This window comes from Sciurus carolinensis, chromosome 8, assembly GCF_902686445.1.
Source record: "Sciurus carolinensis chromosome 8, mSciCar1.2, whole genome shotgun sequence".
In the NCBI taxonomy this organism is placed as follows: domain Eukaryota; kingdom Metazoa; phylum Chordata; class Mammalia; order Rodentia; family Sciuridae; genus Sciurus; species Sciurus carolinensis.
This window is the reverse complement of record NC_062220.1, coordinates 121,711,884-121,772,002: the sequence shown is the minus strand read 5'-3', so window position 1 is coordinate 121,772,002 and position 60,119 is coordinate 121,711,884. Positions and strand designations below refer to the sequence as shown.

Below are 60,119 nucleotides of genomic sequence, written 5' to 3'. Positions count from 1 at the left end.
CAAACATATTGATACAAAAACAACACTGTTAAGAGTGTTTGCACCGTCTGTGTTGTAAGGACCAGGCCCAATCAGCCTCTTCCCCTGCCTGGTGTGGGGATGGGGGCCCAGTGGAGTCAACTGAGCTGTGCAAAGGTCTCTGCTTTTTGGCTTGAGTGAGACCTTCACATAAATTCACCCCCAAGCATCACTGGCAGGGGGAGCTCACCACCACCCTGGGGCCCAAACCCAGACTCAGGTCCTGTCGCCAGAGCCGATGGCCACCCACTGCTGGCCAGCTAGCCAGGACCATGGAGGTCCTGGCCAGGAGGTCCTGGGAGCTGATCAGCACTGGCCCAAGCTCTTTGGTGCCAGCTGGGCTTGGAGAGGCCCCAGGAATGGGGATGAAGGCTCAGGTGGATCCCAGAGAGGCTTCTAGCCCCTTCTCCAGCCCCTCTGTGCCCATGAGCCATTCCAGGGCTGACTCAGAAGGACCCCCAACAGAAGATGAGGATTCCCTGGGACTGGCCTTACAGCTGCTGAGGTCTGAAACTGTAAAAGTTTATGTAAACAATGAGATAAATATATTAGCATCTTTTTTTCTGAGCCCATTGAGGTTCCATACTCATTCAAAATGTGCTTTGGTTTAAAAAATAGGTTTTGTGAATTTGGGTATGAGCTTTCCTTTTTTTTTTTTTTCTTTTTTTTTTTTTTTTTCCTTTTTTCTCTTCTTTCCTACTTGACATTGACATCTGCTATTTTCTGTTTCCTGTTTCTCCGAAACATTCAGGAATTAAGTGACTAAAGCAGAGAACTGTAAGCCGCCTTGGCCTCCTACGGCCTAATTTCCTTGTGAGGCTCTTAACATCTCCACACACACACTCACAGGCACGCACCCAACATGGAATCAAAGGAAAAGAAAACAAAACTAAGTGTTGTGTCAACCCCACCCCGCCCCACAAACCCTTAAAATCTTAAATAGGAAACTAGTGTTTTGCTTTCTCATTAAAATACAGAAAAGGCTTGATACAATACTAAGGTGGGTACAATACTATGTCGCACAGACATTGTTGAGTGAGAGGGCTTTGCTCCCAGTCCCTGAAGTTCTGCAGAGGAATCACCTACTTTCGAGTCACCTCACAAATGCAGCTGCCCACGGCCCAGGAGGCCATGCAGGAGGCCAGGCGCGTGCACAATTCCCGGGCGGTACAGACTTTGTGTCGTGTGGCTTAAGTGCTGAGAGGTTGGGGTGGGGTAAAAGAGCAGGGAGTCTGGTAGGGCCCTGCTTCCTCCCTGGGTGAGCTGGAGCCCAGGGGTCTCCTCCACTCAGGTGTTCAGCCTGACTTGCTAGAACTGAGACCTAGGGTCCAGTTCTCTGTCTCCCATCCAGAGGGAAGTGGAATAAGCTCAGGACTGGAGGCACCACAATGGGGGCTCAGCCAGGAGCCTTTATGTGGCCAGAGCTCCCTCACTCCCAAGAACACACTGTTTGCCACTTGGGTCCCTGAACTCAGGCTGTTTTCAGCTGGAGGGGAGGATCTCTAGAGGGTTGGGGTAGGGGATGACTCTGGAGTTTTTTGGTCTGAACTTAAAATCAAAAGAAACACTGACAAGAAATGAAGCAAATGAATATAAAGCCTGCTGGCCCAGTCCTGTGGCTCCAGTTAGCCAAGGACATAAGACAGAACATGGTGACCTTGGTCTGGCCTTGAGCCTGGCTCAGGGCCCATGGAAGTGTCTTTCTGAGGCTGGCTGAGAAATCTGTGTTGAGAAGCAAAGAGTGGGACTCCAGAAAGGGCTGAGCCCATCAGTGGTGGCAAGTCTCTCACAGGTGGCTGGGGGCCAGGATTGCTTGAGAAGTGCTAATCCTGTTCCCCAGGGCTTTGGTCAGCTCCTCCTCACACCTCACTGGCTAGGCAGGGGGCTGCTGCTCTCCCAAGCTAAAGGCCAGGGGACAGGATGGGTGGGGGCTCACTTCCGCCTCATCCTGGCCCTGGCAGGGAACTGCTCAGAGCTGCTTCCTCCTTTAAGCTCCTATGTTGCTCAGGAGCCTGGTGCCTTGGGTGCCTGCCCCTTGTGAGCAGCTCATATTTCTCACGAGGCCCAGTGAGCAGCAGGTGCCCCTTCAGAGAGCACGGGGACCCAGGAGGGACACTCGGGCCAGCCCGAGCCCAACTCACTTCCACTGGAGGAAAACAGAAGATCTGGGCCTCAACTGCCAGTCACCAACGTACTGTTGTCATGAATTCAAGAGGTAGCAAAAGGTCAGAAAGGTCAGAAGTCTCTCCACCTTGTTCAGTGAGGAAAGAAAGTGAAACATCTGTCCATACACGCTGCACATACCACACACTCGCACACACACTGAAATGAAAAACGAGAGTACCAACGCCCTGGCAGCGAATCCAGTCTCCCCCCACCCCCCGAATCTTCCAGTTCCAACAGTCCCATAAATGTTACATGGGGGTTTCTCTTAATAAAAAAACAAGTACCTCTAGACAAAGAATATTCCTCAGAAACTATAGGAAAAGCAAGCACTCCTGAGGTGGCCCAGATAGAACTGAGAACCAGGGAAGCCTTTAGGCAAAAAGAGCTTCTGAGGCCTGAAGAGGTGGGCTCACTGATGTGTCCCACAGTGCCCACCAGGGCTAGGGGAGGACAATGGGGAGGGGCAGCTGCCCCAATTACATTCAGTCTGCAGACCCAGGCTCAGCCCCAAAGGGGCAGGAAGAAAATAAACTATTGTTTGTTTTGGTTTAAAAAACAAAATTTGAAATTAAAAAAAAAAAAAAAAAAAAAAAAGGAACAGATCAGTAGGAATAACAGCAACATGGGCCCAGAGGGCTCTTTAGTTGTAGAGAGGTAGGCGGTGGGGTCACCCTGACTATCCCAACGCCAATGAGCAGTGCTGCCCTGGCTCAAGGAGGGAAGGAGAAACTGTCCTTCCAGCACCTGCTCCCCAGCACCAGGGTCACATGCGCCCACACACAGACACAAGCACACGTGTACACACAAACAGACACAGTCCCTGCTTGGAGGGCCTCCTCCAGACACCACCCCGGCCACAGGCAGCCTTGTCCCCCACCAGCATGGAGTGGGACCCCCCCCCCCACACTCCTTCTCCAACCCAGCCTACAGGAAAGGGACCAGGTCTCAGTGAGACCCATGTGACCCACTCCCACTGGTTCTGCAGAAGCCCCTGCAGGGAGCTGGCAACCTGGATGGGACAGGGAGGTAGAATGGTCACCAGCACCACACACAGGGGACTGAGCCTGCAGGCTTCTCTCCTCTTGGCTTCCCTTGGTACAGACTGTAGATTAAAGCTCTGGGTGTGGGGAGGCTGGGCCAGTGGAGCTGACAGGAGCCTCCCACTGGACCTCAGGGTCCCAGCCCCTCCTGCCGTGCCTCTTTGCTTCTTCCGTGGGTTCCCAAGTGGCGAGTCTGCAGAGGGTGCCCGCGGGTCTTTGGCTTCTAGGAGGGGGAGGTGTGCATGCGTAGGTGGCTGATGAGGTTACGCTGCTGGGTGAACTTGCCCCCACAGAGCTGGCACTCATATGGCTTCTCACCCGAGTGCACACGCATGTGCTCAGTGAGGCGGTACTGGCGGGTGAAGCGCATGCCACACTCGTCACAGGCAAAGGGCTTCAGGCCCAGGTGGCTTCGCATGTGGCGTGTCATGGTGCCGCGCTGTGTGAACATCTTGCCACAGATGTTGCAGGGGAAGGGCCGCGTCAGCCAGTGTGTCTTCTCATGCTGCCGTAGAGTGGCCGGGTCCTTATAAGTCTTCTCGCAGACAGAACACTTAAAGGGCCGAGGTTCAGCAGCATAGGCTGCGCTGGGCGCTGACAGGTCCTCTGCCTCCTCCTCAGCACCCCCACTGCCTGTCTCATAGGCTCCTTCCTCCTTGATAAACAGTTCCTCCTCGGTGTGTGTCTCTACATGGGCATTGAGCTGCTCGGAGCTGGGGAAGCCCTTGGCGCAAGGGATGCACACATAAAGGTTGTCCCCATATGACACTGTCTCATAGCCCTCTTGCCGATACATGTAATGGGCACCAGGGTGGCCACTGCCCCCCTCGCTACCACTCTGCCCACTGTCCTCACTTCCGTCCTTGCCATTCTCCTCCTCTTCCTTGCAAGGGTATGGGGGCTCCCCATAGGGCCCACTGGGGCCACCTCCACCAACACTGCCAGCCAGAATGCCATTAGGAACCCTGTCCCCAAGCCCCTCACTCTCTTCCCCAGGGCAGGGACCCTTGGGCCCTGCTTCTCTCCGCTCAAAGGGGGAGCCAGCCACAGGATCCTTCTTGCTCCATTCCTTCTTGCGGGATGAATGCCGGAGGCTCTTCCGAGGCTGCCCACCTGACCCCTCCAGCAGGCTCAGGTGGTTGTCCTCAGCCCCCTCCAGATCCATGGACTCATCAGGGGTGCCCCCCAGCTCAGCATAAGAGGCACTGTTGGCAATGGGAGGGGCGGAGGCTGAAGGTGGCGAGCCATGCTGACTGTCGCTCAGCTGGGCAGGATCATCAGGGGTGAGGTGGGGTCCGGGAGTTGTGGGAGGCAGGGGTGGGCTCTTCTTGGATAGGTCCAGACCCAGCTCCTGTTCACAGCCCCCACTGCTCCCATTGGTGCTGCTGCTGCAGCCCCCCAGGCCCACCTCCCCACTGGCTGGACAGACACCCCGGCCCAGGCTATGTGTGCTCTCCTGGGTGGAGCCACTGAGGAAGAGCTCATCATCTGAGCCTTTGGCTGGTGGGAGCTCCTGGTGGGTGTGGGTTCCCTTACGCCCGTCCGCAAGCCCTGGATACCGAGCCTGGATAACAGAAGCTGTGGACAGACGCTGGCTACGGGGTGGTCGCCCCATACCAGCAGCCCCAACCCGTCCAGAGCCAAAGGGCTTGCCAGCTCGCTTGAGTTTGCGACGGCAGAGGGCCGCCAACTCCGGCAGCTGGAGGTAGCTGGCAGCAGTAAGGAGAGTGCTGAAGTTGGGCTCGGCCGGCTGGTCACTGGGCAGCAGCTTGCCTGTGTAGATGAAGTCCAGGATCTGCTGGAACACGGTGGAGCTGACCATGTCTGTGTCCAGATTAATGAGGTTGTCGTGCAGGACCAGGGATTTGAAGTAGATGCTACTGGCAGCCAGAACATTCTTATGGGCCCGGAAAATTGAGTTCTCCACCATGATGATGACGTCACACAGGAAGCCCTTGGTCCTCTGCTGGTTCAGCTGTAGCAGGAGCTGCTTTGAGTGGCTGGGCAGCTCCATGTCGGGCCCCATGTCCCCGCGCCCTGCCCACGCACACCACCTGTAGGCAAGAACAGGCATCACATGTTAACTCACTCCAGGGTCCAAGGGCACAGTGGAGCTCTGGATGGCACTCAAGGAATTCTGCACTGACCAGGAAGCTGGGACCTGCACTCAGTCTCACCCCTTTAGCCACAGAGAAGAAACTCACACTCCTGCTGTGTGCAGGTACTGTACATACAGATCACCTCACCAAGGACTTAAGCTATTTGAGAAAGGACAGAGCATCCCCCCAAAGCTATTTGCACTGATGAGAAAATGAAGCAAGGAGGGTGCCAATCAGAAAAACTGGGATCTGAATTTGACTTTACAACATGGGTTACTGCCTCCACACTAAAAGAACTCAATCACAGGTCCACATGAACAAGCAGGTGGCTATGGATTTGAGGAGCAGAGGCCTCTCTAGAGGAGTTAGAACCCTCGGAACAGACCCATCCCTCCTGGGCACGCAGGACCACAGGGCCAGTCTCAACTTTCCAGACAAGTTAGAAATTCAGATTTTCATACATCATCTCCCTCTACTAAAAGAAAGTTCTTTGAAAAAATACTGTGTGGGCCAAATCGAACACATCTGCTGGTCTGCAACCTCTGCTCTACACTGGGGCACCTCTTAGAGGTGGTCCATGCTTTCCAATGTGCTAAGAGTACCAATCCTGCTCCCTACCACCACCACCACTACACCTTTCCCATGGCTTATGGTCTTTGCAGAGCCCACCTCCACTGAGGAGGACCTTGTTGAGGTAAGTACTAAGGCACTCCCCACAACCCCTGAACCCTGCACCCTTTCTAGGAAGGGCTATGGCTGTCTGGGCCTGGGAAAGGAAGCCAGCTGGCCCCTGCCAGACAGGCTGGCACAGACACTAATTGAGGTCATTAAGTAATAAACACACAGATGCTTCTAGTCTCCACAGGAACTTACCAGCCCACTGGTGCAGTAATGTGCCCATGGAGTCCAACCAGACTCCCAACCTGTACTAAGTAGTCCTCTGCCAAGCAAGGCACCCCACAGAGAAAACAAGGACAAGGATGTCTCCCACAGAGCAGAGCCCTGGAAGCAGTCATGCCCTTCACACCCTGTCTTCCCCTCCCATGACACATTGCTCTTCCCAGATCCACACCTGCCCTTATTTATAGATAATTGCATATATCCCAAAGATTCAGAGCTCACTGTGAGTGAACATGAGTGTTAGTGCCCCAAAAAGCACTCAAGAGCCTCACAGCAAGCACCTGCCAGAGGCTCAATCTGCTCCTCACCTAGATTCAGCTAGCTCAAGCTGAAGCAGCTCAGAGGGGTGTTCAGAGGCTGGAGATGTCAGGAAACAACTCCTCCACTCCTTGTTCCCCTAACCTACTAGGCAGAGACAAACAGCTCAGGGCCTACATACCTTCCACACTGGGCCCTAGGGCAAAGCCAGTGTCAGTTTTGACAGGCCTCAGGATACCTCGTGCCCCAAACTTCGCAAGGAAACAAGCAAAGGGCAGAAGAGCTCACACATTCACAACAACTCCCCATCCTGGGCAGTGGGCCCCAGGCTGCATGCACACAAAAGACTTCAAGGCCAGAACAGAGGTCAAGCTCTGCAGGGCTGTATAAGCTGCCCAGAAAACCCGAGGACAAAAAACAGGTGCTATTCTCCCTTCCCCAGGCCTCCACTTCAGCCTACCGGAGTGCCAGGGGCCCAGAAACCATGTGAGCAGCAGCCAGCGGGGGTGGCCTCCTTGAGTGCGTGGACTTCCTGGGGGTGCATCAATGCCTGGTCATCTGGGGAGAAGACAGATAATTATTCAGGCATCAGCAAGGGAAGGGAAGAACAAAGGGATTATGAAGGAGAGGCAACTGGTGTCCCTGAATCCTTCACTGTCAGAAAGGTCTGGAGGATGTCTTTGGCTAGAACACCCAGGAACAGTCAAGCAGGACAGTGGCCAGAGTGCCCTGTAGTCATACCCAGTGGCAGGAAGGTTGAGAAGTTCAAGATCAGATCTGAGAAGCTAGGGTGGGCACTAATTACCCACCAATACACTTATGCTAGAAATTTAGGATACCCCAGGGGCCACCTAGACCTGGGGACACTGGTGGCAGGCACACAATTCCAGGCAAGCAGATGAAGTGGCAGGAGGCTTGGGCAAGGCCCTTCCCAGGCTGGTCACATTTACATAACAAAAGGTCAAAATTGGAGCCACTTGTGCAAGGGCTATTTATAAGAACCAGTCTCAACCGCTTCTGGCTCCCCTGCCTCCTTCTCTCTCAGATGTGCTCTCAGCCCACTCTGGGCCTAGAAGGCCCAGCCCCTCATGTCCAGCCTGACCACATGGCCTTCCCTCTCAAGAGGTTTTGCTGCCTGAGGGATTGCCCCAGTCTTAGGCTCAACCTTTCAATACCAGCACCCTGCCAAAGAGGCTGGAAGCTGCAGTCAGTAAGACTGGACTCCCTCTCTCCTTCAGAGCTCTGGGTCCTGCAGGAAACGGATCCTGAGGTTCTGAGTCCCTGCACCCCACACAGGCCAGGCTGGGCTCTCTTGGAATGGAGCCAGGGGTGGGGGAGGGGGCCTGCAACAGTCTGGAGCCCATTCCTGCCTGCCCTTCCCCCCACCACACCCCCAGGGCCAGGGAGGCTCAGCAGGTCCCTCAGGAATGTGACCAGACCCGGGGTGCCGGCCTCAGGCAGGAGGCTAGGCTTCAGGCTACCAGCTGTCTCTCCAGCCCCTGGTGCAGCTCCCATTTAAGGGGGAGGGGGACTGGTGGGAGAAGAATAAGGTTGGCCCAGGATCCCAAAGGCCCTGAGGGTAACAGAACCAGCTCTGAAGATACAGAGGTCTGAGGGCCAAGAACTCTGTTGAATGAGGACTGGGGCTGGGCCCCTTACCCAAGAGTAGGACAGCGGCAGAGCACAGCCTTGGAAGGGGAGTGGAAACCATTAAAACACTGGTTGGTGAGAGTGATCCTGAAGACTGACAGGAAGTCACAGATAGCATTTGAATCTGCTAAACACCCAACATGCAGCCTGGGCCAGTTAACCTGCTCCTTGCTGGTTTCCCTCATATCTGAGATCAGTCAGAGTCCAATCAACATTCAGAAACCTCTGTCTCATTGCCCACCAGGTGAACTAGGGGTTACCTATCCTTAGCAGGTCAGGCCAGCTACTAGACATTGCGCAGGGAGTGACAAAATAGGACTCAGGGGTACCTGAGCACCTTGGGGGGGGGAATGCCCTACAGGTGTCTGCTGCCTGGCTCTGCCAGGTACTTCACTAACCCAGGTTAGGCTGAGTGACTGAATAAGGTTTCCCAGTTAGGGAAGCACAGGACCCTAGGCTGGGTCAGTTGTGAAACCTAGCAGAAAGGGGCAAGGCTACCCTTTTCTGCATCCTCAACTAGAAATGCCCTCCACAGGGCCACCCTCCTGTTGAAAGCTCATAGCAAGCACAATGCTGCCCTCCCAATCTGCCAGTCTGGGTCATCACTGAATCTACAAGAGACAATATATCCTCAACTCCTAAGAGGGGACCACACACCACCCTGCTATATACCCTGAATCTACAAAGCATTGCTCTTTTCTTCCCAACCCAAATGAAGACAGTCAGAGATCTCCACTCTACCCACTCTCCAACAGGCATAGTAGCACAAACAGCTCTCATGGAAAGGCCATAGACTGGGGGAATGTCAAGGACCTGGAAATAGGACCATGAGCACCAGCCCAGGAAAAACTCAGTACAAAGGCTAGTGTCCTGTGCTGGCAGAAGCCACACACAGGTGGCAGAGATGATGACAGGCTGGCACTTAGCAGCCTCTGGCAGCAGACCTAGGCAGTAAGCCTATCATCCCCAAGGATAGCACATCCAGCCCAGACCCACTGCTGGTCAGAATGCTGGTTCCCAGGATGACCAGGATCTGGGGCAGTTGGAGAACAGACCTGGGATCTCACAGCTGGTCAGGTACTCCTCTAAGGCTGCCACCTGGTCCCTCCCAAGGACAGAACTCTCAGGGTGCCTACAAGAGGGTCAGGAAGAGGTGAAATGGCGCAGAAACTGCCTCCTTGGTTAGGAACCCTCAACTCCAGGTTGCCACTGTGGGTCGGTCCTAGCCAGGCTGACGTCAGCAGGCATGAGTCAGTTCACTCTCCTGTGAACATAGAAGGTATGGTGGAAAGAACAAAAAGATTTGTGTTACCTTCCCAGAACCCCAATTAGACATCAGATATATGACCTTGTTGGTGGGATGGTCACTACCCACCTGCCCTCCTTTTCTCCCCTCCCCATCCATACCACAGTGTAGAAGGCCTATCCTCCACGATGAGGGGAGGCCCAGGACTCAAGGGCTGGTAAAGCACTGAGATGCCCTAGTCTTTCAAGCCACTGACAGCACATGACTGGGTGGAGCCAGGCCTATACAGCTGAGCCAGGGAGTCACCAGAATCCACAACCCTACCCACAGACTCCTGTCCACCTCCTATAAGGCAGCCACTCTAGAAGTCCTGGCCCCATCCAACCCAGCAAGTCCCACCTTGGGGCATGCACCCCAATTGCAAAATATGGTTATCTCTGGGGAACGAGACTATACAAAAACTAGTGTGTCTGTACAGATGTATCTTGACTTATGATGGGTCACATTCCAGTAAACCCATTGTGAAAAATATCGTAAATCTAAAAAGCACTTAATCCACCTAAACTATCAAACATAACAATTTAGCAACATAAAACGCTGAAGACCATCAGTGGTTTTCCTTTGTGATTACCAGGCAGACTAGGAGCTATGGCTCTTGTTCCTGCCCAGCACTATGAGAGAGGGATCATATATACCACATTATTGACAGCCCAGGAAATGAAAATTCAAAATCTGAAGCATAATTTCTACTGAATGCTTTTATCACTTTTGCACCATCATAAAGCAGAAAACTGTTGTCAGCAACAACAAATCCCACTAATATAATTATAATGCACCAACAAAATTAAGAAAAGAAGTTGTAAGTCAAACTAATTAGTCAGGAACAACTGAAGGTTCATTTCTATATTAGTCAACATTTAAAATAAGCATGTATTACCTACTCCCTGATACCAGGCACTGAACCCAGGGGCACTTTACCATCAAGTTTTCTCCCTAGCCCTTTTTATTTTAAGACACGGTCTCATTAGTTGCTGAGGCTGGCCTGAAACTTTCAATCTTCCTGCTTCAACCTCCCCAGGCACTGGGATTAAGTAAATAAGTACATATTACTTTTTAAAAAGAAAAGAGAAAAAAGGGGGGCAGAATGAATGCATAAACATGGATGAATCTCAGACACTGATAAAGTAGAAGTGTCACTGAAGAGTACAGACCACTTCACTTGAGTTAGGGATGTGGCTCAGTGGTAGCGTGCTTGTGTAGCATGCCCAATACACTGGGTTTTATCCCCAGCACTATAAATACAAAACAGAAAAACACAGACAACTTGACTCCATTTATATCAAGTTCTAGAACAGGAAAAAAAAAAAAAAAAACCTGGTCAGAAACCTTCTGGCTGGGTGCAGTGACACATGCCTATAATCCCTGCAGCAGCTCGGGAAGTTGAGGCAAGAGGATCGCAAGTTCAAAACCAGCCTCAGCAAAAGCAGGTGCTAAGCAACTCAGTGAGATCCTGTCTCTAAATAAAATACAAAGTAAGGTTAGGGATGTGGCTCAGTGGTCAAGTGCCCTGAGTTCATTCCCCAGTCCCCAGTACCCCTCCCCACAAAAAAAGCAGATTCTGAGAGGCAAACTGAGGACTGGGGAGGAGGAAGTTTTTCAGTCAAGGGCACCTCTATCTTGCTGGAAGACTGGGTGAGGTAAATGCACTCTCAAAGCTTGTCAAGGCAGGTCATGGTGGCATAAGCCTATAATCCTGGTAACCTGTGAGGATGAGACGGGAGGATTACCAAGTTCAAGGCAAACTTGGTCAACTTAGTAAGACACATGTCTCAAAAAATAAAAAAAGACTGGGGATGTAGCTCAGTAGTAGAGTACCCATGTTCAATCCCCAGTACCCCCTCCAACCAAAAAAACAAAACAAAAAAACCCAACCAGCTTCCAAAAGAGGGATTTTTATAACATTCTCATATCAGCAACTCAGGACAATGCCTCTTCTTCCTTCCCTCTAAGACACAACACCAACTAACCTTTAGTGGGTGCTGCTATATGCCCTTTCCATGCACTTTGTCATTTGACCCTACTGGACTCAGCAACCTAGGAGTCTATGTATTGCCCTCCCCATGAGACAAGGCAGACACCCCTCTCATCTTCATGCAGTTCAGGCAAGCCTCCAATCCACCTCTTACCTCCACACAAGGAAAAGACCTGAGTTGAATCATGTGCAGCGATGGACATGGGTAACCCCTCCAACCTCTGGTTTCCAAGCCCACCCAGTGATACCAGTTCAGCTTCTGGCACTAAGCCCAAGGGTACAAGGAAAGCAGCTCACACAGGCAGAGCAGTCACTGCAGTGAGAGGTCCCAATACTTCCAAGTTCCTCCCTGGCTGGCCCTTTGTACATTTTCTGAGGGTAGTAAAAGCCTCAGGTCTGGCTGTCTCTCCCTCTGGAGATAGTCAGTATTCTCTCTTGAATATATATCTACTTTCCTAAATAATCTTCTGTTTATGCCTTTTTGGGTGGGGTGCAGACCCAGGACATTCTTCAGATCCCACTTTTCCCCATGTTCTTTGATTTGTATACCCATATCCTAAACACATACCATCCAAATGGCCAATGAGGAAAGCAGAGGACAGGACCTGTGACTTCCCACACTCACCTCACTGCGTTCTGACACTCCACTGGGGGTTTACCCACCCATAATCCCATGGCAGACAAGACCCAAACTCTGTCCAGGCCTATCAGTTCATGTAGCCTCAGTCACTGGTGATGGGGGAGGGGGAGGCTGAATCAGGCCACTTCCACACTTTTCTAGCAAGAGAGCATGCTGTGACCTAACATCTTTCCAAGGATATGGGAGAAGAGATTTTAAAAGCAAAAGCAATCCTTGCCTAAGCACAAAACCAAAAACTCCAACCCCATTCCAATGGTTGTTGCCCCAACTAAGTCTGAACACGTACCTTGTCCAGAGTCTTTGCTTCCAGAAGCTGTGCACTCCAATAACTGCTCCAGTTATTGGGTCTTTCTGTGGTTCTCTCTGGACACCAAACTGGCAGCCCTGCCTCTGGGACAAGAGCACACCCCCAAGCCCACCTCCTGGCCCAAGGTGAGGATCAAACTCAGGGTGTGGTTTCAGGCCACATGATACTCCTCACCCTTCTCCTACTCAATGCTTGATCCCTGAAGGCAGGAATGAGCCCTCCTGGAGGCAACCCCGGGTACCTGGACTGGAATTCCTCCTGCCTCACACCATTAGGAGGCCTGAAGAAAAGGGTAAAGGCCAGGGAAGGGGATCCTTCTTGATGCTCAGCCCTTCAAAGAACCATCTCATCCACCCCACTCCTTTACTCCCTTATAGCCATTCCTCACTTCCCCCAGAAGGGCACTTCCTGTAGGAGGCCTGAGGGATTTTTAAAAAGTTCCTACCTAGCCCATTCAGAGTAAGCAAATGGCAAACACCTATTTCTACCTTAACCTCCCCCCAGGTGGTTCATTCCTTAGGAGGAATGCCTAAACAGAGTTAAGAAACAGGAACCCTTCAGCTGGTGTTGAGACAGCTGAAAGAGCAGTGCCACTCATTGACCATTTGAAGTACCAATGCCAGGTAGAAAGGGACACATCATACTAGGCAGAAAGGCATTGCTGGGCAGAGTACAGTCACTAGACAAATTACACAACCCAGAGGCTTAAGCACATCTGACTAATGTCACAGAGGGCCCAGAACATGCCACCACTGCCCCCAAACCCGAATCTGAGGGCAGCACTGGTCCTGTTCCCAGACTAACACCAACCCCCAACAATGGTCATCTCATATTCCAGGTATGGTGCTAATAGATGTGGCTGCAAGGGGCAGCCCCTCCCAAGCCACAGGAGAGACTGCCTAGAAGGGATGAAGTAGATCAGGATCCAGAAGAGTACCAGGATTAGATTCAACACCAGCCCAGTCAAAAACACAAGACTGTTTTCCCTGTACCCCTGGCGTACAGTCCTTCCCTCCTTGAAGCCTTGCCCATTCTCATTCTCCACCAGGACCTAGGCAATCTCATCTGCCATGAGTGATGAGCTGCTGGGGGAAGGAGTTGAAAAGATCTGGTATCAATGAAGCCTCCCATAGGCCTAAGAAAAGCTTTATCTCCATCTCCAGTTGCAGATAAGAAAAAGTTCTTGGGGGTTAAGAAACTTGCCCAAGGTGACAAAAGCAAGTAGGTAGTGGAGTGAGGAGCCTCAGCCTGACTCTAAAGGTCAACCTACCTTCACCTTACTCCCTGGCAGGGCCAGGGAGGCCACTCACTGAAGGCCTATATGTGAGCTGCTCAGAGGAGGGGGTGGCTGCCTACTATCTCCAGTACTGCCGACCTACCCACAGCAGGGCCTTACCTGGGCTGCATTCTCCTGAATTCAATGAGAGAACAGGCTTAGCTCCTCTACCAGAAGCAACAAGGCAGGGACTCCCATCATGCAGCTTTGGGGACCCCACCTGTTGCTCCTCTGAGAACACCCCCAGCCTTGGTGACCTCCTGCTGTGCCCCTCTAGGTATGGGCTGGTGGTGGGTGGGGTTCATTGCTCTGGGCAAGCCCAGCCATGTAATCTAGCCAGAACCTGGATGCTGGCCAACCCTCCTGGCTCTCCTCCCAGACCGTCCTGGAAAGCAACAGGCTCCATGAATGCCAGGAGCCCAGCCCTCCCTCTGCTGCAGCTTCTATGAAATAAACGATTGGGTTCACAGACTTGTATTAGTCTATGCAGTAATGGGAATCTGGGCTGGCCTCTGCTTTCTCTAACCCTCAGGTCTATAGTGAGGAAGATGGCATCTAACCGAGTCCAATAACTTCCCCAATCCCATCCTGAAATGCCTAAGAGCCCTACTAGAGACTGTGCTGTTTATTTGGGGCTGAGCCCTGTCCGGTCCCCAAAACCACATGCCCATATGTACTCTTCCTCCATAGGTGAGGAAGCTTCTGGGTAACATCACCATAAGGAAAAGGGTAAAAGGACAGCTGTGAGGGAAGGCCTGGATCAAAGCGCTGCACCACACCAGGCATTATGGCCCCTAAGTCTTGCCTCCCTGAAAGGCAGAGTCTTGTCCCTTCCTTCTCCTCCTAGCACTTCTAGCTTTGGAGACAATGAGAAGTAGGGCCAGAATGTTTTGGGGGACCTGCAGCTGGATTTACCCCGTTGTACTCTCCTAGTAACAGTCCCAGGCCTGGTCCAGTCTGGCTCACAGTGCTAAGACCAGGATGAGGCTGTGGATGCTACTGGGAAGGGGCAGGTGAACACTGCTCAAAAAGCAGAGTAATAATTTAAGATTATGGTAAGTATTATAAAAACAGACTTACCTCCAAACTCTGTCCCCAATTGCCCTGCCTACCCAGGAGGAACCTGAGCTACAGGTAAAAGACTCACTGGGACAAAAGAGCAGGAGCCCTGAGAGGCCAGGAGGACAGCAAAACGGGAGGCGGGGCGGGGCTTGCCATCCCTCCCATGCAAAGAGAAACTGGGAATTCAGGAGGCAAGAGGCCTCTCCAGCCCCAAACCTACCTGTTCTTGCTTGTGGGTAGGGCTCAAAGGCCTAGGGTAGCACCAGCACATGGAAGTTCTCCAGAAATGCAGATGCTTGGGTTGGAGATATTGCACAAAGGTAGAGTGTTTATCTAGTACGAACAAGCCCCTGGGTTCTATTCCGTACACCACAAAGAACGAAAAAGAGAGAGACGATGCAGATGTTTGCCAGGCACAGTGTAATTCCAATGGCTCCAGAGACTGACACAGAGGGATCACAAGCCAGCCTCAGCAACTCAGCAAGGCCCTAAAAACTAAGAAAGACCCTGTCTCAAAATAAAATATAAAAAGGGCAAGGGATGTGGTTCAGTGGCTGAGCACCCCTAGGTTCAATCTCTAGTACCCAAAAAAAAAAAAAAAAGCAGATATTCAGCCCCTGCGCCGAACAGCACATGCACTGGGCTTTTCAATCAGTACATTGTGCTAAACTGAGGAACTTCAAGTGGAAGGAGAAAGGTCTCAAAAGGAAGACACACTTCCCATGTCAACAAGCCCAGCAGGTGGTGACTATAAATGGTAGAACTGGAACATGAGACAGCCCAGCCTGGCACCACGGGCACCGTGGAGCCTGGACAGTGGTCATGGGTGGGGGGAGGGGGGTTCAGGGTGACAAACCTGGCCAGAGAAGAGACACAGATGGTAGGCACAGAAGTGGCTCCATAGGCTGAGGGTGTAGCTTAATGGTGAAGCACTTGCCTACCATGCATCAGGCCCTGGGTTGGATTCCTAGCACTAAAAAGATAAAAGAAAAGGAAGAGAGAGAGAGAAAGAAGCAACTCCACAGGGGTGGGAGAACAAGCAGAAAGAGAGCAGGCATACAGGCTGGGGTTGTGGTTAAGTGGTAGAGTACTTGCCTAGCAAGTGTGAGGCACAGGGTTCAATTCTCAGCACCACATAAAAATAAAAGTTCATCAACAAACAACTAAAAAAAAAGTATGTGTGTTTGTGTTTGTGTGTTTGTGTGTGTGTGTGTGTATCATATAAAGAGTGCAGGAGTAACTAGGTGAATTCCACCCACAAGGAGTTAAAAGGGCATCAAGAATCCTGAGCTACCCAGCTGGAAGAGACTATCCTGATCATCTCACCTGCCTGGGGACATCCTTTAAATGAGATAACTGAGTGCCAAAGGGAGGCACATGTCACAGATGAGTCACAGAGCTGCAGCCACCTAGCCCACGGCTTCAGGAGCCAGACTGACTTTTCAGTTTCAAAATCAACCATGGTAGCTAACCATGGCAAGAATTAAAAACAAAACTTCTATCACCACTACTTCATAAAAGAAAACATTTCAAAATCCAAAAACCAGCAAGAATCACCTCTGTAGTAGAGGAGTCCTCCCAAGAAAGGAAGGCTGACAACCCTTCATCCATATTGCTGTCCAGGACTGGCAAAAGTTCTGAGGCAAACCATTAGAAACTGCTGCCCTGCCCCAGGACACAGTATAGACAGAGATGGCATGAATCTTTTGTTTGGGTGTCAAAATCACTTCTCAGGCCCTGGATTCAGTTTCTGGCAAAGAAAGAAAAGAAGGAAGGGAAGGGAATAGAAGAGAAGGAAAGGATGCTCAGGCCCCATTCAGACTTACCAACTAAGGCCTTCATCTTAGCCCCTGGAGATTCAATGTGTAAGAAAAGGGGGATATTTTAAAATGAGACAGGACTGTTCCAGAAAGAAAAAGAACTTCAAAAACCCAACAAAATGACAGGTTAAACCAAATGTCAGCCAGGCACTGAGGATACTGAATTCTCATGCACCTTAGAAAACCCTAGGATGGTATCTTTCTTTTTCTTTTTAAGTTGGCAATAGGTCATTATTTTATTTATTTATATGCAGTGCTGAGAATCAAACCCAGTGCCTTTGCACATGCTAGGCAAGCACTCTGCCACTGAGCCACAACCCCAGCCCAGGATGGTATCTTTTAAAGCTGAAAACATGCAAATCTTTTGGCCCCAAAACTTACTTAGATATGCACCAACAGGAATGTGTGCATATTCACCCAACCACAGGCAGTCATGCTCATGGAAACTGTTTACCAGAACGCACTGTCAGAACAACTCCTATGCCTACCCACAGGAAAAAGGGTATACTTATAACCTGAAACTATAAAGAACTATGGCCCAGTGAAGAGGATCAAATGTTTAGGTCGAATCACATGAATCTGTTGTGTAGAAGTCAAAAAACAGCTGGTTGAGTTGAGCATGGTGGCGCACATGGTGGCACCTACAATACCAGTAGCCTAGGAGGCTAAGGCAGGAGGATCGCAAGTTCAAAGCAGCCTCAGAGAAAAAGAGAGGTGCTAAGCAACTCAGTGAGACCCTGTCTCTAAATAAAATACAAAACAGGGCTGGGGATGTGGCTCAGTGGTTGAATGCCCCTGAGTTCAATCACTGGTACCAAAAAATCCCCCAAAAAACAGCTGGTTGCTAATTTCATACGGTTTGACCTACACTAGACATAAATGAACCTCTCAAACACTGTTGAATAAAGAAGCCAGATCAAAAATAAGTACATGTAGTGTTTCATTTACATTTATTCAAAAGCAGGCAGCATTAACCCAGCAGTACCCATGAGAAGGAAGCATCAAGAGTAACTGAGGGCTAGGCACAGTGGCAGAGCACTTGCCTAGCATGTGTAAGGCACTGAGTTTTCAGCATCACATATAAATAAAGGTCCACTGACAACTAAACAAATATTTTAAAAATTAAAAAAAAAAAAAAAAAATGGCTGAAAGGGCACACCACAGAATTGGGAGGTTGTTTCTCCCCTGGATGCTGGTTACATCAGCTTGTTCAAATGACAAATTCTTGAAACTATGTACACCTTTTCCATAGGATATACTGCAGACATGCAGTAAACAGTAACTTTCTAGAGGGGAGACAGAGATTCACTTGATCCTGTTTAGCACATAGACCTAGTCCAAACTGTGACCTCCCCTGAACCTCCAATCACAATACTGGAAGTGGAACACTGCAAGTCAGCTGGCAAAGTGGCAAAATAGCAAAGTCCAGAACTCAAAAGGATTAGCCAGGAACCCAAAGGAAACCTAGAAAGCACTTGAAAATCTTATTAGAGGCAGACTCAGGTCTGCTATCTAAAGATGAAAACAACTTGACAATGTGTTTTTTTTTTAATTTCCTAAGGTCTAACACTTTCAAAGGGGACAGTTGTTAATCAAATCCTAAAAGGAAAGCCCAGGAAAGGAAAGAAAACTTGTTCAAAGAGGACACTGAAGAATAACCAGTAAGGGTCTCAAGAGGGTACCCAAGGTAGTGGGCTAGGTGTATCAAAAAGAGGAAACCAAGACAAAAATGGGCAAGGCTCTCAGGAAATTAAAGTATAAAGGAGTTGCTTTGCTGGGGAGAAGGAAACAGCTCACTTGTTCCTGTAGGATAATCCACCCAAGTGACTAGTCCCTCAAAATGGCTCAGGAGGTACAACCAAAGATCAGGAATCAGTTTTTTTTTAGTCCAAATGGGGGTGGGAATGGGGATCTATGAGATACCTTGGACATGCATCAGTTTCATTTTTATTCACTAGTTTTATTTATGCAGCACTAGTGACTGAACTCAGGGCCTCACACATGCAAGGCAAGTACTCTATCACTGGTTTATACCCTTGGACTTATTTTTGTTTAGTTTTTAAACACTTTTTTTTTTTCTTGTGATGATGCTAGGTATCAAACCCAGGGCCTTCTGCACACTAGGCAGGTACTCTACAATCAAGCTACAGTCCCAGCCTCAGAATTTTAGAAAGCAATTTTCTGGGGGTGATGCTGGAGATTTAACCCAGGGGTGCTATACTACTGAGAAACATCCCCAGTCCTGTGTTTTTTTTGTTTTTTTGAGACAGGGTCTTGCTAAATTGTTTAGGGTTTCATTAAGTTGCTCACACTGACTCTGAACTTGCGATCCTCTTGCTTCGGCCTCCCAAGTCACTGGGATTACAGGTGTGTGACACCACACCCAGCTTCAAAGTAATTTTTTTTTTTTTTTTTGGCCGGGCTATGGATTGAATCCAGGGCCTTGTGCTTGTGATGCAAGCACTCTACCAACTGAGCTATATCCCCAGCCCTTAAAGTAATTTTTAAGGAAAAATTAAGAAACTGCTATTGAAAATATTACAATCTATGATCCTAAGCCAGAAAACCCCCCAGGTGATATAATTTACAGAGATCTCACCTGTCCAGCAGGTAACTTGAATTTTTTTTTTTTGGGGGGGTGGTACCTGGGACTGAATCCAGGTAGAACCCATGGGTGCTTAACCACTGAGTCACATCCCCAGTTCTTTTTTTTATTTTGAGACAGGGTCTTGCTAAGTTGCTGAGGCTGGAGTGGAACTTTCGATCCTTCCAGCACCTCACCTGGCTATAGCAGGTAACTAGAGCTCACCCAGAAAATCAGAATTCATTCAGATTTGGAGGAAAATGCTTGCAGTTTCACTGCACTTTAAAATTGTACTTCAGGGATGCTAAAAGCATTAAGGAACAAGGCTCAGAGATTAAAAAAAAAAAAAAACTATAAAATAAACAGGCACTTGTTTGCCAAGAGGAACACTGCTCAAAGGTGAAAAGCAGACTACTCAAGAAGCAACAAGAATAAAATGCTGAAATCCCCCAAATGGTCACTGGCTGGTAGAACATGCGATGATGTGTGGAAGGGCACCACCTCAGAACCCTTTAGAAGTTGGGGCAAGAAACAAAGAAACTATGGACACAAACATACCAAGGTCAATCTCTAAGGGTACTTCTGGCTCAGTATACACAGAGTGCAAACCCAGCCAAAACAAGCTGCCTGGTGTTTCAGGATCCAGACAGATGGCAGGAAACAAAAAAAAAAGAAAAGCTAGGGAATAATTAATTCACAATTCAAAAGCATGGTGACTTCTGGAGGGAGGCAGGATGGCTCAGGGAGCGGTGCCATGTGGGTGTCCAAGGAACTCAGGAAGGCTGCTATTTGGCAATGGGGGACCCAAGGTGTTCTGCTTAGTGAGACACTATTAACTGCATAGTACGTTTTTCCTATATCCCTATATTCTTTTAAATTATATATATATATATATTTTTTTTGTTGTTGTTGTTGTTTTGTTGTTGTTGTTGTTAATGGACATTTATTTATTTATATGCAATGCTGAGACTCAAACCCAGTGTTTCACACATGCCAGACAAGTGCTCCACCACTGAGCCACAACCTCAGTCCCCTATATCCCTATATTCTTTAAGATGTGTGTATATATGTGTACTTTACACCAGTCACTATCTTTGTAAATAAGTTCTTAGAAATCAATCTCTAAGTGTACTAAGGAAGCTGAGACTGCTCTGTGAAGAAGCCCTAAAAGAAGGGAAGGTGGGGTTGAGATCTTCCTGATTCAGGTAGGAGCCAAGAAGACAAAGCTGAGGACCCTCCCAGAGTACCTCCCTCTTGCCAACTAAGAGATTACTTGATTCAGAGACCCAGGAAGCACAGCAGTTACCGCAGCACTGAGGAACTAGGGAAATGAGAGTTTTGATGAGATGTTTTGATCAGATGAAAGTTTTGGAGGGCTCAGGTCTCACAGGAGATAACCCAGAAAATATCACTCTGTCCTAATAAATACAAAGTAATAGAAGCCAAGCCTTCTATAACCAGAAGAGCAGGTGCACCTCACCTAACAGAGTTGCCCAGGAGAGGAAAACCCTAGGTATCCTCCCAAGGACTGGACAAGGAGTTAGGGCAGAATCAGAGCTATTTTAAGTGAAAATATCAAAGTCTAGAACACTTGGCTCAGTGGTATAGTGCCTGTCGAGCGTGTGTGAGTCTTGAGTTCAAAATCCAGCTCCACAAAAATTAAAAAATAAAACTCAACCGAAGTCTAGAACACAACTCCCCTTTGCAGTAACTCCAGCCAAGCCCTCTCACTGAGTTTGATTGGCATTCGAAGCCCAATTAACGCTAAGTTGTCCTTCTCACACACGATCAAGTCACCCCCTGCTTAAAAGTTTTAAATGGGTTCCCGATGCCTGGGATAAAGTCCATGCTCCGACCTGGCATGCAGAGTTGTTCTCAGCAGGGCACTAAACCCACCTTTACCCTTCCACAATCTCACCTATAAGAACCCTACAGGCTGTGCCCTCTGATAGGATGACCTTCCCACTCAGTCCCTCCCTGTTCCAAGCAGGTCCTACCTTTCTCCTCCCTCCTCACATAACAGCAGCACTAGCTGCCAAGGTGCTTCTGTCTGCATACCTCCTCTCCTGTCCATCCTGATTCCTGATCCCCACTGAACAGCACCCCCAAATTAAGGGACACTGTGTTCCAACCAGCCCCAGCAGCAGCACTGGGCATGCAGCAGGTACTCATAAGTATTTGTTAGGTGAGCAAATGCCAAATAGGAAGAACCAAGACTGAGAAGAAAGATGAAATAACACATGAAAGATGATAAAGAGGCACAGTGCCCTCCCTTGTCACCATTACAAAACTGTGTTGTTTACACTCTTAAAAATTAGTCAGGGCTCCCAAAGAGCTTTTGATTATGTGATTTCAATATAACTGTGGATTATATGTCACTGTTCTAGTTACTATACTGAAAAAAAAAAAAAGATAACTTTTTTTAATCACTTGATTTAAGCTAGGCCTTGTGGCACACACCTGTAATCCCAGCAACTTGGAGACTAAACAAGTTTAAGTTCAGCCTCAGCAACATAGCAAGACCCTGTCTCAAAATTTTAAAAATAAATAAAAGAACTGGGGATACAGCTCAGTAGTAGAGAGCCCTGGATTCAATCCCCAGTACCAAAATAAATAACTTGATTTAAACTATCAACAATAAATATATTTCACATCAACCTAAACATTTTAATGGGAAAAAAACAAAACAAAACACTATTTTGAAAGTTGAGCACAATGGCACATGCCTATGATTCCAAACAACTCAGGAGGCTGAGACAGGAGGATCTCAAGTTCAGGTTAGCCTCAGAAATTTAGTGAGACCTTGTCTCAAATTTTTTAAAAATTTTAAAAAAGGTTGGGGATATAGCTCAGTGGTACAGCAGCCAGTGGTACACGTTAAATCTCCAATACCAGAAAAATGATAAACTTGGTGAGAAGGCTGGCATTGTTATACCCTTTAAAAATCTTGTTAATGTCTGGCTTTATGGAAGCACTGGATCCTCTTTATCTGCTGGGTACTGAGTCTGCTAGGATCTGTAGTTTTGACTAAAATTTACAAAGAAAGCTGGTCTTACCCAGAATGAAGGAAGGAGTATTTTAATCTTTTCAGATAGTTGTGACTATTATTTCCTTGATTTTACATTAAAGCTTGATGAGTGATCATTTCTTAAAACTCATATCCATAGTTGTTTTTTTTTTTTTTTTTTTTTGGCAGTATTAGGAATAGAACCCAGAACTTCCCACATGCTAGGCAAAGCAAGCATGCTATCACTGAGCTACATCCCCAGTCCCATGTTTCTTAGAGACAGATAGTTTATGTTGCTAAGGCTGGCCTCAAGCAATCCTCTTGTCTCAGACTTCTCAGTAGCTGGGATTATAGGCATGCTCAGCATGCTCAGCGAAGATTCTATGACATCAAACACTGGTCATTTGGAAATACTGGCTGACTTGAGTTAATCAGTTTCTTTCAAATGTTGTCATATTTCATCATACAACACCAAGAAATTCCATGAGTCAATATCACTGCTCATCTTATCAGAGAGAAATCTGAGTGCCAAGCTCACAGTGATAGATAATATTTTCCAAAATTCTCATTTTCCCTTGAAAGCTCAAATTTTTCATTGGTAACAATTTTCCTTCAAGGACAGGTTCACTTACTTCATCTGAGAAAATGTCTAACAAATTCTCCAGGTGCACATAAGCACTTTTGTCTGTCATTCTTTAACATACAAATAAAATTCCATGAGAAAAAGCAGTCAGTTTGCTTCCTAGTTCAAACAAACATGAAGTGCTTTTCCTGGATACACTATTGTATTTAAGTCTGTGGCAGAAGAGTCCCATGCTTTATTCCCACTTGAGCATACAGAATGTTAAAAAGTCATGCTGGGCATGGTGGTACCTGCCTTTACTCCCAGCAACTTGAGAGTCTGAGGTAGAAAGATCACAAGTTCAGAGCTTGCCTCAGCAATTTAGCAGACCCTCAGTAACTTAGCAAGACCCTGTCTCAAAATAATAAATAAATAGATCTAGTCTCCTGCCCAGATAAAAAAAAGTCAAGGATGGAGACTTAATACTCAGTCACCTATACTGCCTCCTCTGAACAAGTGTATGATTGGCAGTCACAACTGGCTGCAGGTAGAAAACATGACTATGAAGAGGAATGCCAATGAACTTAAATGTCAAACATGGGCCAAAGGCCAATAACTTAAAAGTATTATGAAAAGGGTCCAAAGATTTATAAACAATTCTTTGAGAATAGATGACATGCACTATCTCGAATATTTCTAATAACCCACTTTCCAGGCAAGGAAAATGAGGTCTATAAAGGTTAAGGACTGGCACACAGAAAAAACAGGTTTGACACTGGAGCCCTCTTCCCAAAAACATACAAAAATCCTGGGCAACAGGCCTCCTACCAAACCTGAAGTGCCACTTCAAATGGCATCCACAAAAACTCTTAAGAGTCAGGGCCAGCAGAAACTATCACAAGAAAGGATCTCCGTCCTAGAAGCCTGCTAACTCACAGACCAGAAAAACTTCATCTGAGCAATGTTGCTCCTGTGCCTGCTGGTTAGGCAAGCTGTGGACCTGTGGGCCTCGTGCACCTGGAGGCAGAAGAGCTCCATGGGAGACGGTGCTACCAGGAAGCAGGATGTGCATGCTGCCTGCTGGGGGCATGAAGTCAAAGTCCCCTCCTGCCCAAAGCAGCTAAGCCCGCCCTGCTGCCCTTATCAGGATCAACACATCCATGGAATGTGGGACTTTGGAAATAATTCTCTCCCCTTACCTTGCAAGGGAGCTGCCTGAGACTCACACCTGGCCTTCTGAGGCTCAGGTTCACCTATCACAGTCAAAAGGCAACCCAAGCACACTGCTTGACACCTTGGTAACACTTCAGAAGGCCAAGGCTTAGTCCCTTCCCTCATGACTCAGACCCCTTGGACCTATCTACCAAGAAGGCCCACTTTGTCTCCCACATCACCAACAGTCTCCCCTTACACCATCATCAGCAGAGACTGAATACTTTTCATTCACCCATACTGAAAGAACCCCAAGAAAGAAAGGTGCTCAACTCGGAGTTCCCTGCAACACAGAGATTATCTCCACAGGCCTCTTTTAGAGGTGTTCAGCAGAGGCACATTTCCATTGAGCAAATTCCCACATGCCAGAAGGGAAGGAGCCAAGATAAAGGGTAAGGATGGCCCAGAGAACCCCTTAGTCCCTGCAGGGAAGGAGGGCACTGCAAGGGATCACCCTCCAGCTCTACCAGGCATCTCCCAACCCCTCAAAATGAAAACCTTAGCTGTCCTCCAGCCCAAGCACTGCTCAAAGTAAGAAGCCCTCACAATTGTATTTAAGGCTTCCACACACACCTTACTGTTAGAATTTCTCTACCCATTTTATGACTCTAATTACTTAACTTCCCTGAATCCCTTGTACAATAGAGATTGAAAAAAGACTGAAGATGATCAGGACAAGTACAGTCCTGTGTTTATAAATTGAGATATAAAAAATAACCAACCACAAGCCTAGAGCAGTGGCACACACCTGTAATCCCAACAACTTGGGAGACTGAAGCAGGATGATTGCAAGTTCGAGACCAGCCTCTGCAACCTAATGAGATCCTGCCTTAAAAAGATAAAAAGCGGGGCTGGGGTTGTGGCTCAGTGGTAGAGCGCTTGCCTAGCATGTGTGAGGCACTGGGTTTGATTTCCAGCACCACATAAAAATAAATAAAATAAAGGTCCATCAACAACTAAAAAGAATATTTAAAAATAAAAGATAAAAAGAGGAACTGGGGTTGTGGCTCAGTGGTAGACTGCTTGCCTAGCATGTGTGAGGCACTGGATTTGATCCTCAGCACCACATAAAAATAAATAAATAAAATAAAGGTATTGTGTGTCCATCTATGACTAAAAAAATTAAAAATAAATAAAATGAGCTAAACACGGTGGCACATGCACATACCTGTAATCCCAGCAACTCCGTAGGAGGCTGAGGCAGGAGGATCACAAGTTCAAGGCCAGCCTCCTCAACTCAGTGAGACCCCAACTCAAAATAAAATATGAAAGAGGCAGGGAATGTGGTTCAGTGACTGAGCACCCATGGATTCAATCCCCAGTACCAAAAAAATAATAGTAAAATAAAATGGGAGGGATGTAACTCAGGGGTAAAGTGTCCTTAGGTTCAATCCCCCACACCTCCAAAAACAAAAATAAAAACAAGTTCGACCACCTATAATGTCCTATTCAAAATTATTCCCCATCTTATAATGAAAGCCTTATGTGCGTACAATAATTAATAATAATAATAATAAATAAAACACACACACAAAGTCAGCTTGGTGGCACACACCTGTAATCCCAGTGACTTGGGAGGTTAATGGAGAAGGATTCCAAGTCTGAGGCCATTCTCAGCAACTTTGGAAGACCTTGTCTGAAAAAACTAAACAGGACTGGGGATATAGTTCAGTAAAGCTACCCTGGGTTTAACCCACAGTATGAAAGAAAGAAAGGAAAGAAAGGAAAGGAAGAAAGAAAAAACAAAACAAAAAGCCTACCATGGAGCTGGGGCTGAGCACAGGGTAGGAGCCCAAAACAAATGGTCACCCGTCTTCCACCAAATTTCCTAGCACTCTGTCAGGAACTCTGAAAACTATCTTTCATTTACAAACAAAGTTCCCAGAACACCTATCAGACAGAAACCCATAATCTGCCTTCCACAAAAAAGAAAGGTCATGAGGTCCTGGGGAGAGCTGGAGTGAAGAGGAAAAAGGGCCAAGGCAGGAATGCACCCCCCCAGGAACACTCATTCCCAAGACAGGACTCTCCAGACTCACATACCAAATCTTACCCAAGATACACAGAGCAAAAAGGGAGTCATGAGGAAAGTCTGTGTTCCCACTACTACCTTGCTCCTCAGCACCCATCCCTCTTGACTGTCCCTACCCTGGCTATCCTCCCTCTTCTAAATGAGGGTACTCCCTACCTAGGACACCAACCGAGAACACACCACACTCAAGAACCTTAGCTGGGCTGGGGATATAGCTCAGTTGGTAGAGTGCTTGCCTTGCAAGCACAAGGCCCTGAGTTCAAATCCCAAGCACCACCAAAAAAAAAAAAAGTTGCCAAGGAACCTTAGCTGTATAGTCACACAGAGAACTGCTCCAGTGGAGGGAGAGCCTACTGCTCTGTCTCAGCAAGAAAGTTAAGCTGAGGCCTGGGCCTTACCTGAAGCTCTGTCTCTTATACCTGTTTGAAGTCCCTCTTCCACTCTTCCTTCCCTGTTTCTTATTCACTCACCTCCACCCATGCAATGCAGTCTAGGAAACCAACCTCAGGAACCAATCTCCTTTCTCCCAGATACATCAAAGTCAAAAGAAAAAGAAAAACCAGAAGTCCCAGGGGTTCCCAGTTAACTAGTCACACCTTAGCTGTGGCCACAAGCTACCCAAGGGAGCCACAAGGTACCCAAACTTCATTATGTCAGGTCCTGCCAAGCTACACAGAGGCCAACAGGAGCATAAGAAAGCAGCCAAACAACTAAGCAAGGCTGACTCTGGAAATCCTGGCTGCTGAGTCAGCAGGACACAGTCCTGGGGCCAAGAGAAACAGGTGGCTCCCTACAGAACCTCCTAGGAAAGGCCCCTCAGTGCACATGGCCGGGATTCCTCTGTTCCTCATACCTCCCTATAAGAAAATCAGCCCAATTTATTCGTCCATTCAATGAGTAACTGTTAATCCCACTGGCCCTCAGAAAAGTAAAACAGTTCTGAACACCCCAGGTTACAACAGTGGCCTACTCAGCCTTATCACTAGCTTGATTCTATTTATCAACAAAGATATATCACTTGTAGTAGTGGTTCTCAAACCTGGCCACACACCTGACTAACAGTAGGAAAACCAGGTGCCAGGGCCTACCCAGAGATGAGCTGGGCTCCCAGGGAACCTGACTTATAGCTTGAAGTAAGAGTCAGGGCAAAAGCACATAAGCCTCTGCCAAGCAGCACAGGCAAGAGAACTGCTAGGAGAACATGAGCCTATGTTCATCACCCTGAAAAGCCCCAATATGTTCACAAAGGCACAGGTCACTAAGATCCCAGGCCCCACTTTCCCTTCTCATTCACTTTGTGAGCAAGAATTCACCAAGAACTTACCATCTTCCAAGGTAGCAGAATAAGGGAGCTTCAAGGCCACAGGATGAGATTAGGGTTAGGACATTCTACCCATTATTAAAGGATCCACAAATGGGCTGTTGAAGAGGTCAACAGAGGGATGACCAAAGTGTGGGAATGGAAACAGCCCCTGCCCCCTTGCCAGTGAACCCACCCAGAGGTGCTGCTAGGAATGAATCCTGAGGCCCCAGAACGAAATACATAAGACACCTCTACACAGTAGCCACACCCATGCCAGAGAAAACAGTCCTTCCATCTCCATAACAGGTTAACTCCCACCACAAGTATTCACCTCACCAAACCTTTTCCTAAATTACCCTGGGAATACCCATGGGAAAGATGGGGGGGTGACTTGGTAGGACAGCCTGCCTTTCCATACCCCACATACTCCCTCCTCACCTACACCAACTGTGTGCTCAGAGGTAAATCACCCTCAAACAGGGAACAAGCACCTTGCTCCACAAGGAGTGCCAAGGCCCTCTGGCCTAAAGGTAGCTGGCTGACCCATCCCTTGTGGCCTTGGAGGGGGTTTTGGAAGTTAGCAAGGACTGCCAGTTCCCCTGCTCTAACCCCAAAGCCACATTTCCCCTCCCCTCCAATCACTGACATGAAGAAAAACATGGGTTTCATCAAGCCTGGCAGCCTTCCCCAAAGGTCCCAGGGAGTTTCTTAGGGTTACTTTCCACAAATGGTCCATCCACACTCCTCCCAGGACCTTCCTTTCTTGTGGGACCTAGTACCAGCTCTAGGCCATCCCTTCCAGATCAAGTTCACTGGGGTCCCCACCAGCTTTTCTCGCTTTGCCACTCCTGACTAACACTAGGCTCAAGGAAAGCAGTCCCTCCTCACAGGCCTACTCCAGGCCAGGACTCTAACCCTTAGGGCAAGGCCATTCCTAGCAGGAAGCAGTTCTGGTGATTCCAGGTGGACTCAAACTGAACAGGTTGTATGGAAGCCCCTAATGGGGAACCAGAACCTATTCTGGGAGGGGACTGTTTTCCCTACGCTTCCCTAGCAAGATCCCAGCTCTCTCCAGACATATTGTATGAGCCCTTACAGGCTCTGAAGTGAAAGGCATTTAGCCTCCAGCCCCAGAACAAGTTACTCAACCTCCCAGTCTCACTGTGGTAAAAAGGATTCATGATGAATAAGGAGGATTACAGGAAAAAAAAGAAAAAAAACGCACAAGTGCCCCTATCACATGGCCTTAAAAGTCTACCACTAGAAGGCAAGTCTGTGAGCACCAGGAGGCAAAGACCAGCACAATTTAGTCTAGCCATGGGGGCCAAGCACCAAATTTGTAGCAGAAAATGTGGCTGAATGAATAAAAAGCTTGCAAAAGATCCTCACAAGGGCTGGGGTTGTCGCTCAGTGGTAGAGCGCTTGCCTCGAATGCATCAGGCACTGGGTTTTATCCTCAGCACCACATAAATAAAATAAAGGTATTATGTCCATTTGAAAAAAAAAAAAAAAAAAAAAAAGATTCTCACAGGGCCTAATAGGCAGTAGGTGCCCTTGGGCTGGCTTCTTGACACATTTATGGATCTGCATTTTCAGTACTCTACTGACCATGTCCCAAGCCCATTCTTCATGCTGCCTTTTGAAAACCCAGAGCAATAACTCGCTGGTTAAAACTGCTCATCTCCAAGCCAACGGCTATCCAGCATGACATCCAGGGCTCTGCTCCAGCCCAGGACTGGTTCCTCCCACCATGCCTCCACACCACACAGCACCCTGTGCCAGCCCTTAACACCCAATCTTATAATCGTTTGTCTGTCTGTCTTTCCCAGGATGAACCCTGGAGGAGAGTAATAAATGGATGCAACCTCAAGTTGTTTCTATTTTATATACAGGGCTGCTAAAGTATGGCCGCTAAATCACTGTTCAATGTTGCACTGAAAGTAAACGTACCAGGGAAAATGACAGAATTAAGCCTGGCACTGCAGAGACTTCCTGACCATGACCAAGTCCAGTTCCCCTATCCAAGGAGGTAGGAGGGGAGGAACCTGATTACTTCTTCCAGAAAGTGAGAGTTGACTACCAGCAAACAGAATCCAGGAAGAAGAGCTCCTACCCTCCTAGTGATCAGGTTCTGAGGGCAGTGGCTCTCAGCACCAGTGGGCAAGAGCAGGTATGGGGTGGGGCTGATAGCTGCTCAAGGTCAATAGGCCAAGTAAAAAAGGCAGAGCCACAAGTCCCCTGGGTAAACTGAACTTTATTCCTTTCTCACTCCTCTAACTCTCCAGAATTCTCAGTCAGCCCTTCTCCAGGGTCTAGCTGCTGATTAAAAGGCACTCTCCCCAACCCCCTCCCTACTCCACCCCCTCAGATCTAACCCTAACACAGACAGTAAGTATTCCCAGGAAGGCAATAGGCCCTGCAGCTCAATAATGCAAAACCCTGTTGCTCTGAGTCCACAACAGCTGACTTCAAGTGGATCGGAGGTTGTGCTTATTAACAAAATGAGAAATCTGATCTATGGAAAGAAAACACTATGTGAGGATTAATCCAGGACTGAAGTTTATGGAGAAGGCTGGGCTGCTGGCCAAGGCCAGGGAGAGAGGACAGGATCATATCTACCTGTCCCCAGAGCAGGTACCACACAGCATGATAAAGTGCATCACCTCTGCCCCACCTGCACCTCCTATGCTCCTTAAAGCAATTGCAGCAATCATTTCAGTTTTGCTTTAATTAAAAGCCAGGCTCCCTCAGGCTGCTTCTTCCTCTATGCAGAGCCAGCAACCAGAGGGAGATTTTTCTTTTCAGGAATCGCTCGTAAAAACTCAGTGACTAATCTACAAGTCCCAACAACTGGCAAGAAAACACTGCAGGGAGAAATTCTGGGCATACAGCAGCAGTCAGTCACACTGCCAGAGAAGCTGAGCAACAGGCACTCCAAAACATCCCAAAACTAGCCTATAGGAAAACAGAAGCCTTAGGAAAGCCTCCCTTGTGGCAGGCAGGCAGGTGGAGAGGCTCCTCCCAGTCTTCTAAGTTTGCCTTGTGGAACCCAGAGATTTTCATAATAACCTCAATCACACAGGACAGAAGGTTCATTTGAAGGCAGGGCTGCTTATTCCTTGGAACAACCCTGCACTAAAGGACTCAGTTCAGCACCCTAATATCAGCCTCCCACTCCCTCCCTGGTGTTAAGAGCCCACTAAACCAGCAGTCTCACCACGCAGCTTTGTCTCTAGAGGCCAGCCTCAGGCTGGCCCATCTGTTTTTTTTTTTTTTTTTTCAGACCACTTCAGCAACCCTGCTCCACTGAGCATACATACACTCTTTCCTTGAGCCAGGACTACAAACAGACCACATGGCCTGTGCTCATGAAAAATGTCTGCTTGTAGGCCCAGGGAGTCCAGACACTGGCAGATGGGAATGGAAGTGAGGAAGCAAAGCCAGGAGCCAGGGAGCAATAATGTTGGATCCAGAAAAGGGCCAGGGAGCAATAATGCTGGATCCAGAAAGGTCTTGGGTTTGGGTGATCTAGCACTATCCCTCCATCAGTGGTCCCTGGTGGATAGTACCAAGTGCAGCCTAGAAGCTCCAGAGGTCCCTCCACTACTTGCCAGTTCTCCCCATCCCCCAGGGGCAAGAGGCACAGCAATCCCCACATCAGTCAACAATCCACACCACAGGATTCCTATGGGCAAGGCTCTGCCCCTCCCCCCCACATATGTCAGAGGGGTGGCCTCCCTGGGTTACCCCCTTCTGCTGGTGGCCAGTAGGGGGCCGGGAACATAGGTTTCCAGATGTGTTTGGCAATTCTTACCAGAAAAGACACTGGGGATAGAGGGTAGGAGAAGACAAGGATAAATAAATAACTTCGACACCGCTCAGTCAGTCAGGTTCAGCACTGGGCTCTAGTCCCCACTAAGTCCCATGCTGTTCTGGGTGGGGCCGCTGGGAGCATTATCTGGCCTCATTCCCTCCTCTCCGTAAGTCACTGCCCCCCAGGGAGAGACATTTTCTCCCAAACACACACACCCGGGCCTGTGTGAATATGAACCACCTTGGAAGATAAACACAGAGTGACAAGCTGAGGCCCCTTAGCCCCCTCCCTTAGCCAGCCGGTCCCCTCCCTTGCCAGCCGACCCCCTCCCCCCAAGCCCATCTCTCTTCCTGCCAAGCGGCTGCCTACAGAAGAGGTCTGGGGGCAGGGCAGCGAGCCCACCAGTCGCAGAGTCTGACCCTCTGGGAACAGCCCTCCAGACTCGACCTTGTCCCTGTGCGGGCCAGTCTCACTGAGGGGAAAGAGACAAGAGAAAAAGGACTGCAGACGGTACTGGACAGCAGTTCTGGAAATCGCAAAATCTTTTGGCTTAAGGACGGCCGTAAGGCACAGGGCCGTTTGCATAATGGGAACCCGCGCGCCTGTCAGGCAACGTAGCTCGCCCGACGCTGTTCGGATTAGATTGCTAATGAAAAGGCACAAAGAGTCGGCGCCCGCTCGCCCGTCGACCCCCGCTCCGCAGACCCGCGCCCCAGGCCTGGCGCGGCCCCGGGGGCTTTGTGCCCGGGGACCCCGCCGCCTGCGCCCCGCCGGGCACTCGGGCCACAAAGCCCAGCCTGGCTGGAGGTCCCGCGTGCGCCCCCACCCAGGCCAAGTTGACGCGCGCGCCCTCCCACGCCCGCAGCTCCACGTCGCACAGGCTCGCGCGCGTCCACGCCCCTATCCCTGTGGGCGCGCCCGGTCCTCGGCCCCCGCTGGCTCCCCCACACTCCCCGCTGCCCCTCACCTCGTGTGCGTCAGCGGCGGCGCTCCGCCCGCCAGCCGGCCGGCCCTGTCTGCGGCCCCTCGTCCTGGGCGCCCGGCCCTCGCCGCCCGCGCCCGCCCCGTCCGCCTGCCGCCGGCCCGGCTCGGCTCCCCGCCCAGCGCGCCCCGAGCGCCGCTCACAGCCGCCCGCTCGGCGCCATCTTGGAAGCTTGTGACGTCGGTGCAGCCCGCTCACCCCTGACCCACATCTGAATGGGCGAGCGACGGGGCGGGGCCGGGGTGAAGGGGCGGGGCATGATGGGGGCGGGGCATGACGGGGGCGGGGCGGGCCAGCGGTCGGAGTGCTGGGCGGGCCGGGTGGCCGCCGCGCGGCGCTGTGGGGGAGGGGTATGCAGGAGGACCTGGTGTCTCAGACCCCCGACTCCCAGCGGGATCCTGACTTAGGGGCCGGAGCTGGACCGCGACCTCGCCCCCGAAACACTCGAACCTCACACCTCTGTGGACAAGGACCCTCTATCCCTCCCACAGGTTCATACCTAGCCCCCGAGCTCAAGGCTGACTCCCTCTGCGCCTGACCCTGACCCTAATCCTGACCCTGACCCTGACCCCTCGGAGCCCCCAGTCAGGGACCCCTAGCCGTCTATGCCCAGTTTCCCCGACCTCTCCGTGCCCCCTGCTTTCCGGCCCCCGCTGTGGCCACAGTCTCAAGACTCAGCCCCCAAGCACTGCAGGTACTGTGGTCTGGATTCCAAGGAAGGCCAGAGTCGTTCAGGTCCGGAGAAGAATGGGAGCCCTGTAACACCTGACCCCAGCCCCTCCTGGGAACCCCGCGCCCGCACACCGCCAAGCTGGCCCTACCTGCTCAGAGGGCGCGGAGGTCCTGAGCACGCTTGCTTCAGCCAGCCCCTTCCGGTGACTGCAGCCCCTCGCAGGCCCCAGGGGTTAAACGGCGCGCCCAAGCTGGCCCTCTCGGACCCAAGTCTCGTGGGCGTCATTCAAAAGGACTTCCAAGTGGCTGGGGCAAGCCATGAGCCATGATCACTTCTCTAGGGAGTTACTTAATGGACCTGTCTCTATTCTGAACTCCAAACAAAGGAACACACCACTGTTAAGATAGGAGAAGTCTGAAAGGAGCCCTATCTGCTTTATAGGGAAATTGTGACCTAGCTCCAGTAAAGATTGAAACTCAATTCTATAACCCTTCACAGAGGCTAATTACGCAACCACTCTTTCCTTATTAATGTATAGGTTCAATGTAATCCTAAAAGGACGTTTCTTATACTAAGTAAAATTGTAACTTCACCTGGAAAAATAAATATCCAAATACAGCTTTCATCTCCCCCACCCCTTGGAAACAAAGAAAAAGAAATGAGGGTAGACTTGCCCTAACAGAAATTAAAACAAATTATAAGGACTGAGGATGTAGCTCAGAGGTAGAGCACTTGCCTGGCACGTTGGAGGCCCTGGGTTAAATCCCTAGTAGAGAGGGAGGTCATGGGAGGGGGGGTATGTAGAGCTACTATAGTTCATTCAGTGCAGTACCTACCAAGAGGAAATAGAATAGAACAGCTAGAAACATCCTAGAAATGGTAAGAACACAATACATGAAAAAGGAAATATCAAACGTCTGTGTAAAAGAAGATATCAAACATTCGTGAAGAAGAAAAGAAATATTCCACAAATAGAAGAAAAGAAATATTCCACAAATAGAGCTCAGTTTAGGATTCACTGTGTGAAATAACTGGAAGAAAAAAAAAGCCAATCGATCTTCTAAGCAAAGAAATACAAATTAAATCTACAAGAGGCTATTTTCTTACAAAAATAAAAATTTGTTTCAAATGATAACCACCAAACAGGTAGAGGTCTGTTGGATACTCACTTGCATATACTGTTGGAAGCATATAAATTACCTCAAAGGTTCTAGAAGAGAATTTAGCAGTATGAACCATAAATGTTTTTAAATGATTATACTTCCTTGGACAAGTATTCCTGCATTTCATTCTGGGGAAATTAATCACATTTGCAGATACTGTGCTTGATTGTATAACCAGGTGGTAAGCTTGTACTCCAGTGGCTAAGGGCACACCTGAGACTTAACATGCACTCAGTAGTCACTGTTTCATTGGCATTTGGAAATTAATAAACAATAATATTATTTCAAGTGTTATTTATAATAATGAAGAACTCATATACAAAGTAACTCTCTGACAATAGGAAATTGGTTAAATGGGCCACATAACAGAACTTTAAGCTGCCATCACAAATGGTGTTTGTTTATTTATTTTAACTGGAGGTTTCCCACTGTGTTACCCAGACTGACCCGGAAGTCCTGGGTTCAAGGGATTCTTCTGCCTCAGCCTCCTGAGTGGCTGGGACAACAGTTGTGCTGCCATACCTAGCTTTCAATTTTTTTGAACTTGAGATTGAACCCTGGGGCACTTTACCACTGAGCTACATCCCCAGTCCTTTATATTTTTTATTTTGAACAGGGTCATGCTAAATTACTGAGGGTCTATCTAAGTTGCTAAGGCTGCCCTCTAACTTGCAATCCTCCCACCTCAGCCTTCCAAGTATCTAGGATTACAGGTGTGCACTGCTGCACCTGGCTAAAAAGAAAAATATATTTAAAAAATAGTCCTTGAATATGTATCTTCACACGCTCTTACTACTAGTAGAATCTAAGCGTTAAATGATGTGGGAATTTTCAATCATTATTTGTATATGTGTGGTACTGGGGTACTGGGTACCTAGGGGCTTGCACGTGTTGGACAAGCACTCTACCACTAAGCTGCATGCCAAGTCCTGGAATTTTCTATTTTAATGGACACTGCCAGATGTAAATTCCCCAAATGGTTTATCAATTCAATTCCTGTGGGTGAGCTTTTTTCCTCCTTCTTTAGCTTTTCTGAAAAAAAGAACTAGGGATGTAGCTCAGTGGTAGAATGCTTGCCTAGTGTGTGCAAAGCCCTAGGTTCAATCCCTGATAACACACACACACACACACACACACACCCACACACATTTTCTCACAAGAATGTCCCATAGGGGCTGGGGAGATAGCTCAGTTGGTAGAGTGCTCGCCTTGCAAGCACAAGGCCCTGGGTTCGATCCCCGGCACCGCAAAAAAAAAAAAAGAATGTCCCATACCTCTCAAGTTTCCACACCCCAAGCTTAGGCAGGCCACTTTGGAAAACTCTCTTACTCAAATATGCCAAGTTTTCTCTCAACTCTGGCATTCACCTTCTACCTGCGTCATCCTCCTCCCTCTTACTTCAGATACCACATCCTATAGGAAATCTACTCTAATCCCAACCTACTCACCCTCAGATTATCTTAATATTGAGTCTACTCATATAGACTCAGTACCTGGCTCATACCTGACACCAAGTAGGTGCTCAATTAAAAGTCAAATGAGCTAGGCATGGTGGCGCATGCCTGTAATCCCAGTGGCTCTAGAAACTAGAGCAGGAGGATTACAAGTTCAAAGCCAGTCTCAGCAACTTGGCAAGGCCCTAAGCTACTCAGCAAGACCCTGTCTCAAAATAAAATACAAAAAAAAATTGGCAACGTGACTCAGTGGTAAAGTGCCCCTGGGTTCAATCCCTGGTACCAAAAACAAAACAAAACAAAAACCAGTCGAATGAAATTAATAAATTTTCCGCAACCCTCCTTTCTCCTCCTATCTTAATACACTTCACCTCCTGCTCCCAAAACCATGTAAATTCATTCACTTCCTGTCATAAAGAATATGATGCAAGGGGAACAGAATGGTACTGTAGAAGCCTGGCACTCAGGGTTGGGGGTTATAGGTTAGTAACAGATTGCTTGCTTAGCTTGCATAAGATCTTGAGTTCAATCCCCAGCACTGAAAAAATTAAAAAAAAAAAAAAAGAAAAGAAAAGAAAAAGAAATATGGCCTTCTGGTCATCCACCTGGATGGCAAAATCTCTCTTCCAAGAGAAAGAACCCCATGCAAATTCTGGTAGTTAATTTAGGCTCCCAATATTGAGTCCTCATTCAATACATGGGCAAAGCACTTTATAAATATGAGATTACTATCCCTCATTACTACCTAGGAAAGGGGTGCTCTATAGTACTCCATTTTATGGATGAGAAATCTGAAGGTCAAAGAGATTTAACTGCTTGCCTGTGACCTGCCCAAGGTCTACAGATAAGTTCAAACTCCAGCCCCTGTGACTAACAGGAGCTGAGTTCTCCCCCACCTCTTTTTTTTTTTTTTTTTTTTTTTTTTTTTTTTTTTTTTGAGGAGTGGTACTAGGGTGTTCTACTTCAGGAATCATCCCCAGTCCTCCCCTAACCCCCATACTGGGGATTGAACCCAGGGGCACTTTTAACCATCGAGTCACATTTCCAGCCATATATTTTATATTTTGAGACAGGGTCTCACAAATTGCTGAGCTTGGCTTTGAACTTGGGATCTTCTGCCTTTCAGCCTCCCAAGTCACTGAAATGGCAGGTGTGGGCCACCATGCCAGACTCTAGCTGCTCTTTCTAAAGCAGTAGCTTTTAACTCTCTAAACTGTCTTCCTATTTCCAAACCAGCCCTGCATGATCATGACTTTATTGATGTATGTGCTTCCTTGCTGACTCTTTTTCACCCTCGCTAGAATGTGAGCTCTGTGTAAATCAAGACTGCTCACTACTTGTTCACCACTGTAACCCATGCCTGGGTCCTCTAAGATCAATAATGCTTTGGTGCTCTTGTAAATTAAAGATGAGGCAAAGGCCAAATACAAATAGGAGGTAGAGGACTGCCTGGGAGAACCATGTTCAAAGTCCTAAAGAGAGAGAAGGCTTCAGGAGTTATCCAAAGGGTGTTGGCCAGAACTGGTGTCATGGACTGTGGCATGGGACCACCGGTGTGATAAGAAACAAAAAGTGGGGAGTGTTGTTAGTTCAGGGCAATATCTTAGGTTTTTGTCCCAGTGGCCAGAGAGTACTGCTAAAGAGCTTTAAGTAGGTGGGGCAAGAACAATTTTGCAATGGGGGTGTGTGCAGGAGCCCCATCCACCAGGGAATGCAAGTCAGTTCTGGAATCCCAGCTAAAGGATGGAGAGTGGTATGATCACCAGATGAGTAGCCCTTGCCTATAGTCTCAGCTACTCAGGAAACTGAGGGGCAAAAGGATCCCTTGAGTTCAGGAGTTCAAAGCCAGTCTAGGCAATATAGGGAGACCCTGTCAAAAAAAATGGAGAGGGATGTGAGTCAGTGGTTAAGCACCCCTGGGTTTAATCCCCAGTAAAAAGAAAAAAGAATGAAAGCTGGCAGAAAACCCACGAGGAAGGAGGACGTGGAGGGTAATGGTGAAAGAGAAGTTTTCACATTTAACTCAATGTTCTGTGTTACTGGGATTGTTATTCTGTTTTACTTTCATTATTTATTTAGTAGCAGAGATTGAACCCAGGGGCACTTAGCCACTGAGCCTCATTCTCAGTTTTTTTAAATTTTAATTTTGAGACAGGGTCTTGCCAAGTTGCTTAGGGCCTCACTATGTGGCTGAGACTGGCTTTGAACTTGGGATCCTCCTGCCTTAGCTTCCCTAGTCAATGGGCTTGCAGGCATGTGCCACAACGCCCAGCTCTTAAATATTCTTATTGATTTATTTTTTATAGATGATGTCTTGATATGCTCCTCAGGCTGGCCCCAAACTCCTGGATTCTAGAGTTTCTTTTCTTTTCGTTTCTTTTTTTCCCTTGCAGTACCAGGATTGAACTCAGGCTTCATGAGTTCAATGAGTTCAAATATGGTAGGCAAACCCTCTACCACTGAGATACATACGCCCCCCCCCAGCCCTTTTATTTATTTATTTATTTTAATTTTGAGTCAAGGTCTGACTAAGTTGCCTAGGCTAACCTTGAACTTTCAATCTTCCTGCCTCAACCACCCAAATAGCTGGGATTATGGGTGTGTGTACCACCATGCCCAGCTTATTTTTTTAGAAAAATAATTGTGGGGCTGGGGAGATAGCTCAGTTGGTAGAGTGCTTGCCTTATAAGCACAAGGCCCTGGGTTCAATTCCCAGCACCAAAAAAAAAAAAAAAGAAAAAAGAAAAAAAAGAAAGAAAGAAAAGAAAGAAAGAAAAATAATTGTGATATTTATTAATTTTTAATTTTCTGGTATTGGGGATTGAACCGAGGGGCACGTACTACTGAGGTACATCCGCAGTCTTTTTTAATTTTATTTTGGGACAGGGTCTCACTAAATTTCTGAAAGCCTAAATCGGTAGGCTAGAATCAAACTTGTGACCCTCCTGTCTCAGCCTTCCATCTCTGGAATTACAGGTGTGCACTAACATGTTCATCATTAATTGTGAAAATCTCAACAAAACTCCCTCATCTGTCTCCTCCAGGTCCTGGGTCTCCTGCCTCCATCATTATACTGGAAGGGTCTGTTCTGGAGTCCATCTGCAGAATGTTGTGGTCCCTTGTGCCTGGTCAATGCCTGGCTCAGGTGAATGAATATATGAAGGAGGGGAGTCAGCTATTTCTCTAAGATAGAAAAGTGGAGTAGAGGACTGGCCCGCCCCTACTGGAAGCCCATGGATCAGTGCATGGGAATGCAAATCCTAGCCGTGACAATCAGGCAACTGCCCTAGAACTGCCCTAGAACTCTGTGGGTCCCAACTGTAAAATAGGACTTAAAACCATATGTGCTTCACTGGCTTGTGTGACTGTGAGGTAATGAACACAGATAGGGTAGGCAGAAGCTCAGCAGGACCTTAGTAAAGGGAGAAGTGGGGGAGAAATGGGCAGAAGTTTCCAAGCACAAAAAGTGGGGCCAAGATTAGATGGTGCTCCATTTCTCTTGTAAAGTTCCTTTCCAGCAGTTGAAGGAGACCGAGACTAAACCTTTATAAGACCCTTTTCAATCCTGGCTGAGAAACAGTCCTGGGGATACCAGTAACCTCCAGGTGGCTCTGACTTGGCTCCCTAAGGGAATGGGAGTAAACCAAGGCCTCCTAGGGGGACAACATGGAAATTCCAAATTCTGGTTTTCCAGTTTTCTTTGGGGAACCTTTCCCCATCACCAGGGTCCAGTGAGGCCTCATGTGACAGTGGGGGAAGGGGCTATCTCCCTCATGGCCAGAACACCAGGAAGCCCCCAGGGGCTGGGACAGCAGGCTCTGGTCACCATCACGAGGGAGCTGGGCGCGGCAGCCCTTATCTTGCCTGACCTGGTGGAGGCTGACCACTCCCTCCTTCTGGAAAACGTGGCCCTCTGCTCTCTCTGAGGCCTCTTTCTCTTGAATCCTAAGGGTCCTGGGGTGGACTTCAGTGCCCAGTTCTACCCTTGATCCACCTTTTGGGGGTGCTTTTGTTGGCTCTAGCCCCTAGCTACCTCCCAAGACACCACCACCCGGAGTCCCCAAGGCATCTCTGACTCAGCAGGTCTGTACCTGCTTCCCCCTACCCCCCACCCCCGCCAGCGTGGCTCTACAGAACATCCTGTGGCCCAAGTCCTAACTGATGACCACTCCCTAGCACCTCCCCCCACCATCAGCCTTACCAATTTGAATTCCTGACTCTCCCTCCCTCTGGCCTCCTCCCTAGATCCAGGCCCGCCCTCAGGGTGAGGGAAGGAATCCTCCAGATAAGGGCATGGGGGCAAAAAAAAACACACCTGAGTTCAGACACAGGGCTCTGCCACCAACTTGTTTAATGACCTTAACAAGTGACCTTCTCAGAGCTTGAGTTTCCCCATCTATAAAGGGGCAGGAGAACGGCACTCTGGATAGGACTGCTTTTAGCAGGACATGAGCTAACACACAAGGTGAAGTTCTCAGCAGAGGTCAATTCTCAAAGGGAACCACAGCAACCAAGAAAACCAAGAATGCCAAGCCAACCCTTTCTTGGGGTGGTCTTAGTAACTAGCAGATTAGTGCCTTTCATAAGTTAGTAAGGGATCAGTCCACACACCCAGTATCTATTCCACGCCATGTCCAGATACTTACATTGATGGAGCGCGTGGAGTAAGACAGTCTGATGGGGAAGGTGGCAAGTAAATGAGTAATTCCAGGGTGCGGGATCACACCTGGGGTTGTCCAAGCATGTGGGAGGGGCGGCTGTATCCAGGAAGGGAGGAGTAGATGAAGACAGTTTCCCGAAAGAGGTGATAGAAAGCACTTTTGAAGGGCAACTTGGAATGATTGGGCTAAGGGGACAGGGCAACTGGGACGCCAATTTTAGGGAAGAGGAAACAGGCTGAGACTCAAGCAATGGAAGAACTGCCAGGGTCACTCAACTTGGGAGTAAAGGGCCAGAATCTAATGGAGCCCCCACCCCATTCTCTGTCTGAGCAGGAGGTGTCTAACTTCCAGGAAGCCACATTCTACCTGGAGTACCTTAACCAGTGGGTCCCTAAGACTGAGATTAAGGGCTGGGGGTGTAGCTCAATGTTAGAGCACTTACCACTTACCTAGCATGCTCCAGTTCCCAAGTTTGATCCCCACTGGAGAGTGGAGGGGGAGATCCCATGAAGCAGGCACAGCCAGGCCAAACAGGAGGGTTTACCTGGGATTCCAGGGATCCCATGAGAAATGGGGCATGTGAGCTTGTAGCTCCATACCAGGGGCCAAGGTTTTATGGGAAAAGTGAAGAGGTCTTGTGGGCAGGGAACAATTGGTGGGTCCTCAAAACACAAGGCATTCCCTGTTGGGGAATAGACTCACTGCAAATCTCATCAACCACCTGGTATGGGAACAGGAGGGACTAAGCCTGGAAGTTGGCTGAACATATTGGGGTGTCTGCAGTGCCATCATGGCCCCAGGAACCCTTTATGCCCAGGATCCTAGAGCTACCTCCACCTGGTAATAACCTTGGTTTCACAAGACAGTTGGCCCAGGGTGTTCTCCCTTCCTTGGAACACCTGACTCTTTATGAGCCTCACTCAGCCTTCTCCAAATCTGACCTCCATGGGAGTGAGACAGGAAGAGAATGATGTGGCCAAAAGGTGGATGTAGTTCAATGGTAGAGTACTTGCCTAGCATGTGCAAAGCCACGGAGGTGTCTCTGAGTCTTTATTTTTTGGCATGGGGATCAAACTCAGAGCCTACTGCATGCTAAGCACATACTCTTCCACTGAGCTATAATCCAGCTCCTCTGAGCCCTCCTTTTTAAAACTGTGTCCTTCATATTGTGTTCTTGTGACATCTTTTCCAGATCTTGAACAATGACTTTAAAATGGATCAGTTAGTCTTCCATTTCAAAAATACACAGTAGCATAGTGTGGGAGGGGGCAAGTCAGGCACAAATGGTCAGGGATGGATGGGCTAGAGGCCCCTGGGCAGAGGTGGATGGGTCTGAGACAGTCTCAGAATTCTTCTACCATCCCCCTTGCCCACTAGATAGACTCCTCTGCTCTCTGGCCAATAGAGCTTCCCATTCCCCTCAGTCCCTTCTGAGCAGATGTGGAGTGGACAGGCTTAGGGTCTCTAAGTCATGGGGTCAGCCAGGGAGAGGACCCAGTCCAGGTGATACTCAAGCACTCACCTTCTTCCTGACCCACCCTGTCTTCCAGCAACCTGCCTACCTTGTTATATCTGTGTGACCTTTCCTTGCCTCTGCTCAAAGTCTTCAGGTTTGAGGGGCCTTCAGGGTGTCAAGGTGAGCCTAGAACATGTTCCCCAGTCCTACTCCTGTGCCCTTGCCAGCTTTCTTGGTCTTTCTTTGGGGTCCCTAACCTCAGATAAAGTGTTCTATATACACGATCTGTTCAAAATAACCCTACCATAGATAAGAAAATGCAGACTCAGAGAGGTTTCCTAGCTGTCTAATATGGTCTGGAATTATTCACTGTCTAATACAGTGCTGGTTCCTGAGCCCAGTTGCTCCATGATTCCATGGCCCTACCTTTCCTAGCCTTATACTTTATTCATTTACTAAAACTTCCCATGACCTCTGGGATTTAGAATTTAAGGTTGCAAGACTGTGTGAAGAGTGTAGCTCAACTTCAGATTGGCCAAACCTAACTCTGGTTCCTGGTCCTCTGGAAAGATGACCCCTATGAGTTTATGAGGTACTCCCTAAGGTGCTTTGGGGAGTTAGCAGGGAACAAACAAGTCTGGGAGGGACTTGGATTTTAGGCCTACAGGGTCAAAAAGATATTTCCTGCTTTCTGACAGCAGGTCTAAGCTGGCAAGTGTGGCCCAGGCAGCACTTTCCTGTGATAGCACATAGACAATAGAAAAACCTACGTATACTGCCAGGTGTGAATGAGGGTTACAGAGGGAAAATCGAGCAGGGTAAAGGCTGGAGTGAGAGATGGGGTTGTCACTTCACAGTTTTGACAATCTGGAGCTGTTGGGGAAAAGTTAAGTGATTTGGGGCAATGGTCAGGGAAGGTTATAAAATTAAGTAAAAAATTGGCTGGAGTGTAGCTAAGTGGCAGAGTATGTGCTTGGAAAGTCTGAGGCTCTGGCTTCAATACCCAGCACCAAAAAAAAAAAAAATTGATGAGTGTAGGCCCTGGATTCTATCTCCAGTAATGAAAATAAATAATGGAATAACATGGGTAGCATGATCCTCATTGGATTGAATTTGTGATTCTTTGAAATGAGTGTTCTTGTCCTTAATTCTTTGTTTTCCCCCAATGCTAGAGATTGAATCCAAGTGTTTGACCACTGAGTTATACCCCCAGGTCCCTTGTCCCCTTGTTCTATATTCTTGGTTTTTTTTTTTGTTTTTGTTTTTGTTTTTTGTTTTTTAATTGATAATGAGCTACATTCCCAGTCCTTTTTATTTTTATTTATTTATTTGGTACTGGGGATTGAACTCAGGAACTCAGGGGTGCTTAAACACTGAGCTACATTCCCCAGCCCTTTTTTGTATTTTATTTAGAGGGAGGGTCTCACTGAGTTGCTTAGGACCTTGCTAAGTTGCAGAAGCTGGCTTTGAACTTTTGATCCTCCTTTCTCAGCCTCCTGAGCCACTGGGATTACAGGCATGGGACACTGCGCCCAGCACCCTATTTATTTTTTATTTTGACCCAGGTTCTCCCTAAGTTGCTTGGGACCTCATTAAATTGCTGAGGCTGACCTCAAACTTGTGAGCCTTCTGCCTCAACCTCTGGAGTCACTGGGATTACAAGGGTGTGCCACCATACCTGAATCCCTTGTTTTTAATTCCGAAACTGTGTGAATTACAATTTCTTTTTTTTTAATATTTTTTAGTTGTAGATGGACACAATACCTTTGTTTTACTTATTTATTTTTATGTGGTGCTGAGGATCGAACCCAGTGCCTCACGTGTGCTAGGCAAGCGCATTACCACTGAGTCACAACCCCAGCCCCGAATTACAATTTCTATTCTCTTCCTAAATTGTCATTACTCTCCCACCCACAATGGGAATCATATTTGTACCCAATCCTCAGTCAATGAAGAAAGTGCAAATCCCCCAGTCTGTCCTCTCCTGTAGAAGCAGCTCTCATGTTGCTCCTTGTCCTCAGACACCGTTCTAGGTTATGGGTTCACCAGGGATCTGGTGATTTGTAAGATTGTGAAAAGCCAGGTGTGGTGGCTCACATCTGTACTCCTCGCAACCCTGTAGGCTGAGGCAGGATGATTCTGAGTTCAAAGTCAGTCTTGGCAATTTAGCAAGGCCCTGATCAATTTAGGGAGACACTATCTCAAAATAAAAAAATAAGACAGGCGTGGTGGCGCACACCTGTAATTCCAGTGGCTTGGGAGGCTGAGGTAGGATAGCCAGTTCAAAACCAGCCTCAGCAAAAGGGAAGCACTAAGCAACTTATTTAACTGCCTCTAAATAAAATACAAAATAGGACTGGGGATGTGGCTCAGTGGTTGAGTGCCCCGGTGCCCCCAAAATATATACAAATATATAAATAAATAATAAAAAGGGCTGAGGAAAGTGGCTAGGTGGTTAAGTATCCCTGGGTTCAATCCTCAGTACTAAAACTAACAAACAAAAAAAGAAAGATTGTAAAGAAGAGATATTTACTGGGCTGGGTGGGGCAAGCCTATAATCCCAGTGATCTGGGAGGTTTAGCAGGAGGATCCCAAGTTTGAGGCTAGTCTTAGCATTTAGATAGGCCTTAAGCAACTTCATGAGACCATGTCTCAAAATAAAAAACAAGAAGGGCTTGGAATATGGCTCAGGTTTATTTGTTTTTTTCTGATGCTTTACTTTTTATTTTAATAAATCATCTGTATTTTCTTCTATAATAAGCATAAAAGATACTACTCCTTTGGTAATATTTATTATTTAGTAATTGAAGCATTAAATGACAATTTTTACTTTTAATATCATACTCATTATGTTTGAGATTATTTAGCTTTCATGTGGAGAAAAAGAGACCCAGGCACAAATCTTTACATTATGCACCAGCTAGGTCTGCAACACGATTTTAATAATATTTACTGATATGTGGGCAATTTTTTCTATGAAGTGGGCAGAGAGGTATCAGTAAGAGTGACTGTAAAGTGGCCAGTCAAGTGTTATGATCTTTAACCCACTGCTCAATACATTTCAAGATCTTATTTATATTATCTTCTAGTTCTTCTGGTTTATTGCCGGGCAGTTGATGCACAATTTCTTCTTTGTAGGATACTATGACTTCTCCATAAAGAACTCGAAAAATCTCACACTGAATATTATCTTTTAATTTCTTCTCACCATAACCCTTTGTTTCAATTCTTTTGTACACTACACCGTTATTTGTTCTTAACACAAAAACCATACGAAACCAGCATTCAGGGAAGAAATCAGAACCATGGTAATCAACAATAGCTCCACCTTCTCTCATTTGGTTTTCTAACTATCTTCATTTAAAATGGGACAATCATTCTCTTGATCATAGCCATTATATTCTGTCCTTCTCGAGATAAATCACCCACACTCACGTATTTCATTCCTGATCTTGATGCAAGTTCTTTGCCTAGTGTAGTTTTTCCAACCCCTAGAGTTCCTGGCCTTTTGTGACACATTTCCATTGCATGATTGGATCCAGAGGCACAATTCTGGTCTGCATTTTGGGTTGGCTCAGGTTTTTTAAAAAATATTTTTAGTTTTAGGTGGACACAATAACTTTGTTTTATTTATTTGTATGCAATCCTGAGGATTGAACCCAGTGCCTCATACATGCTAATAAATAAATAAATAAATAAATAAATAAATAAATAAATAAATGTGGTATATCCATATAATGGAATATTATTCAGCCTTTAAAAGGAAGGAAATTCTGACACCTGCTACAACATGAATGAACCTTGAGGACATTAAGCTCGGTGAAATAAGCCAGTCATAAAATGAAAAATGCTGTGTAAGTCCTCTCATTTGAGATACCTAGAGTATTTAAATTCATAGAGATAGAAAATAGAGTAGCTGGGGTAAATAGAGTAGCCCAGTGGTAAAGCATGTACAAAGTCCTGAGTTTAATCCTAAGTATCAGAAAGAAACAAAAGTAAAATGACCTTTTAGTTCTTCATGTCCAACAATGCTCTCAGTCAGAGGAAGGACACTGCCTTCCCCAGTGTAGCCACAAATGACTGGAAGCACCCTGGAGCAGAATAATTGGTGCCACCAGCTGTTTCCATGTGAAGTTAGTGGTTGCCAGGAGCTGGGGTGGGGGATGGGGCATTATTGTTTAGTGGATACAGTTTCTGTTTGCAAGATGAAAAGAGTTCTAGAGACCTGTTGCACAACAACATGAATGCACTTAACACTACCAAACTGTACTCTTAAAAAGGGTCTCCACCCTGGAGATGGAGTTCTGTGGTAGAATGCTTGACACACAGGCACAGAGGCCCTGGGTTTGATCCTCTTGGAATGGAGATTTTTTTTGCGGGGGGGGGGTGGGGGGGTGGGGGCGGGCACAGTGCCGGGGTCCAAACTCAGCCTCTGTACATGTTAGGCAAGTGCTGAACTACAGCACCAGCCTATCATGGTAAATTTCTTTTGGGGGAGTACTGTGGATTGAACCCAGGAGGCTTTTACCACTCAGTCACATCTCCAGTCCTTTTTATTTTTATTTTGAGACAGGGTCTCACTAAGTTGCTTAGGGCCTCACTGAGTTGCTGAGGTTGACCTTGAATTTGCAATCCTCTTGTCTTAACCTCCTAAATCTCTGGGATTACAGGCATGCACCACCACGCCCAGCCGATGGTAAATTTTGTTAAAAACAATTGTGAAAGAAGTTGCTTTCAGCTGTGATCATTGGCCTGAAAGGAGGAAAGGTGGTGGGTGCCTTCAAGGGCTGGCGGTGAAGTCCAGTGTAGTGAGCTGGTCTGAGTTCCTTCCCTAGGGTAGTCACAGAACCTGTCTGAGCCTGTTTTCTTGCTGTAAAAATGGATTATTGTATGAGAGGGTATAGCAGTGGCCCTCGATCCATAGATATTCAGGTGGATTTCCTCCGCTTGCTGAGGCCTGTGGCTTTCAGCTCACGAATAATGTGTCTGGGTATACACCAGAGTTCCTCAGATAGTTTAAGTATTCTTTGAGGATAAGACTGCCCATAAGTGTGTCAGGTTGGGACAGCTCTTGAGCCTGCCCCTTCCCTCTTCCCACCTTTAGCCCTAGGGACAACAACCCTTTAGCCCCAATTCTGGGACTTGGTCATAGAACCAAATGGTAGCACCAATGCTTCTGCCCCAGGGGTGCTTCAGTAATTTCTGGCTGCACTGTCACCCTTTCTCTGACAGCCTTGCTGGGTGTAGGGAACCAAAGCAGCATCAAACAGAAGCAAGAAAGGATGAAGTCCACCCTTTATCCCCACCCTCCTGGAGAGGGAGTCCTGGAAAACCATGGAAGAGGAAGTGGCTTTGAGTCATGTGACTTTAGCTGTGGGGAAACCCCCTGAGTCTCAGTTGACATTTATGTAAAATGGGACAAAAGAAAATGTGCTTCCAAGAGGATCCCTCGCAAAGCACTTTGGGAAAGGGAGAATCTATAGAGTGAGACTCCCTGCTGGGTTCACCAGCAACACAGCCCCAACCCAGGGAATCCTTGGGAAAGTTCTGGCCAGACAGAACGTTTTAGCCCTGGCTTTTGGCTGGATCCTTTGTACCAGCATGCCCTAAACAGGACCCACCCTAAGGAGTAAGAATGCAACTACTCTTCCCTGGTCAGGGAGACATTTCTGTGTAGCACTTGTAGATCCACTGGACAGGAGAGGGAAGAAGAGACATGTTCATGTTTCCCTTGGTTGTTCTTTAACTTCTAAAATATTCTTTTTTTTTTTTTCTATGAACATTTTAATGAGGGGTTGAACATAAAATAGAAAAATAACATTCTGATTCCTTTTTTTTTTTTTTTTAAGATGGAGACTTTTCTTAAGACTTTCATACAAGGCAATGGATGTATAATGTTAACCTGCTAAAGACAACACATATTGACCACAGAAAAAGGCACTTCTTCAAATACATATTATAGTTATTGACAACTTTGAAACAGTCAAACTCTCAGGGATTGGCTTGTTTTCTTTTGGAAACAACTCATACTTAAGCCCTACTTCTCCCAGAGGTTAGGGGACACCTAGGGACTGCCATCAGTTTTACACAATGGTGCCTGGAGCAAATGTTGCTTAAGGCGGCTGCAAGGAGGGATGTTGTGGGAGGGTGCTTATGCTTGCTTCTCATCCAGAGGGGTGTGGGAAGTCAGAGGCTACCACCCCAGCAGGGAGCCTTGCTTACTCTCCATGAATAGACAAGTCATCCAACAGGTGGGCTGGGACTAGGCCCCTGTGGCCACCTGACTCACCATAATAGAATCCTTTATCATCCACAGGCCCATACACTGTGACCGTGTCACCAGCCCTCAGTGCCAGCTTGCCCTTTCCCCGGCATCCTGCTCTCCTGTCCCTAGGATCATAGTCCAGGGCCGCCATCATGGTCTTTGGAGTCCACAGTGTGGGTCTCTTGGAGTTCCCTTTGGGCATGAGGAACCTACCCTGGGGCCTAGTGAGCCTCTCAAAGTCTGCAAGGTGTCCCACAGAGGGCAGGTGCCCCTGTGCTGGCAAATGCCACCCCTTGTCAGTCCACTCTGTGCCCACCTCCACCTCAACCACCAGGTGCCCAGGGATGTTGCCCACTTGTCCATTGCACTCACCATGGTAGAAGCCGTGGGGGTCCTGACAGCCCCATACTCTTAGCAACTGCCCTTTCTGGAAGGCCAGTTCCTTCTCTGCAGCCTCAGGGTTGGCAGACATTGTCAGAGGGTTATAATCAAATAGGGCCACAAAGACCCTGGTGGGAGTGTTGGCTTCTGTCCCCAGTTGTGGAGGACCACCCCTGGACATCTTAATGACTTTGTTGGATGGAGTTGGACACAGCACTGAACTGGGCTCAAGGAGCTGGCACTCTCTCTTACCCCCCAGAGCCTGACCTCGCCTATTGTGGGGCCTGCACTTCTTTTTCTGCTCTTGATTTTTTGTGCACCAAGGATCCAAGCATGCTACCTCTGCCTCCTCCAAAATGTCATGGAAATCAGTTGCATATTGCTGGCAGGTTCTTTGTTGGGGAGATATGAACACTTGGGCATCCTGTTTTTGCCTAAGGGCCTTCTCAAGGGCAGCCTTCTCCTGACTTAGCTCTTTCCTAGGTCCACACTCAGGTGATAGATGGCTGAATCCTGGAGCAGGACTTCTGCTGGCATTTATGTGCCCATGGTGGTTTTCTTTCAACCTAGACCGGTCACTGGGCAGAAGTGATCTATGGTGGTTCTGGGGACTCTTCTGAAAGGGCAGGTCCTTTCTGTATTTCTTCCAGACCTCTCTGGGCTGGGCTTTGTTGCCAGTCCCTTCTGAGCTTAGGTTGGACACTGGGGACTGTCTCTTTGGGGGTTCTTCAGGAAATGCTTCTAAAGACTTGGTCTGAGGCTCCCCACAACTTCCAGGAGTGTGGGGGCCAGCCTTGGTATTCAGAGAAGCAAGTAGTAGCTTCTGATGGCAGACAGGGAAGGTGACTCTGTAGGTGGATGGGTCACCACAGGTGTAGCTAAAGGACGGAGTCTCTGGTAATGTGTTGCAGGTGAAGTAGTCCTCAGGGATTTGAGCTGGCACTGAATCCATGGACTCACCATAGAAGGACATGGTTCTCACTGAGACCTTTTGGCATGTTAGGGGCACCTGCATCTGGGAAAATTCCAACAGGGTGCTCCCAGCAGTGGCATCAGTGACCTCTGCAACCTTGAGCCCATCTGCATATACGGCATAACCAGTAACCTGCACCCCATTAGAGGACCCAGCTGAGTCAATGGTCACAGGAAGCCAACTGACCACCAGGAAGCCTGGCAAGGTGTGATGCTCCACCAGGACATCTAGTGGAGGGTCAGGGGGCCCTGCTAAAGGTGTGTTGAAGATGATGGTAGAAGACATTGTTTCCCAGTGCTCCTGCAGCAAGTCCCAAGGCAGACGCACCTCCACCCGCACCTGGTATCGTGTGCTAGGATGTAGGCCTTGGAAAGTGTAGTAACTCACACCTGAAGGAGTCAGGGCATGCTCCTGGTCATTGAGGTACACCACATGGGGGTGTCTGCTACTGCTGCAGACCCAGGTAATATCAGCTGATGTGGCTGTGACACTCTGAAGGTGTAGTTGCATTGGAGCCACACACAGCACTCCTTTGGCCCCAAGAAGGGGTTTGGAGAAGTCCTGCTCCCCCACACTCTGTGGTGAGCCTAGCCAACAGGCTTTTGTATTAGACTCCAAGATCTCTACTGCCATTTCGGTCTTGGAGGCCACACTTCCCTTCTGGCATGGCACTTTATCCACTGATTCCTGCACTTCCCCAGGTAAGGAGCTATTTTCCTCTGAGGCTTTGCTCTGCCCGGCTGGCAGTATAGTGGGGGCAAGGTCAGGGTCCTTGGGAGACAGGCAGCCTAAGATGTCGCTTTCTGGAATCTGTTCCACCAAGTTCGAGGGCACTAGTCCCCGCCGGCCATCCTCAAGCTCCCCTTCATAGAAGCCATCATCATCCATGTCCCCAAAGATATATACATAGTCACCAGCTGTGAGGGGCAGCTCACCCTCAGGTTGCTCATTGGGCCCTTCTAAGGGGTTGTAGCTATACCTAGCCAAGAAGATCTTGAGCTTGGGAGTGGCAGCAGCCTCAGAGGACCTCACTTCCAGGGAAGGAGACACACTGTCTGGTTCCAGATCATCCACCTCACTGACTGTGTCCATGTCCAGAGTAAGGCAAGATGGCACTGTGGCCCACATGGATTCCACCTCTGAGGAGGAGGAGGAGTTTGACTGGGAGCTGGTTTTCTTGGTCTGGGGCCTGGAGTCTAGAGGCTGGCTGGCAGGGACTCTCTCTGACACTTGGGGGACACTGGATGGTTCCCCAAGAACTGGGCTCTCCTGCTGTGAGAGACAAACAGGAAACTGTTCTGACAGAGCATGATCTTCAGGACCTGGCTTGAACTTTGCCCTTCTACTACCCCTACCCTGGGATTCTGGGGTTTGGTTAGTCTCCCGCTCGGGAGGGTGGCCAGGCTGACACTGCAGCGCCTGCATCTCCTTCCGGGCATCCTGCAGGTCACTCAGGGCCTTCTGTAGGTCGTGCTGCAGCTGCTGCTGCCTGTCTTGCCCGCGTGCCGCCTGTTGCAGCAGCTGCTCTGCCAGCAGGCCGGCGGCGTCGCGCTCCTGGCACGCGCGCCCCAGTTGCCCGCGCACGTCGCTGTTCTCCGCAGCCACCTTCCTTACCCAGTCAGCCTGGGCCTGCAGCCGCGCGTTCTCCTCCGCCAGCCAGGCGCCCTTGCGCAGTGCTGTCTGCAGCTGTGCTGCTGCCTCCTCGCCACGCCGCTGTGCTGCCGCCGCTTGCGCACCCAGTTCCTCACATTCTCTACGCCGCGCGCCCAGCTCCCGCTCCAGTGCCTGCACCTGGTGTCGCGCATCTTCGCAGGGTACGCTCTGGCTGCCCGCCTCCGCCCGGGTGTCGCTCTTGCCCTGTTGCAGCGTCAACTGCTTCTGCAGGCGTAGCACTTCCCGCTGGGACTCCCGCTGCAGCCTGTCCAAGTCACTGATATTGAGCCACTGCGTGCAGGGGGCGCCTCCTCCAGGATCAGAGGCACTGCTGAGGTCGGTGGCGACGCGTGCCTGCAGCAGGTGGCATTCGCGCTGCAGCTCTTCGATCTGCTTGTCCTTGGCCAGCAGTGCGCTAGCTTGCTCTGACAGATCCTGAGCACGCTGGCGGGCAAAGGCCTGGCACAGCTCCAGGCCAGCGCGGCTTTCACCAGGCACAGGCGCGCTCATTGCTCTCAGGTTGGTCTCCTGCAGCTTGCGAGCCCGGTCCTCCAGGCGCCTCGCGAGTCCGGTCAGCTCCGCGTGCTTCACTTTGAGCCGCTTCACCTTTTCGTCCGCCTCGACCGAGAAGCGAGTGCGCCTCAACTGCAAGTTCTCTTCATGCAGTCCAGAGCAGCGGCGCGCTAGCACCCTCAACGTTTCAGCAAGTTCCGAGTTCTGCTTCACCAACTTGTGGTAGTCCAAGCTCAGTGGTGAGGGCGTCAGAGCATCACAGGGCTCCTTCCGGGAGACTTCTCCTTCCCCGGGATCGCTAGGGTTCCTATGTACGGATAGTGGCAGGGACGGTAGCAATGACGGTGACGGGGGACTTGGGGAGCCCCGTATGGAGGCGTCTGTCGAGGAGACTTGCGCCTCAGATTCAGAAGCCTTGGGGAAACTCGGTGTGCTGTCCAGTGAGCAAGAACGCTCTGTTGCTAAGGAATCGAGAGAGCTGGCGCGCGTGGGGAGCAGGTCAGCTGCGGAACTTGAGCACACCGCCGGCACCAAATCGAGGGAACGGGAGCGAACGCGGACGCGGGCACTCAGACCGTCCAGGGATGCGAGTCGACAGTCGGGCTTTGGAGTGAGATGAGCACTGCTTGCGGTTTCAGGGAGCCGCTCTTCGGAGGGATTCTCTGCCTGGGAGTCCGGGGGTCCAGACAAAGCCGGCTGCCAGCGGAAGTGTTCCAGGATGTACTTGAGGAAGAGCTGGCGCTCCATGTCCAGCGCCGCCTGCAGGTGGCGGATGCGCGCTGCCTGCTCGCTGTCGGTGTCCCAGCGCAGCTGTGCCAGGACGTCCTGCAGACGACAGCGGCATTGCGCGGCGGAGACCTCGGGCGCCCCCGCGCGGCCGCAGTAGCCACGATTCACCAACTCCTGGGCCAGCTGGCGTTGCAGCTCCCGGGCCTGGCGCACCACGCCATCGCGCTCGCGGTGCAGCAGCTGCTGCAGCTGCCGCAACTCGGCCTCCTTCCAGCGCAGCAGCTGCCGGATCTCGGCCTCGCGCTCCCGCTGCACCTCCTCCTGCAGCTGCCGCAGCTCCCGGAAGCGCTGTGCCTCCCACTTGGAGCGCAGATGGTCAGCCAGCTGCTGCCGCTCCCTCTCTGCTGCCTCCCGCAGCTGCCGTGTCTGGGCCGCGAAGCGCCGCCGTTCCGCTAACCCCCGCGCGCGCTCCGCCTCCAGCTCAGCCCGCAACTTCTCCAGCTCTCGTCTCTGCTCCTCCTGCACTGCAGCCGCCGGGCCGGGGCTACCTGGCTTCTTGGGCGACGTGCGGCCGCCACCCAAGGGGGTGGGCGAGTCTTTGGTCATTGTGGCCGCAGCCAGGCCATACGCCTGACCTCGCCTGGCAGGCCACAGCTCGCCAACGGCCGCCGCCCCGGCCGCGGCCAACCGCCCAGCTCGCCCCTTCCGGCGCACCGTGGTGGGACTCCACGCGCCCCTTCCGCTTCGGGATGGGTTCTTCTAGTCCCTGCCTCGGGTGTCTCTTCAAGGATTGTATACCTCTCCGTGTTGCCTAGGCAGACAAGGACTCCTGAGCCTACCGAGATTCCCCGGGGGTCTTTCTCGTCCCACATCTTTCCTACTCTATGACTGGATATTTTCCCAGCCCTAACAGACCAAGGTGCCCGTGGGAAACCTTGGCGCTGCTCCTGGGCCTGGAGAAAGGGTCCAGGTGTGTATGTAGGTCAGGTCACAGATGGTCTCCAAAATTCTTCCTCTGGAGTCCTTGAGTGCCTTGTCTCCAATTCCCCTACCAGGGGTTCATGCAGTGTGTTTGACCTAGGTGACTGGGAACTACAGCAAGAGTGCCTAAATTTGGGAGTTGAGCACTATACCACTGACGGGAGGGCGTATTTGGTGTCTGTACTCCACTGCATCTATTCTTCCAAGAAACCCATGGTGCTAAGCACTAGCATACATCATCTATGGAATTCCTTTCATGCCCATTTTTCAGATGAAAAGTATCAAGATCCACAACTTGGATTTGGTGCCAGCTGTGACAGGAGAAGGGCAGCTGTGAGGGTCAGAGCCCTGACTTGTGTTTCTTGTATTTTTTGGTTTCGGTGAGTTTTTTGTTTGTTTTTGGTGTGGTACTGGGGATTGCACCCAGGACCTCACAAATGTTAGGCAAGCCCTCTACCACTGAGCTACATCCCCAAACCCCAGTGCTTTGTTGGTTCATCTTTTGTTCTTTTCTTTTTTTTTTTTTTTTTTTTTTTTGCTTGGGGGGGGTGTTACTGGGGATTGAACTCATGGGCACTTAACCACTGAGCCAGCCCTTTTTTGTATTTTATCTAGAGAGGGGGTCTCACTGAATTGCTTAGCGCCTTGCTAAGTTGCTGAGACTGACTTGAACTCCAGATCCTCCTGCCTCAGCTTAACCTCCTGAGCTGCTGGGATTACAGGCGTGCACCACCACACCTGGCTTGTTGGGTCATCCTTACCATCAACTGCCAAGGATACTCAGAAAGATAAAGAACTCTTCATGGCCACACAGTTTGGGAGTAACTAAGGGGATTCAAACCTGCAAAATTCTCTCTCTGGAGTCCTTAAGGTACCCTGTCTCCAATTGACCAAACTGAGGTCAGCTGTGAGAATTCCTCCCCAATCTTTTTCCCAGAGAGGAGTCTTACATTTCAAAGCTTCAGACAGAGAGTGGTCAAGGAGAATCCAGAGGTGTGGGACCATCAGTCAGGAAGTGAAGGAGGTCAAGGAATGGGCCTGTTGCCCCCTCAGGCACACCATGGGATCACAGCCCCCCCTTTGGTCTGTCTGTCCCTTGGGTGCCTGGGGCTGTCCACTTCCCTGAAAGATAAAGCCAGGGGCCCCTACAGGCCCACCTAGGTCCCTGTGCCACATCCTAGGAGACAGCGGTACTTGCCATGGCCGTCTAAGGGGCCATTTAGTCAGATTGTTAGGGCTGGTAGGTCATTGGATTCCAAAAGGGTTTCAGCTTCCTGTACCACTTCCATGCTGTCATTTGTAAAAGGGCTAGTAATGCAACGCTATCTGGGCTGTGTGACCTCACAGAGTTCCCTGATCTTTCTGAACACCCATGTCCTCTGTGTCCAATGAGATGGGAGAACCCAGAACAGAAAAAGGCATCCTTGTAATCAGCTCACTCATTTTAGTCTGAGTCCCTTTTTTAAACTCAAAGAAACTGAGGTCTTTGAGGAAAGGATTTTATTGAGTTTGGACAAAGCTGCCATGGTGGACATAGGACAGGCAATGTCTGTTCTCCCTGGAGCTCAGGGAGGAAGGAAGCATCAGAGAACTGAGTTTCTTTCCAGGTCATACCATTTTTTTGGCTGAGTGACCATGGCAAGTTGCTTCAAATCTGTCAGTCTCAACGCAATGCATATAGCCATAGAAGCAGCCTCCCAGAGAGTTAGAGGGACACAGGGACTCCATTGACCCAGGTACAGGCAGCTCCAAAGTCTGTAAGATCCCATTTCTCCTACTCAGGAGATTTTCACAAGCCTTATCCAGGCTCCTGGCTCAAAGGTCTCTGGCATTTGCATGTGTGATTCTCTCTACATGGGTTACCTACCTCACCCAACAAAAAAGCGACACCACCACCACCCCAGACTAAGAACCTACTATGTGCTGTGCTCTGTGCTTCGTATGCTTGCCATAGATTATTTAAACCATCTGTGCCCATTTTACAGATGAGAAATTTTAAGCCCCAACAGATCAAGAGTTCTGTTCAAGGTCATCTGGAATAGTGGGTTCCACTCAACCCTTGTTTTGTCCACTCATCTACTATTCACTTTGCCTTGTCCTTTGGCCTCAGCTTAGCAATTCTCTTCTCCCAGAAGCTTTCCTTGACTCTTTGAGCTGGGTCTGGTCTCCCCAGGACACTATAGCTCCCATATCAACCCTGATTGCCCCATTCCTTTGGGGAAGGGATATGTCTGAAACATTTGTGACTCTGTCCAGAATGGGATTAAAGGAGGTGAAAGTGAAAAGTCCCTCCTAAGCCAGGCGGCATAAGAACCCAGGACCAGACAAGCAGGAAAGTCACAATGGGCACTAACCAACTTGGCTACCTAGCCTGCCTAGTTCCAATATTCAAATACCACCTGGAAGCAAGGGTTGGAGTGTCAGGTTCTAGTCTGCACACACACAAACACATTGCCTCATTATGGGGCCACTTATGGGGCTCAGAGGCTCAGGAACCCTACTTCAATCTGGCTCCTCTCTACCATTCCTGCTCCTGGCACCATCTGTGGAAGACACAGATGAATAACTGGTACCTCCAGACCAGATTAGAGGTGCTTTTGCTTCTCAGTCTGTGGTGTCTGCCTGACAGGAAGCACCTGAGACTTTTCACCACTGCTGGGTTTGTTCAGCATCTGGCCCTCTGGCTCTACTTTTCCCACTAACCCAAGTTTTTCAAATCAGGTTCCCCTGAACCTATAGGAAATGTCTTTGGTTAGTGGTAAGTAACAAGAATTAGGAATTATGATTCCAGATGTTCCTGAGAGTTGAGTAGGATGTGGAGTGAGGGTGGGGGTGGGGGTGGCAGGTGGGGGGCAGGGATGACTTTAGCTTTGAATTGGTGCTGGGCCCCAGGATGTGATAGTCCCAGGGAGATCTGCTTTCATGGACTCCTCACCATATCCCTATTTTACAGAGGGTGATCTGAGACTAGGTGGAAGCAAGTGGCTTTCCAAGGCACTTGGGTGACTATGGCAGAGTTAGATTGTATTTCAGGGTGGTGGGTGAGGTTCCACAGGCTGGTGGTCCTGCTGCAGGCTTGAGTGGGAACTCAAACTGTCAGATCAGGAGGGCAGGGTGAGTCTCTGGGATCCCCATGGTTACCATCTGGCAGCTGTCTAGGCTGACACACTCTGTGGCATATCAAAGGTGTTCTGGAAGGTGATTGAGTGGATGAGCGAAGCAGGATTTCCCCAGTGCTGGGTTTCAACCATCCCTGTACTCATTGTGTTGCATAGTGATTGTCCAGTGACCTGCCTGTCACTCCCATCAATTTTGAACTTGAGAAGAGCAGGGACCATGTCTTCCTTGGTCTCCACTAAGTCCCTGCATTGAGCCCAAGCACATTACCATGCCCAAAATATATGAGAAAGAGTCACAGATTAGGAAGCAAAGCAGGAGGACTAACATTAGCTCACCACATTACTGCCTTCTCTGGATTGAGGTTTCTCACTTATAAAATGAAAGGGTGGGGCTGGGGAGATAGCTCAGTTGGTAAAGTGCTTGCCTTACAAGCACAGGGCCCTGGGTTTGATCCCCAGGACCAAAAAATAAATAAATAAAATGAAATAAATAAAATGAAAGGGATGCATGACATCAGCAGTTTTATTTCTTTCTCTCTCTCCCCCCACTCATTCTTTCTCCCCTTCCTTCCTTCCTTGTGTTTGGTGCTGGGGATTGAACCCAGGACCTGATACATACTAGTCAAGCTCTCTACCATTGAACTACCTCCCCAGATCTCATGGATGATTTTAAAACTGGGTTCCTGGGCTTGGGTTGTTGCTCAGTGGTAGAGTGCTTGCCGGGCACACGTGAGGTACTGGGTTCAATCCTCAGTACCATATAATAAATAAAGTGAAGTTTAAAAAAAGAAATTTGCTCTCATTTAAAAAAAACAAACAAACTGGTTCCTTAGGGCTCTAGGATTCCTTTGAAATGCCACAGTTCTGTGGGGAATGGATATGTTGGGAACTGAAAGACAGACACTCTCAGATTCAATCATTAGTGTCATTTATGAGGTTCCAAGGAGGACTTTGATTTAATAAACATGTTTATTTTGAAATGATTTTGAAAACTCCTGGGTTAGAGGCCTGTCTATTATGTAGATACACACACACACACACACAAAAAAAACCCAAACAAACAAAAAAAAACCCTTCATTCCAACACTCCTTGATTTTGCTGACCCTGAGAGAAAACAATGTGTTCCCTCACATTGCCAGCCCTGAATTCTCTGTTGCTTCTTCCCATAGCTCCAGGCCTTTGGAGTCATGGGGTCTGGGATTCTTGGTGACCTGACTCACATCCCTCCCCTCCCAGCCCAGCCCGGCTCCATTTCTGCTTTCCTTCTAAAACTCTGAGCTTGGTAGAATTTACCTGGCTTTGGAGAAGGGCACAAGTTCTGCCATGGAGGCCAACAGGAAGGCTTTAAACTTCCCAACCCCAACTTTCCACTTCCCTTATCTTTGTTTCAGTGTGTTTTTTGTCTATTCTCTGCTGTCTCCTCAGTTTCTAGAGTAGTACCTGGTACATGGCAGGGACTCCATAAATACACAACTGAAGAAGATAGAGGCAGACAGGCTCTCTGCCCTTGAGGGGCCATTCTAAGGAGTACACATGTAATCCTGGCTATTATGGAGGCTGAGGCAAGAGGATCATAAGTTTGAGGACAGCCTGAGCAACTCAATGAGACCCTATCTCAAAAAAATAAATAAATAAATAAAAAAGGTTGGGAATGTAGTATAGTAGTAGAGTATTTGCTTAGCATGCACAAATTCCTGAGTTTAATACCCAGTACTCCAACAAAACAAAACAAAAAAACTATAAGGGAACATAGTAAAATCAGAGCTTGGACAAGTGCTGTGGGTAAAAAATGGGGAGAAGGGCCCTATCAGAGCAGGTTTTCCAGAGGAGGAGATAGACATATAAGCTGGAAGCAGAAGGAGGAGAGGGCCTGAGAATACGAAGCCCCTGAACCACTGTAGTCTGATTGTCTAGACTAAATCTCTCCTCTCCCAGGGCAAGCCCACACCCTTCTTGCATTGATACTTGACCATACTATCATGAGCCTCATTAAACTACAGCTCAGAGAGGGAGCAGCTCCAGCCAGACCTCAACCACACAAGTTACTTTCAACCCCCAGCACTAACCCTTCCTGGAGGGGGCTGGATACCTGGAGGGGAAATGTGTCATTCTCTGCTCCCATGTCCTGGTTCCTTATGACCTGTCCTGGATGGGTGCATCCTCCTGGGCAGGGACTGTGGCACACATACTAGCTTCCAGGAAGGGGCAGTACATGTATCAGTTTTCCAGTTGGGGCTCCTTGACCCATGGGTTGGCCTCTTGCCCTGGTAGCCCTGGGCCAGTTCCCCAATGCATTTTCCTTTATAGGTGACCATTCCCTTTCCCACCTGCACTTTATATGCTTCATTCTTCAATCCTTAGTACAGCCAAGGAGGCTGGTGCTATTTTTATCAGATGAGGAAACTGCTCAGGGTTACTCAGGGACTTGTATCAGGGCTTTGTGACCTGTGTCTGGGATAGTAGAGCCTACCCCGCTGGTTTTTGTTGCCTGAAAGTTACTATGATCCTCAGGCCCTCGAACAAGTGGTTCCTATTTGCCTGAGAACCCTGTTGCTGTCGGCAGCATCACTGTTCTTAAGATCACCACTGTGACCAGGACAGACCTATCTTCCATTTTCTAGCACCTCCATTTCTTTCCCATTTAGATTTATTCCAATTACTTTTCCTTCTTCCATAGTCTGAAACACCAGGCTCTGCCCTCCTCCCCATAAATATCAATGGAAATGACCAATTGTCCTGTCATTTGGCTCTAACTCTAGGTTAGGGGATAGTTCTTCATTAAAATATTTGTTGAACATCCATTCTGGAGGGGGCATGGCAGTGAACACAGAGAATTCACCAGAGAAGAGAGTGAAAGAAAGGAGAGAGGATGGAAGGAAACCAGGCAGGGAAGAGGATAGGAAGGAATAAGAAAGGACAGAAGGAAGGAGTTCTTTAGGTCAGTCAAATCCACCAGGCTTGACCCTCACAGTCCAAGAGCACACTTGGGTTTGAGCTTATGATCAGTCCAGTGGCTGAGAAGTTGAATAACAACTTAAGACTCAGTTTCTTCCTCTGTAAACAGACCTGACAGCAGTTCCAAACTCAGAGGACTTTTGGGGCATCAATGAGGTGCTGAACAGCACTTTTTCAGATGGGTAAAGGGGTACTGGGGCAGGAATTGACACAGGTATCCCCGGAACAAACAGCAGCATAGGAAAAGGCAGGGGATGAGTTGTGGCTGAAGCACTGGTTGTGGGAAAGGAGGGATTAAAGGAGATGAAGCATTGGGTCAGCAGAGGAGGTAAAGACAGAGCTTCAACAGTATGTATCAGATGCGGGTATAACTCCTGGTACCCAGCTTCCTACTTGGGTGATGTGATACTAGCCACTTCTTTTTTGGTATTGGGGACTGAATCCAGGGGCATGTTACTATTGAGCTACATCCCCAGTCCTTTTTTTATTATTATTATTATTTTTATTTTGAGACAGGGTTTTGCTAAGTTGTTGAGACTGACCTCAAATTTGCAATCCTTCTGCTTTATCATTCCAAATCTCTAGGGTTATAGCCATACCCAGCAAACCACTTTCATAGAGCCTCAGCATACTCTGCTTTCCAACAAAGCATCTTAACACTGTTCTGTGGTGTAATGGTGGGTATAAAATGTCTGGTGCTTGGTTGATCATTTCAAGTATGAGTACCCATTGTCCATTGTTTTCCTTGTTTTTTCACCTACTGGGGAACTCCTTCCATCCCTGGCCTCTTCCCTAGCTCTGTCAGGCTTCTCCTCAGAGCTTCTATACCTCACCAAACCCTCATCACCCTCTGGCATTCTTAGCATCTCACGAGGATGCCTCCTTGGAGGCAGGTGCTGCCTAAGTATCTCCTTCTCTGGATATAAGCCTAAGAACTAGTAGCTGAGTGCTCAGGACACTGTGCTGATTGGAGGAAGGAACTCTATATAGTAAGTGTAAGTGGTGCTAAATAAGGCACAGTAAGAGGGAGTCCAGGAGGAAGGATGAGAATGAGGAAGAGAAAAAAGGCACTTCTGATGGGAGACTTGGGAGGAGGCACAAAATACCCTGGTCTGAATAATCATGGTTTGGC

At 48.7% G+C, this 60,119-nt stretch overlaps 2 protein-coding genes and 1 pseudogene across 3 annotated transcripts; all 3 read right to left on the bottom strand.

Moving 5' to 3' along the window:
• Positions 1-657: 657 nt before the first annotated feature.
• Positions 658-32,147, bottom strand: Hic2 (HIC ZBTB transcriptional repressor 2). 2 transcript variants are annotated; one of them, XM_047562733.1, is made up of 4 exons: positions 31,996-32,147; positions 9,187-9,395; positions 6,942-7,039; positions 658-5,278 (listed from the first exon to the last, which is right to left on the bottom strand). In XM_047562733.1, exons 3-4 carry the CDS (start codon positions 6,965-6,967, stop codon positions 3,448-3,450), a joined length of 1,857 nt encoding a protein of 618 aa, XP_047418689.1. In that variant the 5' UTR covers positions 6,968-7,039; positions 9,187-9,395; positions 31,996-32,147; the 3' UTR covers positions 658-3,447. The 2 variants fall into 2 exon arrangements, with proteins under 2 accessions (XP_047418689.1, XP_047418688.1); XM_047562732.1 differs by lacking the exon at positions 9,187-9,395.
• A 12,293-nt stretch (positions 32,148-44,440) lies between these two features.
• On the bottom strand, positions 44,441-44,942 carry LOC124991940 (adenylate kinase isoenzyme 6-like; annotated as a pseudogene).
• Positions 44,943-47,367: 2,425 nt separating this feature from the next.
• Positions 47,368-52,537, bottom strand: LOC124991038 (RIMS-binding protein 3B-like). Its single transcript, XM_047561699.1, has one exon. It carries the CDS (start codon positions 52,535-52,537, stop codon positions 47,636-47,638), a length of 4,902 nt encoding a protein of 1,633 aa, XP_047417655.1. The 3' UTR covers positions 47,368-47,635.
• Positions 52,538-60,119: the final 7,582 nt, after the last annotated feature.

Coding starts and splice junctions, on each gene's coding strand:
- LOC124991038 (XM_047561699.1), bottom strand. CDS start 52,537: ATGACCAAAGACTCGCCCACCCCCTTGGGTGGCGGCCGCACGTCGCCC.
- Hic2 (XM_047562733.1), bottom strand. CDS start 6,967: ATGGTTTCTGGGCCCCTGGCACTCCG. Junction 5,279..6,941: donor TCTGGGCCCCTGGCACTCCG/GTAGGCTGAAGT, acceptor TCTTGCCTACAG/GTGGTGTGCGTGGGCAGGGC.